General features: G+C 31.4%; 5 protein-coding genes and 1 long non-coding RNA gene across 10 annotated transcripts; 3 read left to right on the forward strand and 3 right to left on the reverse strand.

Moving 5' to 3' along the window:
• The first annotated feature begins 10,183 nt into the window (after window positions 1–10,183).
• Window positions 10,184–14,002, forward strand: LOC110601102. The gene is made up of 2 exons (XR_002485767.2): window positions 10,184–10,757; window positions 10,861–14,002. It is a non-coding gene; the product is annotated as an uncharacterized LOC110601102 (long non-coding RNA).
• Window positions 14,003–20,712: 6,710 nt separating this feature from the next.
• LOC110601159 (leucine-rich repeat extensin-like protein 6) lies at window positions 20,713–21,490 on the forward strand. Its single transcript, XM_021738195.2, has one exon. It carries the CDS (start codon window positions 20,895–20,897, stop codon window positions 21,285–21,287), a length of 393 nt encoding a protein of 130 aa, XP_021593887.1. The 5' UTR covers window positions 20,713–20,894; the 3' UTR covers window positions 21,288–21,490.
• Window positions 21,491–24,168: 2,678 nt separating this feature from the next.
• On the forward strand, window positions 24,169–24,917 carry LOC110602342 (submaxillary gland androgen-regulated protein 3A). The gene has a single exon (XM_021739839.2). It carries the CDS (start codon window positions 24,259–24,261, stop codon window positions 24,655–24,657), a length of 399 nt encoding a protein of 132 aa, XP_021595531.1. The 5' UTR covers window positions 24,169–24,258; the 3' UTR covers window positions 24,658–24,917.
• Window positions 24,918–25,728: 811 nt separating this feature from the next.
• On the reverse strand, window positions 25,729–32,319 carry LOC110601882 (protein WVD2-like 7). Of its 5 annotated transcripts, none has more exons than XM_021739265.2 (11): window positions 32,076–32,319; window positions 31,853–31,933; window positions 31,647–31,726; window positions 29,987–30,724; window positions 29,490–29,711; window positions 29,337–29,380; window positions 29,128–29,217; window positions 28,950–29,046; window positions 28,774–28,845; window positions 28,367–28,477; window positions 25,729–26,673 (listed from the first exon to the last, which is right to left on the reverse strand). In XM_021739265.2, the coding sequence occupies exons 3-11, from the start codon at window positions 31,686–31,688 to the stop codon at window positions 26,185–26,187; spliced, it is 1,905 nt and encodes a 634-aa protein (XP_021594957.1). In that variant the 5' UTR covers window positions 31,689–31,726; window positions 31,853–31,933; window positions 32,076–32,319; the 3' UTR covers window positions 25,729–26,184. The 5 variants fall into 5 exon arrangements, with proteins under 5 accessions (XP_021594957.1, XP_021594956.1, XP_043807109.1 ...); XM_021739264.2 differs by having other exon boundaries at window positions 31,853–31,960; XM_043951174.1 differs by lacking the exon at window positions 32,076–32,319 and having other exon boundaries at window positions 28,367–28,471; window positions 31,853–32,063.
• A 10,861-nt stretch (window positions 32,320–43,180) lies between these two features.
• Window positions 43,181–47,010, reverse strand: LOC110601880 (auxin efflux carrier component 4). Its single transcript, XM_021739262.2, has 6 exons — window positions 45,520–47,010; window positions 45,093–45,390; window positions 44,905–44,990; window positions 44,141–44,298; window positions 43,943–44,019; window positions 43,181–43,856 (listed from the first exon to the last, which is right to left on the reverse strand). The coding sequence occupies exons 1-6, from the start codon at window positions 46,772–46,774 to the stop codon at window positions 43,790–43,792; spliced, it is 1,941 nt and encodes a 646-aa protein (XP_021594954.1). The 5' UTR covers window positions 46,775–47,010; the 3' UTR covers window positions 43,181–43,789.
• Window positions 47,011–55,071: 8,061 nt separating this feature from the next.
• LOC110601378 (homeobox-leucine zipper protein HOX3) lies at window positions 55,072–58,357 on the reverse strand. Its single transcript, XM_021738491.2, has 4 exons — window positions 58,168–58,357; window positions 57,653–57,849; window positions 57,454–57,533; window positions 55,072–55,640 (listed from the first exon to the last, which is right to left on the reverse strand). The coding sequence occupies exons 1-4, from the start codon at window positions 58,253–58,255 to the stop codon at window positions 55,283–55,285; spliced, it is 723 nt and encodes a 240-aa protein (XP_021594183.1). The 5' UTR covers window positions 58,256–58,357; the 3' UTR covers window positions 55,072–55,282.
• Window positions 58,358–65,108: the final 6,751 nt, after the last annotated feature.

The raw sequence follows: 65,108 nt of genomic DNA on the forward strand, positions 1-65,108 counted from the left end.
TTTAACCCTCTCTTTAACCTACCAATCATTAAAAAAAAATAAGAATTATTAATTAATCCATATTTATAAAAAAATTTATTAAATTTTACAATACAATAAAAAATCATATCACTTTAAAAAATCTATCGATTAATCTTTCTTTTAATTTTAGCTGTTTGATAACAGTTAAATCTCTCACCTTCCTTTAGCCAAATCAGGGCCCACAAGAGTGCATCAGGCTCAGAGCCCGAAACGTCTACAAACAGACTTGCTCGGCGATTTAGGCTCGGGCTCTAAAATACATAGCAGGCCAGATTGTACACGAGCCCAAATTCGGAAAGAAGGAAGTCAACCCGATTATGAGAAAAGCTCCGACTCAGTCCTCCTGCCGCCCTTTTTCGCACGCGCACTGGGGAGAATTAAATGGCCGCCTGACACAAGTACCACTGTATGTATAAATCTGTCCGAGAGGGATGTGTGTCACTGTATTAGAAAAGCCGTTAGGCGTCACTAACAAGTCAGGAGAAAAAGGATAAAAAGAGTGAGATCCCCCAAAAAAGTTTTTCCTATAATTGTAAACCCTATATTTTTCTCTCGATCTCAGAATATCACCATTAAATATTTTAGTGCTATTTTCATCAGTAGTTTAAATATTCATGTTTCCATAATTCCCATTCCTATATTTTAATTATATTTTGCCCATTGGAATATGAAAGATAAAAAGTTTCTTTCAACAAAATTCCCAATGATTCAAACCTGACAATGACTCTCTAATGCATTTGATTTTTTTTTTGGCAAAGTCCTTAACTTTGAGTTATAATTTTAGTTATTTTTATTTCCTATAACAAAAATTTCTATAAATATTGAAGAGTATTAATTTTTTAATTAAGAATGGCCAGGTGAGTTTAATCTGTATTGAATTGAGCATGCTCCAATTCACTTTATTCCAATTTTACATATGCTAGATCTGGGTCATACTATATATTCTTTTATGATAAATAAGACTTATTTTTTTAATGTATTGAGAGATTATTCAATAAATTATTTGTTCAATCAGAATCTTGAGAGAGATAAGGCAGAGAAACAATTAACAATAAGGTTAAGAAATATAAAAAAAATGCAATTAGTAAACTGAAGCCAACTCCAGTGGTTGGGATGAGATTTGGTTTGGTTTATTTATTTATTTAGATGGAATAATTAATAATTTTCAACGATGGTTGCTGATGTGAGAAAAAACTTTTTAAAATTTTGAGATAGAATAAGAAGTGAGGTCCAGTTTAGTTGTTTCGTTCATTTTCTCTAACTATATTTGTTCAAATATTATTTTTAACACCATGCCTGAATAACATTATTAATTATCATCAAATTGATACATTTTCCACAATTAAAAATTAAAATATAAATTATATTTAGAATATTATTTGTACACATTCAAAAACTTTCCTCCAAGGGCCATCTTGCATATGTGAGAAAGCAAGAGTTCCTTTGCCTGCCTTCTTTGGTAAAAAATTAAAATACATATTTAAGGTGAAGTTTAAGAAATTACATATTTATATAAATATTATCTTTCGCCTAATTGAATATGCATGGCGATGACTAAATTTAATAGAAAAAAAAATTTATTATTTCATCTATGATATTAGAGATAGCAATTTAAATTAAAAAAATTAATCGAATCGAAATAATTAAAATTTTAATTTAATTTTGATTAGAAAAAATTAAAAAATTGAATTGAATCAATTAATGATAATAATATATTATTTTTAATAATATATAAAGATTACATTATATTAAAATTAAAATATTTTAATTAAATTTTAAAATATTAAAAATAAAATATAAAAAATAAAAAATCTACTAAAAATTTAAATCAATCGAATCAAATTGAATCAAATTGATTCGATTCAATTTGATTTTAATTTATTTTTTATAAATATTAAAATTTTAATTTTTAATTTATTAAATTAAAACTGAACCGAACCTTCGTTACATTAGCTGAAAAGTTTGGCGTATGTTTTTTTTTACTAACAAAATGTTCTATTTTGAAAATTTGTAAAATAGGGTGACCTGATTTATCGTGCCTTCTGATGAATTTATGGGGATTTAATTGCAAACTGAAGAGTCAGCTCTTTTAAAGCCACACACATTCAGATCAGGATCTCATCACATGGTGGGCTTCACTTGGGTTCAATAGAATTGAAGCTCAGATCATCAACTTACACTTCTAGGAATGTGGTGAAGACTTCAAACCCAACCCAACTTTATTTTACATTTTTGCAACTCTCTAAAACCAAATCAAACCCAACTCTGACCTTTTTAATCAAATTCACACCTAATTGCAATGTGAGTCAAAGTCCAACAAGGTTATTTTCGATATGTATTGTAATTGCTGAATTAAATAAGAATAATAATAATAATAATAATAATAATATAATTTAAATGTGTAAAAAATATAATAAAAATTAAAAAATACATCCTTATAAAAAAATTCAATTCAATCCGATGAAATTAAATCAATATATCAAATCACTAAAAAAATTCAATAATAAAATCAAGTCAAATATGTATTGCAACTGTGGTTCTTTCAAGAGTATTTTTATTCAAACTGCGGCTGAAAAAGCCATGCGGACCTAAAACTTAAGCAAATAATAATAAAAGAAAAATAATTAAGAGCCAAACTCCATCTTTGCAAAACAGCATTGTCCTTCTTCAAACTAATGTAGGGAGTTTCATCATATGATACACTTGTACAGGACTTTGCAATACTCCTCTAAATGTAGAAATCAAACTCTTAGACTTAAACACATCAACTAAATTGATATAGATCTTTTTACCTTTTTTTTATCTAAATATAAGAAAATAACACACTAGAGAGAAAAAAAAAAAAAAAGTAAAAAAAGACATAAATAAACTATAAAGCATCCATACTGCAAAAAAAAAGAGTTACAGCAGAAGCGAAAAGGAGACAATTAATCTCTTGTACAAAGCAAAGGGAAGACACAAATTCAACTTTGTTGAAGAGATATAGTATATAAAACTAAGGGAGAAAATAAAAAAGAGAATAAAATTTGAATTTTTGATTAAAAAAAATAAAAAAGAAATGGATGTAAATATATTATCTTATTCAGATATATATCTATGATTTCTTTTTATATCAATCATTCAATATATAAAATTTATAAATTCTGACGTTGAGTCATTTGGGTCATGCGTCCACACCAGTGAATATTGTCCGCTTTGGTTCAAGACCGCACGGTTTTGCTTAAAACGCGTCCACTGGGGTTTCAAGGGCAGAGACTTATAAGACCTTCTCCACAAAGCGGACAATATTCATTGGTGTGGACGCAGGACCCAGATAACTCAACGTCATCAAATGGCGCCGTCTATGAGAACATAACTTGATCCTCATGAGTACGGTGCGCTGAGCGAGCACGCTCAAGCCTATATGAGAGAGAAAGAACCCTACGCAGGTGGATCATAGGTATCCCACATCGGAAAGAGGTTGAAAGGGAGAAAGTCTTATAAGTCTTTGCCCTTAAACCCCAGTGGACGCGTTTTAAGTAAAATCGTGCGGCCTTGAGTCAAAGCGGACAATATTCACTAGTATGAACGCAGGGCTATGACTCAACGTCATCAAATTCGAGTAATTTAAATTTGCAATAAAATAAAAACACTTAAAAAGACAGGCTGCCTAAGTTGTAAAGTTTTGAATTACATGCTTTTGCATACCTTGTTGGACCACAAGTATTAAATATTGGACATAATATCACAAGAAAAATCTGGCTCCATTTTTATAATGTAGACTTTGGTAATGGGTTATCAAATTCCATTCACGGAATGCGTGACGGCTGGTTAAGGATTTATGTTGCATTAACATATCATGTCTTGAAGACGACAAAGAGAACAACTCCAAATCTTATGTTTACAATCTGAGTGAGTTTCCTGGAAACATTGTTTCATCCTGTGGAGGAGAGCCTGCTGTTTGTCTTTTCAAGGTTTTGAATATGATATTCTGCACGTTTTATATTTCACACCAATTTTCAATTAAACTATTCCTTTAAACAAAAATGTCCCTATCTTCTAATTTATTTTTTATAAATATATTAGTATATATAAAAAAATTATACTGTAAATTTCGAGCCATTACATCTATTTATTTTAAATTTATTGACTTTATAGCATAAAAATAGATTATATTTTTTATTCGTATCAAATTGGCTTATTAATGAATAAAATGCTTTCAATAAGAATTTACTCTATTTATAAATTGAATTTTCAATCTCACTTTAAAAAAAAAATATCAAACCACTCATTTCAACCTTCATAGTAAATAGATTGCATTTTACTAAGATTCATTACATAAATAATTTAATCTACAAGTGTAAATGGAGAAGGCAGGGGAATCAGCTTGAAATTAGCTTGAGTAACTCCATGATGCCTTGCTATTCTATTAATGAGTGGTAGGCATTGAGTCTCCGTAGTCTTTTTTGAAGAATTGCACACAGAGAGAGGGGGCAACAGACGAAAATCAAAATTTCGAAAAAGACCACCAATTCCTTCCTCTGTTTCTAAATTGGCTGCTATATTATTGCATAATTCCAACTCATGACTTTCACCTTAACTAATTCACGTTCAAACTTCAAACCAGCAAATTAATTATAATCTCACCAATCTTCAAACCCAAACTTAAAAAATTCTCTTAACCCTTCAAATTTCTAATATATATATATATATATATAGTAAAAGATGCCAACTCTATATTCCTTTAGTCTAATACAAACGGCATTTCAATTCATCCGCCATCTCTTCCCTCTCTTGCGCCCATTATATATCCACAGCTTTTGAATTTATTTGCACAAACAACAAGCTTTTAATTCACCGATCATGTCATCAACGGATAGATCTTGGCTCTGTTTGAGGTTTGTTTTTGTGCTTTTTCTCGCAGTTTTCGCAATGGCTTCCACGGCCGCTTGTGCCAGGCCTTTGAAGGTGGCAGAGCTCGGTTTTTTACTTGACAACCGCCTTCCACGGGGACCAGTGCCGCCTTCAGGGCCCTCTCCTTGCCATAACAAGTTCAGCCAGAGCCATACTGATACCACCGATTATATTATATGTCCATAACATATAAACAGAGACATTCTTTTTTTTTTTTCCCCTCAGAACTTTAGAAGAGAAATCAGCCACATTTTCTCTCTCTTTTCTTTTCTTTTCTTTTCTTTTCTTTTCTTTTCTTGTATTTTAGGTTCGATCTTCATTTATTCATTTGTGAAGATGGTAGCTCAAAGATTTGTCCAATTGTCTCATAGTTAAGGAACTATACAAATTCACAAGACTGAACATATATAGAAAAGATATGCGTTAAAGTCTCTAAGCTTTTTTGTTACATTTTCTTTTCCAGACATAATTGTAGATTTTTATAGTGTAATGGTATCATTAATAATTAATGTATTATTTCAATTGCTGTTAAAAAAACAATTTTAATTACTTTTAATTTATATAGTAATTCAGAATATTACAAATTAATTGCTACATTTAATAATATAGTTTTTAATGTAATTTCATATTAATGCCAGATAAATCAAATATGATGATTAGGTTATTCATATCAGAATCGTATTAGACTCTTCAATAAAGCAATTAGAATACTTGCACTCAATTTTGTTTCCTTACGCCAAAATTCAAAATATTATAATATGTTTTTTCTTAATTACTTAATTCTAATAACTAACTTTAGTTTAAAATTTTTGAAATACCAAGATATAATAAACTTTAGATTGTAATTAAAAAAAATTAATAATTTAATAGTAGATTTTAAAAAAATAATAGTTTTTCTTTTTGTTGAAAAAAAATATTAATTATTTTTTAATTAAATGAAAAATATATTATTAAATGAAAATATCTTTTTATTTTGAAATAATATTTTTTAAAAAATAATTTATAATATTATTGAATTAACTGAATTATCGAATATTGATTCATATATATGTAGAATGAGAATGTCAAATTCAAATCTGAATATTTTTTAAAATTTATTATAATATATATAAAATATAAAGTGAGAAGCATACTAAAAATAGGTAATTACTAAGCATGTAATTTTCTCTTTAATTGATGATATTAATAACGGAAAAAATTGTCATAAGAAAGGCTTTTTTTTAAAGAAAAAAATGAAAGAAATATAATAATAACACAAATTGTAATAAGTGTAGGATGGCAAAAAAGGCTTGTCGGCCTTCGGAAAGGCCCATTGGTGTCTCGTATGTTCACCAGCCCGTCACTTAGCTTCTAAATTAAACCCCCCCCCCCAACAAAAAAAAAAAAAAAAGCTATTCATTACAAACAAACTAATCATAATACAAAGCTTTACAAATTAGAAATTTTGAAAAATAAATTATATTTTTATTCAGTATATATTATAAAAAAATAAAAAAATAAAATTTAAAAGTTGATTGATTTTAGAATTTTAAGCTTATAGTTAGTTGGATCCTGGTTGTCTAATCTAGGTAACTCATGAGTTACTGCAAGAACAGGAGTGTGCTTTGATTTCTTGCGGTAAGGGAAGGGAGACGTACTCTTGAGCTTGTGATAGAGACCTCAAACAAACGCAGGGCGATGGGGTTGGCGGTTGGTAGTTGGTGATTTTACTGGTAGCTTCCTTGCCTCCAATCCTGTGTTTGGTGTGAGGTTGGGGGAAAAGAAAAAAGAAAAAGTATGAAATCAAATTCAAAATGCTTTTATTAATTCTTCACTTCCCACTAAAGAAATTTCTGATTCCAACTTTTCCTTTGTCAACAGAATTTCATTATCTAACTTCTAATTTTCTCCTCTTGAATTTCTTTTCTGTTACAATTTCACGTAAATTCCATATATCAAACGCATATATATATATTTTTTTAAAAAAGTAAATCATGCTGAAAAAAAAATTATATTTCTATAAATTTGATTCAATGATAATCAGACACGTGAATATTTTTCAAAAGTATATAATTTATTAATGTAATTAGATTAGATGAGTATAAAAATTTATGAGTCTTTTATTAATAACAATTATGCTATTTTAATTATGCATTAGTAAATGAAATAATAAATCACATAATTTTATAAAAAAAATTATTTTGACTAGATTTATATAAATTTATAATATAATTATAATACCTTTTGAGAGTGTATATGTTTGAGGGCAATGAAATTAAAATTTATTGTTGTAATTCATTATATTTAATTATTTACTCGAGTTGCACTAAAAAGTATAAATAAATTAAATTATTTATGAATTATTTAAAATTTGACTTAATAAAATTTTGACCGATTTCAACTCGAGTAAAATTTCAATTTAATTTTTAAATTCGTTTAATAATCAAGTTAAACTTAAATTTTATATATTCAGTTTATTAAAGTTCATGAATTCGACTTGTTTTGAAATTTATAAATAGATTCGTGAATAGTTTTATCAAGTAGATTGAAATTAATATTATAAGATAAATAACTCAAATTTTGTATATATTCTCATAAATTAAACTTAAATTTTATGAAATTTACCACTATATAGTTTAATTATATCATTACAACTTGCATATATTTAAATTGTTAAAATTTAGGACTTATATTTATAAGTTCACAAATTAATTTGTATATATATTTATTTAATTAAAATTATTTAATTTTAAATTTATTAATTTTATATTAAAATTCATTATATATATAAATAAATTAAATTATTCGTGAATCGAGACTAATTTAATAAAAACTCAATTCATTTCGCAAAACAAATCAAGTTTAAACTCATGTCGTATGAAATGAATAAAGCTCGAAAAAACTCCTTAATACTACGTTCAACTTTTACACCCCACTTGCAATCAACTTTGTTAACATAATAGAAAAGGAACAATAACATGTAGTATGAATTTTAATAATATTGAAGGGATTTATTATTTAATTTTTAGGTATTGCGTTATTAACAAGTAATAAAGAATAAGAATTTTTAGATATTGCGTTATTAACAAGTAATAAAGAATACGAGAGAAAATTTTAAAAATTTAATTTTGCTCTCAAATAAAACTTATTATTTAATTTTTGAATATTGTTATTATTAATAATTCAATTTCTATATTTTTAAAAATCTATTAAAATATCATTATCTTTTATCATATCTATTAAAATATATTTATCATTTTTTTTTGTCAACAAAATAATCAATCATTCTCCTTCTCTTAAAAAAGAAGAAATAAAAGAAGAAAAAGATGATGATGATGAAGAAGAGGAGAAAAGAAGAAGAAAAAGAAGGAGATGATAATGAAAAAGAAGAAGAACGGTCTCCTGCTCTTCCTCCTCAAAAAATAAAAAGAAAAAAAAAATTGAATAAAAAGAATGGCCTCCCTTTTTTGAAAAAAGAAAAATAAAAAAAGTTGAATAAGAATAAAAGAAGAAGAAGAGAAAGAATGGATGGAGAAAGAGAAAGAGAATGAGGAAAAGGAAAAAAAATTAGGATAATTTAATTTTTTACTATATTTTTAACGGTAGAAATAGATGAAATAATTATTTTATTGATATAAAAAAAATAAATATATTTTAATAAATTTTTAAAAATATATAAATTAACTTGTTAATAATAATAATATTTAAATATTAAATTATAAATTTTTTTATAATAATAATAAATATTATTTTATTATGAATAAATATTAAATATAAATTAATAATATTAATCATTGCATTTCTTTTTTTTTTCTTGAAATGGATTAATAGTTGCATTTCTAATTATTACACTATTAACTATTATTTATGATAACAGTACCTTTAATTTACATGAGGCAATTGATAAGTATTAGAATAACGAGTTGGATTTTTTTTTTAAAATAAAATTTAAGAGTTTAATTCTTACTGAGTAAATATTTATTAATATAATTTTATTTTTTTAAATTAATTGGGTGCAAATAAAATTAATTTGTTTAATAGGCTGAGATATTGTGGTTATAAAAAAAAAAAAGTAATTACATAATCTAATAATGACAAGGTCTCCCCACAGTTGGCAGCACTAGCAAGCCTATTATTAGTTAAATTTGGTACTTAGCCTAGCATGATTAGGCTACAAACCTACTATTTCATGAATATTTGACTTCATTTTTCCACAATGGGAAGAAAATATCCCTTAAAAATGACGTTTATTGATATATAATTTACCCTATATATCTACGAATTCTGGGTTTTAACGCTAGTGAACTAGGTTTGGTGGGCCCATTGAATAATTTAATTAAATAAATCTTATTCTCATGAATTTATATTAACATTTTTTATTATTTTTCCTCTTTAAACTTCTCTAAAATCTTTTGAGATTTTATAAAATTAACTAATTTATTTTTATATTAACTAGTTTAATTTTTTAATTATTATGTTAAAACAATTATTAGTTGTATTGAATTATTTAAATAATTTAATTTTTAATATTTATATTATTATAATAAAAATTAAAATAAATTGATTAATGTTTTATTTAATATAAATATTAAAGAGTTTGATGACATATAATATTAATATTAATAAAAAAATTAATTGCTCCTAAAATTTTAAAAAAATTTAAATTGAATGAAAACAAAATTTTTCTTAAAAAGGCTGGTGGAGTAATAATTTTGGAAGGGAAAGAAAACTACTCGTCGTAGGCTCAGGAATAAGCGTGCAAAGCACGATAACTTGTTTAATAAATGAAGGCCCCTCACCCCTCAGTTATTGTGCAAATCGAAAGAGTTGATTTTCACGTGATTGGTTAATTTCTTGTGATCCTCACTATTACACGTGGAAACTATTTACCATACATTTTGAGTGGGCTAAAGCTGACCACAATTTATTGTCGGCTTGCTTGCTTGCTGTTTGGTTTAAGCTGTACGGCTGGATTGAAGTTTACATTTTTCTTGGATTTGATTTGAAATTTTATTTATGTCAATTTATTTCGGTTTGTATAATTTTAAAAATTCAGTTTTTAGATTTTTTTTTTAAAGTTTGGTTACATCCCTAATTATGAGTTACTGTAATATTCTATCAATTAGGTAAAATATATAAATATTTTATTCTCCATTACAAAAAACATGATTTTTTGAATTGAAATTATTCAGAAAGACATGATTACTTCCTATTTTTATCCATTTTAAAAATAAATTATTTTCATGTTCAGATATTAATTTATTTATTTGTCAATATTCTGAGAGTAACTATATCCATTCAACTTGGGATATTTTTTTTTTCTTCCAAAGTTGGGATAAATTTGTTGACTTGTTATGACTACTAAATGAAGAGAAATATCTTGGGACATGAAGAAATTGAGAAGGAAGGTAGATGGAAATTGATCATATGGGTGTGGGCACAACATCTCGTACAATCAGTAATCGTCCATCAACATTTCAAGGATCACACGACCCAACTAACCTCCACTCGTTTTATTTGTTTTCATCCTTCTTGCTTCCTTTTCTATTATACTTTTCAAGAGTGTAGTGTCTCTGTTTAATTTGGTCATCTTCATTTCTACACCGTACACTCGACTGTGGTGCAACACCAAGTTTAAATTGGCGAAGGTTGTTCAGACATCCACCATTATTATTGTTTCTCTGTCTCACCGGTGGGTCAAACCTTTCTCACACGTGTCAAAGTTGGCAGATACAGTATCAACACATCCACACGTACATCGTTTCCTACAATCTCTATAAAAATCAAAGCCCTCATTGCCCAACGCATACCAGATGAGTTTTCATTTCAATCCAAGGTCTACGGGACCCTGCAGCTGGTTGCAGGTACTTCTTCATCTTCTTTATCTCTTTATGACTCTTTCGGTTTCTTTTTTTTTAAAGGTTAATTCCGGGCTCTCAACACCACCTTTGTTTTGGTTATTTTCAGGTGGATTCTGTATGTGTGGAGTGATTACATGCACTCTCATCATGGAATTATATTAATGAGAACTCTTTAAATTCTTTCTATATCCAGCAAACTAACTTAATAATGTTCATCATCCGGGTGAGTGATTTCCTTGCTACGCTATGTCAAGTGAGCAATCTTTTGCCAATTAGCCTTGGTTTCGTTGTCTGTTCGACCTTGATCAAACATGTATGTTTAGGATACCAAAACCCTAATTTAAAAGTGTTTAGCACCAAAAGAAAAACCACCTAAATTAGCATCTTCTGTTGATGAAGCCTAGGATCTTAAAAAGAAAACAAGAAAAACTTGTTTTGGTCCTCCCTCTCTACTGATGCTATAATCAGTTAGCTAGATTTATATATGCACATGCACCATGTATCTTACGAGGAATTACTTGGGTAGTTTTGTGGTTTCTGTAGAGCACAGACAGTTACTGTCAAATTAAACTATGTGCCTTTCAGGTTTACTATAATAAAATAACTATTATAAGGGAAACTGATTAGGGGTTCTCGCTTAATTATAATCTATAACACATTAGATTTTGCACGTCTGAAAAGAAATATATATATATATATTTGTTGGTTCCAAGTTATAGGTAGAGTATATAAGGATGAAATATATGTTAATGGTCACCGAAAGTTATTCATCGATTTCCTAGAAGCTAGAACAAGACATACTAAGATTAAGGAGCTAGAGCTTCATTAACATGTTTGCTGAAGAAGCAGTTCAAGTAGGTTTGAGTTTGAGAACTTAAGAGTAAATGCGATAAGAAATTATTTTTAGTATATCTCATCACTGGAAATTACAATCATGATCATGATCCATAGTTTTATTGATTACAATTACAAGTTCAATAAATTATGTCATCAGATAGAGTTTAGATGAAGAAGCAACCTTTTAATTAGGTCTGTAACCATATTGTACATCGCTTATCTTTTTTGTCGATTAGGTTGAGCTTTGTACTCGTCCTTCGGGCCGGTGAGGAGTCTGAGTCAGGGACCATGACCTTTTTTACGCAGTAACCATTTAAGATCTATCCCAATTTAATACTTTTATCTTTTTCATCTTTTTTTTGGGGTGGTGGGGATTGATGAGATAGCTTGACAGAACACATTGACGTTTTCAAAGTGCTATGTACGAAATGAAGTCTTGAGGCCCTTGTTTGTATTGTGCATTGTTTTTATTCCATGTTCATGCTCTGATGCTTACACCCATCTTTTTACATTATAGGAACCTTATCTTATCTCTCCAGTACATTGCTTTTACTACGTAATGATCACAGGAGAATATAGGAAGCTCAGATCAAGAGCCAGGATTGAGTCTAAAATTTTCAAAGTAACGTTTTTATTCGGTATATATGACATTGTTCACACCCAATAGAATCAACGGACTGTCTTCTTGTCTCACCAATTTCTATGCTAAATCTAATAAGTTAAAATTCCTTAAATTTCTAATATACTGGCAGTCAAGACCTTGTACAAGTTTTTCTTTTTTCTTTTTTTCAAAAATAATATTAATGAGCATTACTTGATCAGGTGGTTAGGAGGTGGAGTCTAAATTTAGATTATAATAATATATACTACTAGTATTCTCTTCTTTTATTAACAAAAAAAAAAAAAGAAAGAAAAGTTTTTATTAGATATAAGGATACATGCAATATACAAACAGAAAAGGGTAGTTCTAACAAAAGTTTGGAAGGTCGAACATGCGACGAATATGAGGTGTTAAGCAAAGGACTACTTATTTGACAAGGCTTTGCATGGAATTCAATTCCCTAAAATCTACACATGCGTTCGACTCTGTGCCAGAAGAAAGGGCCAAGGAAAGTGCGGAGCTTATCCAAACCAGCCAAAAATGGGTAAATTAAAAACATGGCTATTTACAGTTTTATAAGTTATCAAAGTCTGATTAATATCTTGCTTTTCTCTTTAATTTTTTCTTAGCAGGAATGACGGGTCAGAGCGAAAATTCAAATTTAAATTTATTAAAGAAATTATGAGTCTACTAAACAAGTCAGATGCTTTATTAAGGGATTAAATTAAAAATTATTTTCTCCAATCACCATAAAAGCAAATATTTTAGGTAGATAGAGAGAAGACTTTATCCGCTCCTTACTGCTTTGCTTAAAGGTGCAAGAATGATTGATACCTCTTGATTGGCTTGTTGTTTTATTAATTAATTAATTAATTAGTTTCTTTCTAAAAGTAGTTCTTGTTTTGGATATTTCTTTGTCGATGACATCCGACTTTTCTTTGCCTTATCGAGCAGGTTCTTTCCCTTAATTCAGTTATGAGTTCCTTTCTTCCCACTATTGAATTGGGTTGTACATTTTGTTTTTGAAAAATGGTTTCGTTTCTGGCCTCAACGTTTTCTTAAAAGAGAGATGTTCTCACGATTGCCTTTTGATTTTGTTGCACTTGTGTTTATATTTCCGCCAGTGCATGTTTATTTTTATAGGTGGTGCTAAACTTCTCCAAGGACCTTCGATTACTCATCTTGAAGACACTCTCGATACCCCCAATTGGGTTACTTTGGTACTTCATCAGCTATTCTAAAAGCTATACCGATTCTTCTCATTGAAGCTGCCAGAAAATGCTAACACTGGATCTCAATTTTTCTTTGTGATTGGTTCTATACAGAAACCGTTTAGTGTAGATCTACTCTTTCCTTTACTATTTCTACTATTTGGCTAAACTTAACATATCTCTGCTTGATTGGCTTGCATATTGTTTTTTCTACCACACCATGGGCTTCGATGACCAAGAATATGTTGACTTCATCTCCCTTGCCGGTAATGGTCAGATTCTAGCGGTTCTGTTCTCTTAAGAGGTGGTATGTGGTGTAAGGTTTTATAAAAAGTACAATATTTTGCTGGTTCGAATCCATCCTGTCATGTGCTCGGTCGCATCTAGGGTTTGATTTTTTAGGTCTAGTTTTTATTATTGAGCCGAGTTTTGGGCTTTGAGTAGTTTTTAATGTTGCTTGGACATGCATTCTGTATTGTAATCCTCTTTGGGTTTTTGAAATCTAATCTTGTTTTATTAGGTTTAAACCTTTTAACTAATCAACTTGTGTATCAACAATTGACGGTCTGTTAAAAAATTGATTAACAGTTTTTTTTTTATGATTTATTTAATATTCAAAATTGATAGGCTTATCTTTTATATTTTATTCATAAAACTCATTAATGCACACATGTAAGTAAGATAAAATAAAATAAAATAAAATTAAATATAGAAGTTATGAATTTCGTTTCTTTTGAAAATATGATATGTTATTTTAATATATATATATTATTTAGAATTTGATGTTACAAACTTATTATATTATAAATAAATACATTTGTGCATCTATATATGTTTAAGGAATATATATGTTTTGTTTTAAAAAAAAAAGGAATATATATGTTTATCAACAAACTGTTTTATATTATTTTTAAGTTATTTGATATATAACAAAATAATAAACAACGTAGATAAAAAAAAAATTATGTCACATTGTAATTTTTAAAATATCATCACTAAAAATCTTAAACTTTAAACATAAAAAAATTAAAAATAAAATATTTAGATTTGTAATTAATGTTTTAGCAAATAATTATTTAAGTATATATATTAATGAATAATTTTATATATGTGTATATATTTGTATAATTTAAATGATAAAACACATAGAAATATATATATAATTAAGAAATTAATTAATATGACGATTTGTTACTTTTAAGTAGCGGTAGCATGTTTTTAAAATTATTTTTTTATTGTTAAAACTATGTCATTTTATTATTGTTTGTTTATAATTTAGTATTTGAACTACGTGATTTTGTTGTGAGACTTTTACTTGTATAAGGCACATATAACTTTTACTTGTATAAGGTACATGTTGTGCACGTGGTGTTATTTGGTATAAATGGGAAGCAAAATGCTTTCAGAATGCTCATTTTTTAGTTTAAAATAAAAAACCACTTGAATTTTCCTCTCTCTCCTGTCTTCGCACATGGTATTAGAGCCAGGTTCCTAGCTCACGGCGGCGCGACGCCGGTTGCATGCGGAAGATCCTTGGTCCTTTTGAAAGATCTGGTCATGGCGGAGCGAGGGAGCAGTAGCAAGGAACAGAAGGCAACCGGAGCACTAGAGAAGTCGCAGATCGCGAATATGAGAATGGGAGATCCCTTGAGCCTTCAAGCGTTTGACCATCTAGGTATGAGTTTAGTCTAATATATTTTTTAGGATCTAATTTCAGATTTTGGAGTAGGGCTATTAGAATAGCTCTAGGTGCCAAGATGAAATTAGGATTTGTCAAAAGTACATCTTCGGCAACTAGCAAAGACTCTGAGGGATATGAACAGTGGAAAATGTATGACTTCATGGTCACATCTTGGATTTTCAATTCCATCTCCAAGGAGTTGGTTGATGGCTTTATATATACTGCCTCTGCCAGAGATCTCTGGCAAGTGATCTGTGAGAGATTCGGAGAGTGCAACGCACCTATGATTTATGAGTTGTACAGGAAGATATCTTTTATCTCTCAAAAAAATCAATCTGTGTTGGTCTACTTCACTAAGCTGAAGAGATTGTAGGATGAGCTTGGATCAGTAGAAACGCTTCCAACATGTACCTGTGGAGCCTCTAAAGCCATAGCTGAAATAACCAACAGGAATAGGCTCATACAATTCCTGATGGGTCTGAATGAGGCCTTCGGGTCTGTAAGAGATCAGGTATTGGGGATGGACTCTTTGTCAACAGTGAACAAGGCTTACTCGATGGTTGTAAAATTTGAGTCTCAAAGAGAAATTTTGGAGTCAATGAATGACGACTCGGAATCCCTTGCCCTATTGAACAAGAATCAAACTCAGAATTTGTTCAGACCAAGAAGATATGAGATTAAGAAGGGACACTGTACCTTCCGTAATATGGATGGCCACACTCGGAAAGGGTGTTTTAAATTGATTGGCTATCCTGACTAGTTTAAAGTCAAGAACAAGGCTAGAACCCAATCTACCAAGAGTCATAGAAACACTAAAATTATGGCTACTATTGAAGGAAACAAGTCAGAAGAGGACAATCCTCTGGAATATCTAGATATATTAAGTACAATACATGAATTGACATCCATGTTGAGCTCTTTAAAACAAGAAGTCTCTCAACTTGTAAAGGGAAAAGGAACTCTTGCCCCTAGTATATCTTATGGACTTTGTAGATAAGCCTACTCTTTATGACACTTGCCATACACAAATGCACACTAATCCTAATTGGATCCTAGACACTAGAGCCACAAATCATATGTGTTCAGATAGCACCCTCTTCACCACTTTACATCTACTGTATAAGCACATATCTGTGTGCTTTTCAGATGGGAAAACAACTCAGGTTACTCAGTCTGGAAAGCTAAATCTTTTTGGCAAGTTGATTTTAGATGATATCCTCATTTTCAATATAATTTGATTTCTATTGGTCAATTAATGAGTAGTTATGGCTACTTTATAGTGATGTACAATCATTATTGCCTTATACAGGACCCACTGAATATGAAGATGGTGGCCATAAGCAAGAAACAAAGAGGTCTTTTAAGATTAAATCACAAAAATTTTCCCAATACTAATATAAGAAACTGCTTGCTTGAGATTTGAACTACTTCGTTTTGTTGTGAGACTTTTACTCGTATAAGGCACGTGTGCACATGGTATTGTTTAATATAAAAGGAAAGCAAGATGCTTCCAGAGTGCTTATAATTTCATCTTTAAGTTTGAAATAAAAAAGCCACTAGAGAGAAAGTTTTTCTCTCTCTCCTATCTTCACACATTTATATTATATAGTGTTTTTAAATATCATTATAAATTATGAATGCGTTGATAATTTTAATTTTTAAAAATTTGCTTCCATATATATATATATATATATATATTTCTTCCATAGCTTTCTGAAAGAAAAATCATAACGAGCTCGCATCTTCTTCCAACTGCCCGTTGTACCTACCCTTTGCTCAATCACGATACTTCAACTACCACTGGATATACTTTCACCCGAGTCCTTTTAGTTGAAATAGTTTCTTCTTTTAATATCTCTTCTCCATTCTTCGTTGGAAAAAAAATCCTTCTTTTTTTTAATCTTCTGGTCTTGTATATTTCCATTAATTAATTCCTCTTTTGCAGTTTTAACATTTACAAACAATATTAGAAAATAAAAAATAAAAACAAGTAATTGTCTACGTTTTACCAATGTTTAAAGACTAATTAAAAAAAATGAAAATGTAAAATAAATTTCTCCACGAATTTAGCAATTTTATAAAGTTATATATATCTCCTCATTTGAACAATGCTTAATTTAAGTTGACTAAACGGACCTCGATCTAAATTTTTTTTATAAAATGAATTATAAAATTTTATTTTTTATAAAAAAAATTAAAAGTAAAATACCTTTTGAGAGAGAAAATACATATGCAACGACTGTATCCTTGATGTATATATATATATTTATTTATATATTAGTCTTGAAGTTTTTTTTCCAAGGATATCCTTGATGATTTTATTCATTTTCTTTTTGCCAACAATGAATAGAAAGTTAAACAAGTCTAGAATTTGGATTTGCACCTCAAAAAAACTATGAGAAAAAAAAAATCCCAGCAAAATCACGTATCTGATAATCTTGTATACGCTTCTGGTTTGATTTAATTATATATGTATATGGGAAATTTAATTAGACATCAAAGATGCTGTTAAAATTAGATAATGAAGAAACTGTATATAGCACCAACAAGTCAAAGACTTAAACCCAAGCAATCCAATTTAAAAAATCATACCTTTTATTATTATTTTTTTAATTAAAAGACTATCCACCACTGAATGTATCTCTTTATCTATAAAAACAGGCCACCTCCTACCGGAGAAGACCACCAGAACATGTGGCTTTGAGCCTAGAAATCTCATCTACATACATAGGTAACTTCCACTTCTCCTCTTCTTCTGATTGTGTTTCAAGTTAATTAATTTATTTATTAACATAGCATCTATGCTTTTTGATTACAACAGTGAACAGACAGATTGATCAGATTACTGCAGTGGCGGCCGCCGGGTGAGTGTTTTCCATGCTCTATGCTTGTCAAGGGAGCAGTCCTTTTGCAGATTAACCTTTCTTTCATTGTCTGTTCGACCTTGAATTAATACGAGGTTCTATTAATAGTAATCCTGGGAACCCTAGCTAGCTAGTTATATATTAAGCAGCCTTAGTACTTCCAGTTTCCATGATCAGACTTAATTAAGTAGTCTTATTTCTTTGTATATCTAGGCTTCTTTTAAAAAAAATGAAGGGGCTTAGGGCAAGGTGATCTTTGAGATATATTTTAAGGTCGAATGGGCAATGAATTCTAGGTATTAGCTAAGGGACTGCTCGTTTGACGAGGGTTTTTTGCATGGAATTCGACATCCCTCTCTGTATAGCTCCTCTTTCACTCTTTTCTTGCCGCCCTACATAAAAAGAAAACAAGGTAAGAAACATTTCTATTTTTTAGCAAGGGAAAAGATTTACATTCTTTTTCTTATTTCATTCACTGCAAGAAAAGAAGTCAAGCTCAAGCAGTAACTCATGGCATTCTCAGATTCGAAGTTTTTAAGAAACCCAGTCCACTACATAGATGGAGAAGGACGTCTAATTGCCGTCAAGCGGCTAAATGATTCAGGTTCTTTTGATTCACTTTGAAACACATTAACTAACTGATGTCCCCAACAGTCATTTGTCTTGTTGACCAATGAAATATTGACGCTTTGATCAGTAAAAATACTGAAGAATTTTAAGTATATAGAAAACGACCAATGAGGCTTAGTTAAAGAGTCCATACCTGAAAAATGGAGATGAGTCATATCACTATGTAATAGTAGTATTTGCTAGAAATCTATTTTAAGCATCCATTTTGAGTTGTTGAGAAGTATCCAATAGCTTTACTCAAAATCTCTCAATCCACTGAATGGATATATAAAATATATAATGTTAGAAGGAACATCAACGTTCATTCTGCATCTTTTAAGCGACAAATAATCAAATAGATTATCTGCATAAATGAACATCTTTTATCAGCAACAGTTAAAGCAAACATCATACACCTACTTTTATAAAATCACTCAAACATTCAAGAGTAGAGAAAAGAATAAAAACCCAAACAATGAGAAGAATTCACATAAAATCAAACAATAAGATAAATAAGAAACTCAATAAACTATCAAGTGAAGCAATGATTGAGAGTCTAGCTAATATATCCATTAGAACAAACAAAATATATAGAAAAAGCAAAAACATGGATTTGCGAATGAGCTTTTCCCTTTGCCATTCAAAGGCAATGATGAGTCTGGCTGATAAGAGCATGCAATGTGAAGAGAATGGTGATGTGAGCATGGCAATACGTATCAGCACTCTCGTATAACATATGTACGTTCAGCACTCGTATAAAACCCTAACTGGTTCTTATCTCTGTTTGTATAATTTTTTTTTTTTTTTTGGGAAAACATACTTGTAGAAGTTTTCCAACATTTTCCCGGTGATGGGAAAATGCCTCCTTTTTCAGGGAGAAATTTGAGAAGGAAAGCATAGTTATCATTTATAAACTTTCTTTATTATACCATGCTTTTTGATATTTTATACGTGTATATCTGAGCAGGAGAAGGCTTTACACCTATAGAGTTGAACGGGTAATGGAATTCGACGCGGCTTACAGATACTCTTTCGCTTGCTTTGCCCAAGTGGGCTCGCTGCTTTGCGATGTAATGATAGGCACTATACAAGTGGGTATGCTAAAATTTGGGCTTTCTTACTTCAGCTCACAACCATTGGTCCTGGAATTTCGCCATATAGCTGTACAGAATGGATTTTGTATATCTGAATCGAATTGGAAATTGAATTCAACAACCAGTTAGATGATTAGATAAGTACATAGAAAAGAGGCCCAATATTCGTCAATCATTGAGATAGAGAAAGAAAATGGGAATAATGAACAAGAGAGAGTATTGTTTTAAAGGGTAGGAATTCTCGAAAAGATTTTGGAAGCTGAGTGGAAAACCAGAAGAAAAAGGTTGGAAGATGCTTCAGGAAAATGGGTCGGTGGCTGCCTTTGCTTCCTATTTTCTTCTCATTCACTCATCCGCATCCTTGCTCCCCAGATGTTCTGCTTTTTTTTGTTTTAAATCTAAACGAGATTTTGTCTCCTAATTATTAATTTATTTTCCTTACAATAATCATGTGAATTATCTTACAATTTACTTTTTCTTTAATAAAATGGTGATGGGATTTTCATTACATGTGGAAAGTAGAAATTTCATGCGGAGTATAAGCTGTCTAAAATTCTGTTTCATAGGAAAGTCCTTAATTTGCTTTTAGAAAAACTTTTTGATAAGAAAATGTTAATTATTGTTTTTTGTAAAATTTAAACATTCAATAAAACATTATTTTAATATAAAAATTTAATAGATTAATTATTTAATTTTTAAAAATGCAGAAGTACAAATCAGACTAGCAGATATTAACACGTATTCAGTGGTGGGTAGTAATACCATTGCATTCAACGAATATGGTATTGGTACTCATGAATTGGCATTGGTGTAGGGAACCTCAAAATTATACATACAAGTAGAATCATTAAATAATCATAAAAATCAAAGGGTTTTAAATTCAGATGGTGGGACCCAAATTTGAACCATCCACATGCATTAGGATTCCCTTACGAAACAAGCCATAACACCCTAGCACACCACTTAAAATTAAGCAAAACTCACGTAAACATCTCTTCACTCCCTCAGCTTTGCCTTTCCCCAAATATTAATAACAATAATAATAATAATCGACAAAAAACACCCATTTAAGCCCATGACAGCATACGTGCACCTAATTCTCCTATTTGTCACACTCACCACCCCTCTCTTTCAAGGCGCTCCTCCAAGCGATCCCATATACCCAATAACACAACAACTTGTTCATTTTATTTTCAATCTTTGATCAGCCCATCCGCCAGTTCTCTGCGTACGATTGCTAAAAATGAGATGGTTAGAATCCTTGATGCTATTAAATTTCTTTCTTTTGGTTGCTGCTGCTCCGCCAATTCAAGCTCTGGATTCGAGAAAGCTTGATGAGAACACCGCACCTGGCTCCACCGATCAGAAGTGTACTCCCTGTACTGCAACCCCTCCACCACCACCGCCACCATCACCATGCCCTCCTCCACCAGCTTTGCCACCTCCGACTCCAAAGAAACCTCCATCAAGCAACTGCCCTCCGCCTCCACCATCGTTTATCTACATAAGTGGTCCACCGGGGAACTTGTACCCTGTTGACAATGATTTTAGCGGCGCTGGCCGAACCACGGTGGCGGGGCTGCCGGCTTTGATTGGATGTGGGTTGTTAGCCTTTTTGCTAAGATATGTTGTTTAAGGGGCCAAAAAAAAAGTGCAAAAAGATGAAGATTCTAAGGACAAAGGAATTATATTTTTGTTGTCCAAAGGTTGAAGTGTTTAGGATCTAGTTTGGTACTTCTACTTTTCTCTCTCAACTGTCTAATAATTCCAATTGACACTCTTTTGTTCTTATCCTTTTTACTCCATTAATAACAATCTCCTTCTTCTTCTTTTTTTCTCTGTTTGTATGTTAGACACTCTGTTTCTGTGCTGTTTTTGTTCTGTTTTCTTTCTGTTCTCTGTGCCTTAATAATTTCCAATCCAGGAAAAACTTTAATATTTTTTCTGCGAATTCTTGATTCTGGGTTTATGAAAATTGAAGGCTGTATAATGCCAAAGTTCATAAAACCAGGCATAATTAGAACAAGGAGAAATTGTGTGTGAAAGAAGATGGATCAGCCACCAGTATTTTCCACTGCCGTCTGCATTAAAAACTTCTCCTTTAATTAGGCCTACCATTAGTTGGTGGTGTCGTATGTATGGCCAGCTCCTAATTTTTGCTTTCTTTAATTGCCCTTTTAGAATAAAGGTTTTTTTTTTTTTTTTAATGGATGGGTTTAGTAATCTATTCAATAACTTAATATGAATGCTGAATGCTCATTCAGAATTATAATTAATAAATCATAATGGGTACTTTATTCCATCCCAGAGGCTAATTAAGAAGCATTAGATGCTTCCAATGGATAAAAGGGTCACCACATGGAGACAGAGAGAGCACTAGCCAAAACCAACTAGAAGATGCCAAAGTCAGAGAAAATATAAAAATCGAAACTGGCCCATGATCACGCATATTATTGAGCAGTAAAAAAGAAAATGCATTAATGGGTATATGACACGTGTCCCAGGCTTAGGCAAGGACCCAATAATCCTTAAACAGAAGTGAAAAGAAAAGTAGAGCGACCAATAGCGAATTAGCAAATAGGAGATTTTTTTTTTTTTTCAATCATCCAAATTGGTGTCAGATAAAAATTGGGCTGCGACCGCAATGTGTCAGAAAGGTACAGCTTTTTGAGATCAACTTCGGTTTCAGCAAATTAAAGGACCCAATTACCAGAATGCTTACACATGGCAGGTTGGTGGGCCAAGTATCATGAGTCATCAAAGTTAGTTTGGCAGCCTATGGATCTCTAATCTCATTATTACAGTGGTGATAATCATTCTCCTAATTAATTTACCTTGCCGAGCAAGTTGGTCTCTCGACAAAGTAAACGGTTGGTGGCCGTATGACTATGAAGATTGCGTGATAGACTAAAAAGAGAGGCATTGTATGACTTGAAGAAATGGCTATCAAGACCATGTGACTGCTGCCTCACGTTATGGGTTCTTTCCCCCTAACTGTGAATAAAATTTAGGATTTTCTTTTTAAAAAATTGATGTTGCCAAAATTGAAATGACCAGAAAGTTCTTTCTATATAAAGAGACAGATGGAGAAATGAAATGATGATTAATTAGCATATATATATATTTTTTAAAATTATTAGCATGGCCAATAAAATGATAAAATGTAGTGAGTTTGGTATTGGGATTTTAGCAAAAACGTCAAAATCATTTAAATTTGTCACTATTTGCAGTAGTGCTCTATAATTTTTGTTGCGTAAGGAATCAATTTGTTTGAGAATTGAAACGTCACCAAAATTATAATAAGCCATCAACTTGTTTCCTTCTAATAATTCATCAATTACCACTTGTTTCAATATATAACAGAATGCCAACTGTTCTTCCTACACATTCTATTAATTTAATAAATTAATTCTAGACAAGAAAAAAATTTAAAACTGAAATACAGAAAATATTGGCCCAAGGTGCTCAATAAGGTTAAGCCCACCCAACTGAAGCCCAAAACTCCAACGAAGAGATCCCTAGTTTCAAAGCCACCCAGCTGAGCTGGAGTTGGAAAAAAAAAGTAATTTATTTATTTTATATTATAAATATTTTAAAAGAAATACAACTCCATGCCACATGCACAAGAAGCTCTTATCACATAGCAGCTTTTACTAACATGGAGATCATCGAGAAAAGCAGAATTCTGAAGGGACATCTCTTTATCAACGCTAAAAATGTGTGCATCACTTGAAACGAGTTCTTCGAAAATCATGATCTCTGCTTTTGAATGTTCAAAAGCACAGCGCATGATCCAAGACAAATTACGCAGATTCCAATCATTACATGAATTATATTTCTTAATTTTACGTACATACCAAAAATATTCCTTTATTTCTTGAAATCAATTAATTTAAACACTCTACAGAGAAAGGAGTCCATCAAGAGCTTCTTGATTGGAAAAAAAAAAAAAAAGGGAATTCTTCAAGTTTCATATCTTAATTTGTTGGTGTAAGAGGAGACATAATTAAGTTGGTGATGGAAAAAGAAAGCAGACCAAGGTGCCATGATTGAAAATCAGTAAGGGCATGGCAATTGATTGTAATTATAATAAGATTGCCCTCTAATCACGTCATTGTCTTCAGATCAATCTTCATATATTACTTTTTTATAATTTTTTTTTTATTAAAAAAAAGGTATTGGAATAATAGACCCTTTCCTTATATCTTTATTGGAAGAATCTTATCATCTCAATAGCTAATCATAAAAGATACGTGGTCTTTTGGCATTATCATTAAAATTGTTAGAAGAAGCATTTACGTATATTAACTAGAAATTTTTTTTAAAATGATTGAAATTTTAAATTGTTTTTAATAATATCGAAAAAATATATATTTTATTGAAAATGTTGCGAGTAAAGTAAAGGTGGGAATATGTATAAAACAAAGCATTTAAAAAAGTAGAAATAACTTGCTTTTGAATCTTTTTTTTTTTTTTTGGTGGGTCATCACAATTAACAACTCCTAATAGCCAACGCCTACTCTCCATTAACATCACTCACCCACTCTCTTTTCTTCACTTCTTCTTCTTCTTCTTCTTCTTCCTGGCCTTCCTCTCTCTCAACCAAGATGGCTACCAACTTAATCCCAATTCTCTCCTTCCTCTTCTTCACTTCCATTCTGTCCATGGCCATGTCCGACGACACGTGCCCTTATCCGTGTTATCCTCCACCTACCGGCACAGGAACAACCACCACACCTCCGGCGTCTCAGACAGGATCACTCCCACCTCCTGGAAACTACCCAACGCCGACAGGGAATTTCCCCTATTATCCTTCACCACCTTCTGGTAATAACAACTACTATGGCCATCCACCCCCTGACCCTATCCTGCCTTATTTCCCATTTTACTACAGAAAGCCTCCTCATCAGACTGATGTGTCATCTGCGAGCACTATTGTTCTACGGTCAAGTCTTGTGGTTGCCACGTCTTTCACTCTTCTTTTGGGCTTTTCTTCGATATTTTAAGTGAGAAAATTTTCATGTTTAACAATGGATTTAATTATAGGTTTAGTTATTAGAACTTAATTATGTATTATGAGTGTTTTGTTTAGCTTGATTTTTATGTGTTATATGTAGCTGTGGGAAAGGTTCAGCAACTGCCATAGAACTGATCTTCTTGTTAATCTTTTTATTATTATTGCCATTTTTCCAGTTAAGCTGGTGAAAAAATCTTAATTGTCTTCAATTACACTGTTATGAATGAAATGGTACGTGTTTTTTCTTGATGGGACAAATAATTAATGGAGAAAAAGACACAACCATCCACGGAGGCGGCCCTGGAATAACAGATTTTTTTTTTATTTAAATCAAGTGATTTAACTTAATAATTAGTAAAATTAAGGTTTTTACTTTTAATCTAAATTAAGAAATTTAAAATTTTAGTTTAAATAAAAATAAATTAAATTAAACAGGAAAATGTTTTAGATTTTCTGAAAAATTTTACTTTTTTCAATCTACCTACTCCAACCGATGAAAGAATAAAATTATAATAAAAATGATATTGACAGCGTCGTTTGTTCCATCTTCTGAGAGAAGATTGAATTAGTCCCAACTCAAGTTCGTGGGTGAAGCAAATCTCACAAAATTAACTCTGCAATTGGTAAAAAAGTCGAGTTGCGTAATAACCCAACTAACACAGACAGAGTCTTCCTTCAAATAAATGAAAAACAGACAAAGTCCAATGGAATACATTCACAACTCCTTCACGAAATATCATATACCTTAATTTTGTAGTTGCCTGTTTAAACTTGTTTCTACACATGGCCATGGGTGTCCTTTTTCTCGCAATAAAACAAGTAATCTTATAAGGCTGACCCTCAGCTCAATAACATTTTAATTGTTGAATTCAAAACCCACTTGAAAGGAAGTTTTTCATCATAATGTTAAGGATTTTCAGAGTAACATTAGCATAAATATTTTAATCTACTAAATTAGTGAGTTGGGGAATTTCTGAATTCCTACCTTTCATTATCTGCATAAATTATGTTTCACTCCATCCAAACACAAATATCATATATCTAAGTCTTGTCTACGAAATTAAATTAACTATATGACCTTTTACATTAAAAATTTTTGCAGTCTTGTCTACACTGATATCATACATACTACAACGCACAAAACACTTTATTATCAAATAAAGAAATACTTCACCAGACTTATAACTCCAGTTGCTGTTTGCGTTTACGTCTTCCTAAGAGAACCTGAAAATTCAAGCAATCGCTGTGATCAAGCCACCATTATTATTACCTATTCCAGCTACATGGTACAGTATCTGCTGCACGTATGTTGAGCAATGACATAAAGGAAATGCTATCTCCAAACAGGCCACTGTAATGCATGGAGACGTTGTCCTGCTAACACGACATGTAGGACGTTGCCTGAACCCACCACCATTCTCTTTGCACTTGTATTCACATGGCAGCGAGCATGCAAAACATATCATCACAGGCAACTGAGATGGCATCTTCCAGGCAATGGAGAACATAGCCCAGTTCAGGAGGCTACACCAACAGCTACACGACCCATTCCAGAATTGCTGCCAATTTCAACACCCTTGATGCTTTTCCTCACCATTTCACTGCTATTTCTTCGGTTTCCCATTTTTTTCTTGCCCTCAACCCTCTGGTCTTTTGATACTTTACCATTCTCTGACACTTTATGTCTTTGCATATTGGTATTCTTCAATTTTTCTGACTCTTTGCCAGTGCAACCATTTTTCATTGCAGCATCTGGGTGGCTGCTGTTGTTTGTTGCTAAAGTTTCTTTTTCACCAGCGCCAGAAGGTGCTATTGCATGGCAATCAGTTGACCCCAAGGACTCGGGCAGATTGCTCCTTTTTACATGTTCAACAGCAGAGACAGCATGGTTATTTCCCGACTTGGAAAGCAATTGAGATCTCGTAGCAGCTCCTGGACTTGTTGACGACTGTTGTATTTTACCTGTTTTGGTTTTAGATGATGTGGCCTGAGACAAACAGAGAAACTGGATTCATTTTCAACCAACCTATAGTCTAAAACACCGAAAATATGAACATAAAAAAATTTTCGAGGCAAAGAAAAAAAAATCAAATTTAGGGTAACAACTAGAGACATAATGGATAAAAGGTCATGTAAATATAAAGGCTATCTTATGGTCTTATGGCTAAAATATGAAATACTTTATGCTAGTGAACACAGCCAATTACATAAATTAGATATTGTCAAATGTTATATAGGCAATTCCCATTTTTAACACAATTTCATCTTCAGAAGTATCCTTAAATGAATAGATACTTCCTTCAAGTTGTGACTCAGTTCCCCGAGAAACCCATTTTTGGAGTATTAGGATGGGAATACAGTTAATCATAGAATGGGTAATATCTAAAAACTGAAAAATGGTACAACAAAACAGTTCACTAAATTGTATTAGTTTACGCAAACTGACTAGCGAGCCTTTTCATATGTTTGCAAAGCCTTTAATTTATGGCCATTTCTTTGTTTACTCTCTCCCTTGAAGCTGTTCTTTTGATTTACTAGAGCTTGTAACTAGGTAGCCATATAGGATTCTTGTTCGTCTCAAGTGTTCCCTCACTCAATTTTTAACCTAAACTTTGCAAACTTGAGCCACAAGAGAATGCTGGGGAGAGGATGATGGCATCCCTAACAGCATGACCCATTTGAGCATTTATAGTACAGCTTGTATGGATGCCTTCACTGGTAAAAAGTATCAGCGACGCAATCAAGGGAATCAAGACACTAATTAGCTTGCAACAAGGAGAGAATCAGGAGATAGCTAGTATCAAGTAATTACCTTCATTAAGGGATTACACTGGATTTATCCAGAATAATAGGCAAATATCATGTAATTGCTTCCTATTTCCTTATTGTAATTCCTCTTATTTAAAGAGGAAAATGATATCAATAAAGCAAGCAATATTTCTGACACAATCAGAGAATTGAGACTCTGTTTCTTTGAACGATTGAGGTTGATGGGCTCCCTCAAAAGGGCCTCACGCCACAGCAGAAATAGGTTCCACAAGAAGAGGTCGAAACAGGAACAAGGGTCTCTCCTTAGAGGAAGGCTTTGCAGCGATCCTTCATTCAGGAACACAACCCTTATGTGTCATACTTGATCCTTATTGGCAGCAAAACTTTCCTAGTTTGCTGAAAGAGGATATGTTTTCAAATTCGCTAGATACAAAAACATTTCAGTTCATCTACAACTATAACCTCTTATGTTGCATACCATATAAAGGAACAAAATAATTTATTTAACTACATTTAGGCATGGCTGCAGTCCGGTTCCAGGTCTGAACTGGAAACAGACCAGTGGTTCCAGTCTCAAGGGGTGACCCACAACAGGAACGAATAGTTCCTATTGGTTCTGGATCAGTTCCAATTTGATTCAAATTAATATGGTTCATTCAGTCCAGTCAAACCTATCAAAATTTTTTAAATTGTTTAAAAAGTGAGAAGTCCAGTTTTGACTCAGAACTAGATCAATCCAGTCAAAATTGATCCAGTCTGATTTGGGCCCAATTCATGGTTCTGCTTAAATCTGAGTTTGACCAGTTCCAGTCCAGACCAGGACTGCACCCAAGTCTAACTATGTTAGCATGTAGCTACATATAGAAGTGCTTATACGTAAAGCCTTTTAAAATATGGCGAAACAAAGCAATTGAAGACAGCTGATGTACCTTGTTTCCATTTGAACCTGGTGATGCAGCAGCATGATAGAAAGAAGGCATAGGTGTTGCTTTGAAATTAAGGCTTTTCCGGAATTGTTTAATCTCAGCCTCAGTCTTTTCCTTCAACAACATTGTTCCATCAACTCAAATGCATCAAACAATAGAAATGATTTCTAACAAATTATGCATGAGCAAATGCTATTTAATCCATTATAACCTTGCCCTACTTTAGGGATGTTTTTCAGGCACTAAACTCAAAGTTTCATAATCATGTTAATTATTTTGGCACTACTTTTAGAGGCATTGAGTTTGAAACTTATATCAACCTTCTATCGACATAACAAAGTAGGCCACAACAGATTTTTCAATAAACTTTAGAGATGGAAGCAAAACAGTTAATTGAAAGATTCACTTACTTGTGTTTTTGCTTGAATCTGGTTCAACGCAGTCTCCTTAGCATGCATTTTTTCTTCTAACTTCATATAGAACTGAATCATTTGAGTGAAAAAAAAAAAACAAAAAAAGGAAAGCATTAAAAAAGTTCCCTAAACTTCAAAAAATTTACATTTGAAACAATAGCAAGCTAGCTTGCCTCTTTCCTCCTTTCTGCTCGTTCACTACTTTTGAAATTGAAAGCTACAGTACTTGTCCTTGTTTCCGGCGTAGCTGAGGTGATTGTCTGCTTAAGTCTGCAGTATAATCATTCAACTTATGCTTAGGAGGTTAAAACATCAATATTATCAGATAGATATATGGTGCATGTAACAAACCTGTTAGCACTCTGATGTGCTCTAGGTTCAACTTTCTTTGATCCAGAAGTTTCAGCTTCAACTACTCCCTTTATCTTCGGATCTTTGTCCCTACAAAAGAGAGGCATTGAAGGATGCAACTCATTTTTACCTTGGACAAAAAAAAGAGAGAGAGGAGGATGCAACCCATGTTACATGTAGATTTGCAATTTGCAAGAGACAGACAGTACCTTTTATTTGCAAGGTTTGATCTTGATTTACGAGCTTCAAAATCCTAAGCAAAAAGGACCAAGCAAATTCCAAAAATAACTTCAAATAAGTACATGAACACATTTTCAAATGTATAATTGACACATCTAGAATATGTGCTAGGAATAGCTAACCTCTCCTTTCGGACTTTTGAGAAGCGAACGTCTGGTTGGAATGACGGCTTGTGGTGAATGGTTTTCTGATTTCCTTCTTTGTGGACTCTCTCTTTCCCTCCTATTTAGCTTCTTTACGGTTGTTTTTAATGCATCATTATGGTCGCTTTTCTGGACTTCACTGTTCTTAGACTGGGATTTCAATCTGAGCTCACTACGTTTACTTTCCATTGAAGGTCCCAACTAGGGTGAAAAAAATAGTCAGAACAGGTTATGGTTAAACATGCCATGACAAAAAATCTTAAACCAGTGTGAGGGGACAAAATGATAGCAGGAACTTATACGCAATAAAGCAAAAAAAAAAAAAGATGTTATATTTTCTTCATGCTTTGAATGGTCAACAATGACATCGGTTTTTTTTTCTTTTGATCATTTGCTCCCTAGTCGTTTTCTTTTGATTATTTTTTTTTCTGTGGCTTTGAACAACATGTACACATTAAAAGAAAAGAAATTCAAACCTTTGTAGAAGGATTTTGCTCATGTACTGCAGTAGTTTTATCACTCCAAAGTGTTCCACCTTTTGGAGATTGGTCAAAAAGCGTAGATGAGCTGTCCGCATTCGCAGCATTGTCATTAAGGTTCGCTTTTATTCCTGTTTCCTGTCTATCATTATTGGCAGATCCAGTTTCAGTTTGTTGTGTTTCTTGAGGTTTAATGTCTTCAAAAACACCTTCTACAGAAACATTAGCATTGGCCGAAGAAGCTTCCATCTGAATTTCAGGATCTTCTCTTTCACCTTCCATCAACTCATATTCTCCACAATACTGTGAACCTTCAGGGCTGTTATCAAAGTGAGCATATTGGCTGCCATCATTTGCATGATCAGATTGACTTCTTGCATATCCATCATAAAAATCTGCATATTCTACATCGTCAACTGCACCCTCCTCAGATTGAGTATAATTGCTACTTCCATTTGCATTATCATCTTCTTTGTGGCCCACATTCTCGAAGACGGCATTTTCACCATGGTATTCAATCCCATTTTGGCCCCCAAAAGAAGCTGGTAGCTGCATACCCTTTTTCTTGAAATGGGCTTCAAAATAAGCTTTCTTCTCAATAACTGAGCCTGGTTTCGAGTATTTCTCAACCTCTTCAAGGTATCTATTGTGAGAGAAAGAGGACCTCCTTTCCCAACACAAGTCTTCTCTTTCAAATCTTCCAAATGATATTGAACCCGAGTGCAAAGAATCTGTCTGCTTGATTCAAAAGGATGGATGTTAAGAAGGGAATGAGTTGTACATGGTAGTAGAGCAAACAATTGCAAACTTCAACTAGTGAAAACTTGCAGAAAAATTGACAGCAACCTAGAGAATCTCACATTTTAATAGCAAGGTGACGTATATGGAAGTCATTACATGAACAAATTCATGCAATCTAGAGTTCAAGAAAAACAGCTATTTGTGATCTGAAAGAACAATCCTGCTTTATCACAGATAAATCACATTAAAATTTCGGAGAGGAATTCAGAAGTCCAGTATAATTAATGATGAAGATCCAATAAATTCCACTTCTTTTAAAGAAACTTCTCAGATTTTGTTGCCTTTTTCTATAGTGAGATAAATATGCACAGGTTTCACCACTCTGGTTTGCATGTAATACAGCATGAAGCACTGTCTATAGATAATCATGGTCACTCACAAATAACAATATGAAAAACTGGTCCATCTGAGCCATTTCTTTTTATCATAAAAAATAAGGACAAAATCACTTTAGAATATGATAACTGAAACAGAAGCTATTGTGCAAGATGCAGAAGAAAAGATCAAGGTCGCTAGACCTTAAGACCGTCTTGGCCATATTGAATGTGAATGGAGGTCAAGAATTGTGCATCTAAATTTTGGATGATAAGGTTTAATACTAACGATAGGAAAGCATAGTTAATAAATCAAAAACATCCAACCACGAAAGCAAAACTAAACAACCCATTTTTTAAATTTCCACCATATGATATGAATGATAATTAATATCAAGCATTGGTAAGAAAGTGGCATTAAACTTGGTCAGGAAAAAAAAACTTGATAATATATTGCATATAAACATGCTAACTAAAGCTAGATCCTCCAGTATAAAATTGGAAATAAAAGGGGAAAATAATAATTAAAACAATATCCATACCTGAAAGCTAATGCTATAGGGTTCTTCAAATTCTCCAGCCATAATTGCCCAAAACAAGCACTAAAACGCTGTCTAATAAACTGTTAACACAAACAAAACAAGAGGCAAAAAAAAAAAACTGGCATTACACATAAAAAAGAAAAGCACAAATTCCGCAATATGCTCAAGTTCCCAAAGTTCACCAGAACTACTAAAGAGTGGAGTACCTTAAACACGCATTGAACTTTCAACTTGTTTGCACAAATGCCACACTGAGATCCAAAAGGAGAGCTATGTCGAACACCTGTCTGAGAAGGAAGGAAACAAACACTTGCCTATTTTATGAAGGAGAGAGAAAAAGGAAGTCAAATAAAAGAAAACAAGTCAGTGATAAGAACCGATGAAAGGAATCGCGTGTTTTAGGAGTAAACGCCAAATACCAAACACTACCTTACAGATCTCTTTTCTCTCTCTATCTCTGTCTCTAACAGAGATCTCTTTCTTCAAAGGAAATGATATCTTGCTCTGTTTGGTGGGGAGGTACTGTTTGGAGTGCATAAATTTGTGAATCTAATGGAAATGGGATTGCTTAATAAAAGTTGATCACAGCCATCATGTGCCGGTTGTCCTTTTTTGTCTTGTTTCGAGCAGACACTCTATTTTAACACTTACTGTTCTCTCTTCTTCTTCTCCTCCGTCATTAGTCATTACTCCCGGAATCGTTTAGGAAAGTCATAGAGATTAACGGCTCTTATTGAGGAATCGGGTCTTCCAATCTAATGGCGGTGTCCGTAGACACGGCAGATTGGATATGCACTGATTTGGATTTTGGATCAGTAGGGTTCCTCCGCGTGTCAGCAATCAACTGTTCGCTTCTTTAGTGTTTTCTATTAACTTTAATTTTTATTTTTTAATAAGCGATTAAATGTTTTTTTTTTGAAATGAGGGATTAAATGTTAAAACTGAAATCTATTATTTTTATTATTATTATTTTAATTCACTTCATTTATATTTAAATAATTTTTACTCATCATTATTAAATTTTATATTTATTTTCTTCTTATTATTTAACTTTAATTTATTTTAATTTTATTCTAGAAACAATCATTTTAACCTGTTATGGATTTTCGGTTGCTAAATTATTTTTCCATTCTCTCCTCTAATATTTTTATAAGAAATTACTTAATAATTATTCATTAAGAAAATTAGTTTATTTGATGAATTTTTTGTTAATATATTATATTGCCATAATAAATTATATTTAAAATTAAAATTTATAATTTTTAATTAAATTTATAAAATATTGCATGTTCAACAAAATTAAAAGTAATGAAAATCTTTTAATGTTAGTTATTGAACTGTTAGATATTATTAGTCTTTTTTTTTTTTTGAAAGCTATATTTTGAACAATCAATTTAATCTAAGAAAAAATCATTTTAATATTAAAAATTGAGAATTTTTTAAAATATTAAATAATTTTTTTATGATTGAGATATTTAGATACTCAGTGATAGAAAAACAAAATGAAACTTTAAATTATTTTTTATTTAATATTTGATTTAATTATAAACATTAATTTTTCCGTCTAATTATGTCTCAATGTTAACAGAGAAGTCAAAATGACTTTTTCTTCTTGTATAATATCTACTCTTTTTTCTTCACTATTTAATTAGTTATTTATTTTAATATAAGAAAGTTATAACAATATAGTTTTCGTTTAAATTAATTATAGATAATATAATTCTCTTAACTTATTAAAATATCTTTTTCTATTGTTTATAATAACAAAAAATAATTTGTGTTAATAAAATTTATATATATTCTAATTTTATCAATAAAGTTTTTAAAAGTTAGAAAACGACATTTTCTTAAAAGGAGAAATTTAATTTTTCTTAAAAATTATTTTTGATGAAGATAATTTATTTAAGTGTTCTAACCTAAAAGATATTAATAATTTGTTTTAAAAAGAAATTATTTTTTCTCCAAATAAATGCACACTCACCGTAGTCTCATAATTATTTAAAATTATGAAATATATATAATAATAAATTTTAATTTTAATTTTAATTTATATAAATAATGTGAATTTTGCTTGCGATTATTTATTTTTGTTCTGCTGCTCTTTTCAAAACATATTTTCTTTTCATAATTTTTTTGTTTTTTTGTCTTGTAATTATATGTGTTTATTGCATTTATGTGCAATTTATGAAATTGCATTCATACTTTTTTATACAGTCTCATTTTGTTGTTCCACTTTGTCGTCAGCATATTTTCACCCTCATACCTTTGTAAAACCACAGCGTCTCCTTATAAAATATTATAATGTCGTATTGCGCAGCTATTAATTTTTTCCTAAATAGAATCTCAAGGAAGATTTTAAAAAGAAGGTTTCATTAAAGTAAAATTTGAAAGAAAAACCACTAAAATCATGCTAAAAAAATAAATCATTAAAATGAAATTAAAAAAATAAAATTTGAAATGACACACGACTAAAATTACGTAAGTAAAGTAAAAAACTGAGAAGCAGCCCACTAAAATCAAGCTAAAATTATAAAATAGTAAAATTAAATCGAAAGGGTCCAACTTAAAAAAATAGACTATTAAAATCAGACTGAAATGACATATCATTAGAATGGGATTAGAATGATAAAATTAGAAAGATAGACCACTAAAATCATACATTACAAAAAAAATATTAACAAAGTTAGACTCTTTTAAAAGAAATATAATTAAAATTAAATATTTTAAAAAAGAAAATTATCAAAGTTCGACTTTTCAAAAAAATAAACTATTGAGATCAAAATTTTTAAAGAAAAAATAATAAAATTAAACCTTAAAGTAAGGTAATCAAGATCAGAGCTTTCAATGAAAAAATAATAAAACTAGACATTCCAAAAGCAAGATAATCAAAATCAAAGCTTTCAAAGAAAAAACAATAAAATTAAACCTTGCTTTTAGAGCTTTTAAAAGGAAAAAATATCACCATAGCAATGGTATTAACTAAAGAGAGCTTTGTTTTGGTAAACAACCACAGTGATGATTACAGCAAATTTAGACAGCCTAGTTTTTGGGCAAACACATAAGCCAGCCCCACAAAACTCCTCTGATCTGATACTACTTTCACATGTGGGACCCTGAAACTTTTGTATTGCCATGATGAAATAATGGATTGATGTAATCATTAGAGCCGTTAGATTAAGTGAGGGTCCATTGCATAATATACATACAAATTCACTTTGGCTAAAGCTCGGCTTTTCAGCCAAAGCCAGTGAGATTATAGTAGAGGCACAAATTCAGAATTCTATCCTTGCACGTGCACGGGGCGTGTGTGTCTACGGTTGTGCCTCCCAAGGCTTTGTAAAACCTAGTTCAGATCTCTCTTCTCCTCCTTCCTAAGCAACTTTAGACTTCCATCATTACCGTTCAAATCAGAATGTGGGACCATTTCATCATGGTCCCGCTGGCACGTTTATCTGATGGAATAAACTCTGCCACGTGGGATCTGGAGAGTGGTTGCCGACGCAACTCGTGTCGTTTTTAGAAAGTTATCAATCAAGAGGTATATAGTTAATTAAATATTGTAAAAAACTACTACATAAAAGAAAATTTTAGTGCCATATAACCCACAAAATTTAAATTAACTTATTTAAATTCGAATTGATTAATAATTAACGGCTACTTATTAACAAAATGAAAATTAAGAAACTAAACTATTTCCTAATGAAAAAATGACTAGGTAATATTTTTCAACTATTTAACTTTTTATTTCAATTTATATATTGATAAAATAATAGAGTTGTTAATATGATAAGCAAATTTTATTTTCAAAAAATATTTTACCTTATTATGGATACTTTCAAAAACTAGTCTCTTTTATATAAATTTTATTTTTTTATTAGTCATACAATATATTGATTTATAAATAAAATATATATATATAAACAAACGAATTATTTAAATATTGATAAAGTCTCCAAACATTTTATATTTTTTTGAAAAAAAGAAAGCCTATGAATGGGTGAGTTTTTTTAAGTATATTTTTATTATAATAGGAATGTCTACAGGACACTACTGGTCCAACTGAAGAGAGACAAGGTTTTGTGTTAGGAAAGTAACATTTGGCAATGACCATTGAACCTTGATAATAATAAGCTTTGTCTCCCTCTACCCTTTACTCTACGTTAGCCAACCAGCAGATAGATCCATACTTTCTACCTAAACATCTATTCTAACTATATATATTTTCTCAATTACATTTTGAAAAATTTGTTATACAGTTATTATTATTATTATAAATCATGACCTCAACAGTCATCAATAATGCTGCCATACTATAAGCCACCTTCTAGACGTGTAGCTTAGTATAGTAATGTTAATGATGAAAAATGAAACCAAAGACCCTACCCATGTGACTTTCCACATACCTCCAATTTTTTTATTAAATGGATTAACCTTTTTATTTTTATAAATTAATGAAAAATCTCATTATATTTCAATAAATACAAAACAAGAATAAGAGAGTAGAGACTTTCACTCCCATCCCACGTATCATTAAGTAGTTGTTGTCTTAAAGAAATATATTTATGTACAATATTCTGTTAAGAGATCAACATCAAATGGCAGTCCAAAAATGCATCTATAAAACCCTAGTTGTAAAATTTAATAAATGGGTATTCACCGAATCAAAATATAAATATATGAATTTTATAATTATTATGTGAATCATATTACAAATTTATACATATTGAGTTTATGTAGATTTATTTACACAAGTTTTGGTAAAGAGCGATGGCCATGTTGAGCATCATATCCAAATATCCACAAAGTCTTTAAGAGCGTCACATTTCATCACCGGCCAAGGTTATGCGAGTGAAAAATGTCCCAAATGGCAAGGCATGTGATGTTGTTATTAGCATATTGAAACTGTTGTTTTCATGTGACTCCATGTGTTGTTGGCTTCGCACGTTATCTCTTTGGACATGACTTCTATTCTTGAATACATTGTACTATGAGCACAAGGATCCAATGGAAGTTGCAATAAACCTGGATCTTTCCGTTCTGGAGATCTGAATTTGGTGGGGTTGAAGATTTTTAATTGTAATTTCGTATCAACATTTATTTTATTTTTATTTTACTAAGGTATCATTACAAGTTTGACTTATAATCTATAGAAAACTAATCTTTTTACGGTTCTTTCAACAATACATTTTCTAATAATTAAATCTAAGCAAACCCTATCAGCAATATCTCAACCTGATGGAACGTGAACTCAACAGCACAGAGAGATTGCATGGCAGATGGGCCTTGATTCATTCCCTTCAAGTCCTCTATGGTCCATCTGCAGTCTCCACAGATCTCTCAAAATTAATCTGGTTGGTGTCTCCTTGGCCCAAAAGTATGGACCAGATACTAATTGGGCTTCCATGGCTTCTTTTGTTTCAGGCATTTCCTTCTGTAGGGGACCCATTAAAGAGAGCTTGAGTCCTTAGTAGGTCCACTAGATGGATAATTGGATAAGGCAATATTCTATTCTAAGGACCCACCACTGAAAGAAACTTCTCTGTGCCACGGTATCATTCCACTCTATTTTTTTACTATATGTAGCCAAAAAAAAAAAAAGCAAAAAGAAAAGAAGAGATTGATAGATAAGATAGTGCAAGTTCTTGAGCAATTGCAGCAAAGAAAACTTTTGAGCAGTGACCAGTCATAACAGAGTTGGGCCACTTGTGGCTCTCTTCTTGGTAGACCCAAGTGTTTGAACTCTTAAAAGGGAAGAAATTATAGATCATCAACTAAAGGCCAAACCCATTAAGCACCACCCACAAGTTTGGTCTATATCACCCAAAAAGTCCACAAAAAAAGAGCACTGTCCCAGCTTTTCTTCCAAGTCCAGGTTCAACAAATTCAGAAAAGCTTTTAGCCTTAGGAGGATGAATTCAGAGTAAAAAAAAAGAGGTATCCATTAGATGAAACATGGGGCCTTTGACAAGATGCATCCCTTTAGAAAAAAAATTCATTTTTATGATGTCTAAATGTGTATTGTCATGGCATGGTTTGCAAAAGGAACCATTCTCTTGGGGTGCAAATGGTCCCAACCATTGCTGGACCAGCTCTGTGGGTTATGTCTGTGGTTTGGCCTACAATGAGCATGACATTTCTCTCTTTCAATCAACTGCCTTGATTAATTTTTGTTTGCATGTATTTATTCTCATCTCAAACATTGCTTAAATATTTTTGATCCTGACTCCCACTTGTACCAAATTTATTTCCTTAATTTATCACAGTACAATTTGAGTATTTAAATTTAAATTTTTTTTAATAAATAATAAGAAAAAAGCATCAAATTAATTATAAGCATAGATAATTATAATTTTTAAAGCGAACTCTAAATGAATATGAATAGAAGAGGTTAAATGTTATTATCATAATAAATTTTATTTTATTTAAAAATATATAAATAAATATTGTTATAATAAATTGGACATGGTATATGACATGCACCAAATTACCAACAAATAATTGCAGAATTAACTAATTTAATTGATAAGTGGGTATCCCATCTTATTTGAATAGATTTTCTGTTAGGATATTTTCTTTAATTATGTATTTTAAGTAGTATTATTTTTGGTTGAAAGTAGGGGATATACCATAAGGAGAGTTTAAAAATTAAGAGTCCTCCTAACTAAGATTTCCAAATCTAGCAGAAACCCAGTAGCTGTTGAGAGACAGGGGAACATATTTTTGAACAGAAAAAAAAAAAATCACAAAATCTATTGCGACCTTATGAGCATGCGGATTGAATTGTATAATTTTTTTTCATAATAAAACCAAAATATTATATATTAATTTTCCATGGTAAATGCTAATAATTGAATATTTATTTTTGTAATATAAAAATATCAAGCATAGGAAATTTAAAAATTTTATTTATTTATTTATTTATTTATACTTTGAATTCCAAGGTAATTGGTACAGATTGAACTATGTTTTAAAGTTTATTTGGCATTAAAATTGAAAGATAGAAAATCAATTTTTGAAAAAGTGTAATTTTGGGATGGAATTAATTTCTTGTATAGTAAGAAAAAGGAAAGGATAAGTAACCACTTCGTTCTCACAAGTCCCTACCTTAGTTGGATTCCTCTCTTTTTCTCTCCCACCTTGCAATAATGCACACACATTGCCATTGCCTTTGCCTTTGGCTCTGCCTCTTTGGATTCAATCAGTGTTTTCATTACCCTAACTCCACATGAATCAGGTATGGCCATCCACATGAGCATGGTCCCATCTATCTGATTTGGCCACGTGTACACAGCCACATTATCATCATACTTAGCTGTCCTTTTTAAAGATGCATGGTGCCATGTATAATTATACATTATACCCAATTTATAACCTAATATTTACTATAAATCAATATGTACATAAAATACGTGGATTTAATACTCGAATTTATTTACACAAATAAATAATATTTAAAATGTTATAGTTTAAATAAATATACAAAAAAAAAAAAAAAGTTTCGTGTGCGCCTAAGAGGTGGTCCTTTATGTTTGGAGTTTTGGAGTCCACGTGATAGTCTCGTTCCATGGTGTTATGGACCTATTTAGGCCTTTTTCTTTATATATAATTTTACGTTGGGGTCCATAGAAGTGAGCCCCATCGTATTAGCATTAGCGTTACAGCCCCCTGGTAAAATGGTAATTTAAAAAAAGATTACAATATTAATCTCTGTGTTTGGATTATATGAGACTGATATAATATATAAATAAATTAATATTAGAACTTGTTAAAGAAGTAACATAATTTTCTAAGCTTTCAATTCCAGCAATATTTATTTAAATGTTTAATGTAGGCCTATTATAATTTCGATTTAATCCAATTTAATATAAAAATTTCAAAGCTACTATGCTGCAGCTTCAAGGAACTTTCAATTTCACCGATAATAATAATAATAATAAAAAAAATTGATGTGCAATTCAAGAATTGAACACACGTGGGGCTAAGAGTCCTTTAGGTTCAATCTCCAAACAATCCCACGTGGGAGAGTAGCATCCCTTGTCTCTCCCCATTAACACCCATCACTTTCTCTTTGGGGCATGTTGGTCTTATCTGCTTTTCTAAACTTTGATTAATTAATTCTATAATTAAATAATGGGATAATATCTTTTTACTTTGATTTGATGGCTAATTGCAAGTTTTTATGGGAATTTAAAGAGTTTCAAAGCTAATTTTGTGGAGCGTATGTCTCCTGCCATTGCTACAAATCACCAATACGAAATCTTGCCAATTGCTTACTAAATGGTTTATGGGAATGTTGGTGCTACGTGGCAATATTTGCCAATTGCTTACTAAATAGATATTGCTACTCTGTCCCTTCTTCATAGATTTCTAAAAATGCATAAAAAACTTGATAGAAATTAGAGGGATTTTTGTTTTGAGAACAATGCAATGGTTGAAGTTAGGCACATGGGAAGCCGATTACTTATGGCTGTAGGCTTCTTTTCGTACATAGAAAGAAAGCTTTTAGTAGAATTAAGGGAGAATAGAGTCAATTGAGGGTAAAAAGATGACATTTGTGGTTAGAGGCACACGTGGATACCAACAGCTTTTGAGGCTATGCCTGTTGTGATCATGATAACGAGTGAGATCTAAAATTTGAGAGATCACGTGTTTTCATTTTTCACTCTATTGTTTAACGTTTTGTTTAAATATTTTATGAGAGACAAGGAAAAATAAAATAAAAAAATATTTTTATTCTCTTCAATATTTATCTCTTGTGTTTAGAACAAATTTTTTCTTTTAAATTAGAGAAAAAAATAAATAAATAATTTTATTTTTCTTACTTCTTTTATTTTACTTCCTTTCTCAAAAAATGAATATTTTATTTTATTTTTTACTCACTAATTTACTTTTTTCTTTTCTTTTTTTTCCTCATATTCAAATAGAGGGTAATGAAATGAAAATTTAAAATATATTTTTTTGATTGGAGGAATATATGTATGACTTACCAACATATAAAATAAGATTTAAATTAAAATAAAAAATATTTACCATACAAAATAAATTGACATAAATATTGTTTTTAACTTATGTGTAATAGTGACAACATTTAATGTACTATTATTAAAACCAATTGAAAATATTTTATTTACAGTTTTTTTCTTTTTATCTCTCCAATAGTGAAAACAAATGAAATACTTATTTAAAATATTTTTCATGTTTTTTTTACCATGCTTTTTTTAATATTTAAAGGGTTTAGGAGACATTTCATGAAAAAGACACAAATTTTTTTTTTTTAATCAAAAGGAATAAATTTTAACTCTAAAAATCTAAAATTAGAAGAAACAGGGCTACAAAGTAACTGGACTTATTGTCCCTTTCCACGTTACCGGACTGAGCCTGTAGTGGATGTACCTGGATTATGAGTGACTCGATTTATGGACCTGAATCAGAGCCGAAGACATTGAATCAAACTGTCAGGGAGATTTCATGAATTTTAAATCAGTACTGTTTTATGAGATTCGGTCTCATATTGAAATGGTGAAATTTAGCGGTTATCAAAAAATAATTATGTCTTGAACCTATTAGATTAGATATTATGCGTAATAAATCTTTTATCGAAAAATCTAAAACATGATAATCTCTTTCAACGAAAAAATCATCATATCAATAGAAAGTAATTCTAGTGTAGGAATCTCATTGAAATGTTATGTTTCAATGTATTACCTAATTTTACATTTTATTTTCCTTTATTTAATATATTTCTTAAAATTCTCTTAAATTGTTTGACGTATTAAACATTTAAAATATACTGTTTGTATTTTGAATATAATTTTGAATATATTATTGTATTTATAAATCGATAATAATTTAATAGATAAATTGTGTTTGAAAATTAAAAAATTGAAGTTGAATAGCTAAGAGAAAATTAAAATTGGGAGGAAAAGTAAATTTTGATAAGGAAAATGAATGGCATTTACTAGGGTGAGCAGTATTCGGTTCAAATTGAAAAAATCGATCGAATCGAATTGATTTAAAATTTTGGTTTGATTTTTTATACATTTCGGTTCGGTTCGGTTTTTAATTTTAGAATTTTTTGTTATTTCGGTTCGGTTCGGTTTTGATCAGAAAAAAATTGAAAAAACCGAACCGAACCGATTAGTGATAATAATATATTTTTTTAATAATATAGATAAATTAAATTATATTAATATTAAAATATTTTAATTAAATTTTAAAATATTAAAAATAAAGTGTAAAAAAAAATATTAAAAATCGAAACCGATCAAACCGAACTGAATCGAACCAAATCAGACCGGTTCGGTTCGGTTTAATTTCTGATTAAAATCGATTCGGTTCGATTTTTATAAACACTAAAATTTCAATTTTCAATTTATTCAATTCGGTTTGATTTTAAATCGAACCGACCGAATGTTCACCCCTAACATTTACGAGACTTTTTTTTCTCCAAATACCTAAACAAAACTAATTTTTTTAAAAAAATAATTATAAAGGATAATTACACCATAAGAAAATAAAAATAAAAGAAAAAAAGAAAATAAATGCACGCACAAGCAATGGACAGCTGGCAATGATCTTTTAGAGGGGACGGTCATGGTGCCCTCTGCGTGTGTGTCACTTGCCCCTTGTAGAGAGTTCCAAATATTGCCCTCTGATTCGACAATTTTTTTTTGAGAAGAGATAACTTTAAAATAATAATTTAAACGAAAATGAAATCTAAATATTTCAGAAATTATTTAGTATACCAATTGAAAGAAAACATGAGAATAAAATTTAGTTTAATAAAATAAAAACTCACTTGCAGTTTTTCTATAAGACAATAATCATCCCTAGTTTTTGTAAATAAAATAACTAAAAAAATTTACTTATCTCTCTATTACTAATTAGTAATTTTATATTAAAATTTAGGTCTTCTTTTTAATTGATTTTTATTATATAGCCTACCTTCCTGATTGGTGTTACACATTTAAGTCATTAATTTAATTCAATCTAAAATTTAGGTCTTGTTATTTGAGAATAACTCAATTAAAAAATTTTAAGAATTTTATTGACAGTTTTTTTTTACTTTTTAAAAAATTTTAAGTGATTTTTTTAATGTAGTAAAAATAAATTATTTATAATTAATTAAATTATTTATTAAAAAATAATTTTTTAAGATCAGATTGAAGTTACGGCTTGGCTGCCTCCACCTTTTTCTGCTTTGGCATCTTATATTTTCAATCCCTTCCATAGCTTCTCAAGAAGGGACCCTAAAAAAGGCATTTGTAGGCAGTAGACTACAAAACCCACAAAGTAGAAAGAAGTTGTGCTTTCAAAAATGCCTTTTTTTTTTTTTTTTAATTGCTTCCATACTTTGTGATTTCATTGATTGATTGATTGATTGAAAATGCTTTGAGAGACGAGAAACACATAGCATGTCTTTTTCTTGACGAAAATACTTCACTAACTAATGTGTTAACAAAGTGATTAATGACTACTGACCCCTTTTTATCATTAAAATCCTATATAACTTACAACCCTTAAGCAAGACGACAAACGCAAATAATTGCCAGATCTGCGGACAATCTAAAGCCAAACACAAACAACAAACTAAACTAATATAGAGAAAAGAGCTTTTTTTTTTCTTTGGTTGTGTTTAAAATAACTTTTCTTCTTCTCGTCTTATCCAATTCTTTAATATTTTTCATTATCTTTTTATAGCAGAAGGGGAAAAACTAATATTAAAATCAGAATTTACATGAATTTACGGAAATGAAGAGAATTAAGATTATCCATGAAGATGATCCTTATCTCTTTTGCCCCTTGTTTTCCTCTTTCATGTCTCCCTTATGCAAGAACGCCCTTCAATTAATTTTTGTTTTTTCTCCTTTCCAAACCTTAGAAAACTGAACTTACTTTGGCTCTTGCTGGTTGCATGATCCTTATATCAGGGCTTTCAACTAAGCTAATTTTTTTTAGCTCCAAGAATCTTGGAACCTTTGGCAAATTTCTTTGCATTAAATTCTTCTTTCCCCGGGAAATCCTCTTCTAATACCAACATATTTTGATGCAGTCGATGCTGCCAAGCCAAGCCAAGTGTGACACACTATGCAATCAAAATTCTCTTCATTTCTGCTCTATTTCTGGGTTACCACTGAGAAAAATCACAATCCAAGGAGAATGTAGTAGACAAGTGTAATTGGTAATGCTATCAACATTCCGAAGATAACCCTGAAATTAAAATAATCATAGTAAATCAAATTACCTTAAATTAAACTAATCATAGTATTATAGAAGAATTTTAATTGGTTACTTACGCAGTGCTGAGAATGGCTGGATGGACATTGTATTCCTTGGCAAACACAAATGGAACAATCCCTTGTGGCAGCGCAGCCTTTTACATCAGAGTAGTTAAAGAATGTTAATTAAGCACTTGATGCATGGATAACAAATAAATTGTATACTGTAGTAAGAGATGGGTAATTAATAATTGTTAATGCGAAAGTGACTTTAACCTGAACAATAGCGACATGGAGGAGAGTACCACGCAGGCCAACTGCAATTGAAGCTGCAGCCATCACTGCAGGACCAGTCAGGAAACGAACAGCCATGGCGAATGCGGCCACCGAGTTCCCACAGGCAATTATCTTCGGTTGTAAAGCCATAAACAGACCTTTAATTTTCACCACAGTATATAACAACCAAATCAGTATATATATAATACAATCTTCGACCCGAAACATAAAAATAAATAAATAATGTCTAATACATATATATAATATTTCATATATATATATTTCAAATCTCTCAATTCAACAACCATTCACCGAAACGGTTCGAAACAGGCATCCATCACCACCGATCCCCACCAACCCTGGGCCGCAAGGGGGAAACCGGGCCCATGTGTCGGGTGGAGAATCGATTTTATAGTCTTAAGACCCTTTGATTTTTTTTAGGTGATGAAAAAGGCTCACAAAAAGAATTGGATGGCTGTGAGCTGGGCATTCAAAACCTCAACTTTAGACAATGTAACCATCACTGGCTACCAACCATATTGATGCCCCTTCCACACTACGGTGTGGTCAAAACTTTGCCACATTTAAAATACTACGACTGCAGGCATTATCCAAAAACTCTTATCACATCAAATTGCTTTGTAGTTGTCCTGTTAATGGAATGGACTCTGGCTGATATGTTTTGGGTACAAGAGGAGGTTACAGTGGAAGGCTAAAATGAAATTGATAAACCAGTTTTAAGTACAAGAATTATGACCACTTACCTAGGCTGAACATAGCCATTCCAAGGCCAGCATCAGACAGTATGGAGATGGACTTCTCAATTATTTTAGGCATAGCCACATGCCACCTGCAATAAATCCATAAACCCAAATATCAATAACAGTAACTTCAAAATCATTTATTCGAGCAAAAGTCAATTTGTTTCAGAAGTTCGATTATTTACACTCACCGGAAACAAATTAGAGACCACACCAGGCCAATGAGACTGGAGTATGTGTTTGGGTTCCGAATCAGTTTGCGCCAAACCATGATCAGTATCAGACGGGTCATCACGCTTGCCGGAGGCATATGTTTGTTGGCTCCAGATTCTGGTGCTCCGGCGGCTTTTGGGTGGAGTTCCGCGGTTGAGCTTGACCCTAGCTTGTTAAGGCCAGTGGGTCCCTCTTTTTCTCGCCCATCCTCTTCTCCTTCTCCTTTACCAGCAAAACTGAAGTCCTCGCCAGGAAATTCTCCAGCATGTGCAATGGCTTTCACATGTAGAACAAAAACGAGACATTTTTTAGACTAGAATAACGAACAATGAATAAAATTCGATTATAAATGATTAGTTTGTGGATAATTGAGTGGTGTTCGTAAATTGGAAGTTGAAATTATACCTTTGGTTTCCCCATCCTGTGGGTGGTCAGCAACTAACATCCTGATCTCCTTTGCTCCCTGGTCGGACCGGCCAGATTGCTGGGATGCTCCGAAATCATTCCCACCAAATACATCGGAGACCGGGGAGGCACTTGAGCTCCATACAAACATGTGCAGCTCCTTAGCGTCATGGTTTGCTTTGGAATTCTGTTGCTGTTGCTGCTGTTGCTGTTGCTCCTGCAGCTGCTGCTGTTGATTCTTAGAATTCTTAGTGGAGACTGTTGCAGAAAATTCTGCACTCGGTGCTGGGTAAGATGTTGGAACCGTCTGCGCCGGATAGAACCCGAATCTCGGAGAAGAAATTGTAGCCATTGGAGCACAATTTTCTTCAAAATTTGAGGGCCGAGGCGTTGGACCTCTTGAAGATTGCACAGAGTACAAGTCTGCTGGGCCAAAATTTGAAAGCCTTCCGCCAGGGAATCCCTGAACTCCCATCATATTGTAAAAGTCGGAAGTGTTAAAATTAGATCCCCTTGGTGTAGGATTTCTCGATGAACTCAAGCTATAAATCTCAGCTCCAGTAAGATTCGACGGACGAGGAGTCAATGCAGAGAAAGAACCAGGCCCCAAAGATCGCCGCGAAGCATTCGATTTCCTCACCGTCACATGTAGCTTCCCATCACCACCAATCTCAGCATCTGTTTCCAAGAAATCTCTACCGTCTAAAGAAACAACATCAGAATCGACCTTGAAGGAAACAATGGAAGCTGCAGTTTCAGGGAACTGCTCCATGATCAACATCTTGGCTCCTCTGTACTCGAACAGAAACAAGAGAAGAGTGTACCAAATGATACACTGCAAAACCACCACCTGAACCATAAGGCTACCGGAGTACTCACCGTACATGGCGATTAACAGAGGAATGCCCATAACCAGAGTGTTTGGAAGAGTAGACAAAGAGAAAATGGTAATCATCCATTCTAAACTTCCATTTTTAGTGAAATTAGTCCAAATTCCGAGAGCGACAAGCATTATAATCTTTTGAAGCGTATCGGCGGCAATGAACCGGAAATTCATGGCATAAGGATCGTTAGTGGAGATGAAATGGAACGACAGTAACGGCACAGCAAATATCGCCACGAACCGGTTGATGCCGGAGCACTGGTCGGGGCTGAAAATCTTCCACCAACGCACAGAGCCATAAGCCAAGATCATCGCAACATAGAGAGGAACAACCGCCGTTAAGACGGTGTACAGATCCTTCCCCGTAATCATTATCAATTATTTCTCCTCTCCCTCTGAAACACTTGGAATAGTAAATTCAAGAGAACAAGAAGGGCAAAATGGGGAGAAGAGAAGCAAAAACCGTTAGTTAACTAACTGCTCTGCACTCTGCAACAGCTACGCCTGCTGTGCGCAGCTTCAGATGACTCTAGAGAGAGAGAGAGAGCTGAGCAGGGCAGTATTTTGCGAGAAGAGATATATAGAGGGAGAGGGGGGAGAGAGAGAGCTCAGTGGCTATATATAGCCGTGTGGGAGTGTACATAGTGATTGAGAGGGCTCTGTTAATTGTTACTTAGCAAGAATATTGGCGTGGCAACAGTAGAGTTGATAAATAACTACCTGATCGGGTGTGTTGTAGCCAAGTAAGGCGTTTTATATGGTGACTTTGTTTTAAATTTACTTTATTTATTTAGTTTTATTATTTATTAGATTAACTTTACATATTTATTTAGGAAGATTAATGGATGGGGGAGAGAGAGCGAAAGATAGGGTTTTCCGCTGGGGTTTTGATGCCTGTGGACGAAGAATGCCTGTTTGTTTTCATTTATGAATAGTTGTTTTGCTTGGTTTTGGATTTTCAGATTTTTTATTTTTTTTATTCATTTATGAGAGGTTTTGTTCGTTTAGGGTGATTTTGGTTTCTGATTTTTTAGAGTTTTATTTGGCCAGCATCATGAGAGGTTTGTTCCTTTATTAGAGTAAACTTTGAAATTTAAATTTACAAAATGAGTTATATATATTGATGTGATTGAATTCAATCGCAATTCGTCAATCTATAATATAAAAATAGTGAGATATTTAGTTTTTAGGAGTAATTATTCTGATAGTCAAAGAAATGAATCGATAGAATATGTACATGTAATATATTTTAAATTTAAAATGACTGTTTAAAAATATATATTTTAAATTTTATATATATTTATTTTTATAAAATAAAATTAATTATCAAATTTTTTAAAAATTTAATTGGTATTGATTAATAAATAAGAGATTCCGTGATTATAGAAGTAATTTTCTATGATCACTCAATTGGCTCTTATTCATTAAATGTTCTGTTGGCTCTTATTCATTAAATGTTCTGATATTTTTTTCATGGATAAAATCTTTATGATTGTGTATTAATTTATTAAATTTTTTCATATAATTCTATCACTTAATAATAGCTCGTGATTTATTTTAAATAATTATTATATTATATTATATATTTTATAATTACTAAATCAAATTAAATAAAATAATAAATAATAATCTCCATTCACTTAGACATTTTGTTAATTATATTACACATTTTTAACTATTTGGATGTGGTTTATAAGTGATTTTGTTTAAAGTAAACTATTCATGACTTAAACAAATAATTACGGATCATTGTTGATGCGTGATGGTGAATCAATAAACGAGTATAAACACGTGCCTTTAACTTTAAATTTAACTCCAATCTTAAAAACCGTCTAATGTTGGATTAAAAGAAACTCACGTACAACTGTTACTTAAAATGTCTTTTAAGATTCTTATTATTTATAAGCGTTTGCTTAAGTACACTTTGCACCACATCACCAATTGGATGCACCTTCTGTTATTCGTTAATACCTTTTATTTTTTAAATTAAAATTAAATATTAAAAAATATTTTTCACATATATTTTCCATCATAATAAAAAATATTTTTTAAATTATTAAGATTATCTTTGATCAACTTAACTATAGATTATCTTTGTTTTATGTAAATTATTAAGTTGTTATTTACTTATTTTATTATCTTATTAATCTCTATTTTTTATAGCTGGAGTGAAAAAAATATATTTTAATGAGGTGGAAAATTATAAGTATTTTAGGCGCTGATTTGGCAATATTATATTTATCTGTGAGGGTGAGCGTGAGGGTGAGTTAGGTGGATTGAAGTGATGTATCCACTACTGAGCCGTTGAATATTATGCAGGCCCTGAGTTTGAGCCACAACTGCAGATTCCTCCATCCAATTCATTATTTTAAATGTAATTTTAATTCATCAAGGTCAAATTAAAATATGTGCCTCTGTTTCCTATTGGTCATTTTCTTTATTGTTTTCTATGGGTTGTTACTATAATTTGTATTTAATTATATTTTATTAATATAGTCCCTTCAATTATATATAACTACGTGTCAAGAGTTTCCGTCTCCTATATTATTATTATTATTATGAGAAGGTGAAAGTTATGAAGTAAGCCTTTGACTAGTTCAGGAATCAGTTGAAAATTACACAGATGCATGATTGAGGAAAAAAAATAATAAAAAACAGAGAATTTTCCAAAAACAGAAACAACAGGAAAGTAACTTTTCTTCTTTGAATCAATATTTAGAAACTTGCTTTTACTTTCGGCAATTTGTTTGGTTTCAGAGAAAAAGAAAATGATGGATTCCCAAGTGTACACATATGTTAATTATATAACAACAAGATTTTGAGTGTAACATTTTACTTCTTTTTCTTCTTTTTTTTTTTTAAAAATTTTCCCAATGAAAGAGATGAACTTTTAGTTATAGGAATAGACTGTCCTTTGGAGATGAACTTCCCATGAAGAAACAGTTGCTGGGGACTCCAATTATTAACATTCTTTTGGACAAAAAAAAAAAACATTTTGCTTTGTATTCATATTCACTTAAAGCATAAAAGGATAAAAATGGAACTGTTTCTGATGACTAATTAAACCAATTAAAATTGAAGCAGTGTACTCTTTTTCAACTTGTATATATCTCTTTCAATTCCTTGCTTGCTTCTTTCAGTTTTCCTCTTTTACTTGTTTTGAAAAATTTCATCTTCTATTGTTTAGCATCATGGAATTATCCTGACAGATGATAAAGACTTACATGAGCGACGGCGTGCATGAGGGAATCAAAGATTAGAAGAAAAAGAAAGAACAAGATTTTCAAAGAACATTAATTTCCTCGAGGGATTATCATTTGACTATAATTATAAACACACGTCTTTTGGTCATCAACATTTGATTGAATGATCAATATTTATACAACGTAAGTCAAATTCATATATATTGACTATGGAAAATATGTATGGACTTTTTGTCAAGGTTGCGTACAAGCAAAACCTTACTTCGTTTTACTATGTTTACTATACAGTATACATAGTATCCTAAATTTAAGTTTTTATTTTTGTTTTATTATTAGTTTCACTTATAAATTCGAATTTTCAAATTTGAATTATTTGAAATACAGTAAAGTTATCGATTCGAAATCAATTATAGATATAATTGATTTACATCCTACGTCTCATCAAACTCTTATATATATATACCCTCAACAAATTTCACAAATCAAATTCATCATTAAACAAAATAAAGATTTATGGAGTTAATTGAATAACCATATATGATTGGAGAAAAATGGAGAAAGAAAAAACTCTTAGCAAAATGTAAGACTCTTTTATCTTCTTCCTTCATAATTGAATATGGCTCTCAAATTTCATTCTTTCCTTAAAAAAAACAAAATCAAAAAGCAAAAAGCAAACCCAACTTATTAAAATCAGTAAGTTTTAGTTGGATTCTTTCGGCTGAAACCGAATAAATGTAAGCCCGAAGTATATGCTTGATTTGGTAGCCATTTATGCGAAAGAGTTGCTGTGACCCATACATGCTTTACATTTATGCCTCATCATATCATTCATATATATAATTAAAAGATGCTTCAGCAACCCCAATATAAACTAAAAGCATCGAAAGGTTTCTATCCAATGATTGGGGTCCACATGTACCTCATCACTGAACCAAAAACGACCCAAATCTGTGGGGAACACAACCCATAAGCCTGACACGTGTCTATGCACATGCACATCCAATCTTTTTACTAGGACCACCACCACACACTTGCACACTCAAAACGCCAAAACCCTATCTCCTCAAATCCTTTCTTGTTCTAAACCCTTCTCTCTCTCTTCTTTTCTTCACTTCCTTTTTCTTTCCTTAGCAACCAGAAAAACCTAGGAAAAAAATTCAAATTATATAATTATATTATTTCTTAGTTCATGGGAAATGATAGTGTGTGCCAGAGATATTATAAGCATCATTATGTGGTGATAATAGATGCTTTGGTGGATTTAGGTTAGATTTCATGTCATCTAATTCTATTCACCTTTTCATTGTTGCTAGCAGATAACCTCGACAAAGTTGAAGAAGAAGAACACTTCAAATTCTTTTCGAAAAGCTGTATAGCTATATGTGTATATCTATATCTCATGTACAAACCTAACCTCAATCTAATCATATAACTAACTCTTGGATTCTAATTATGAACCTGTTTGTGTTGAAGCCTTTTCTTGTTATCTACTGGTGCACAATGAGGATTCTTAGCTCTCTGTTCTCTTCTCCCTTATTTTAGCATCAATAATTTAATTTGATATGAGAAGTGATAGTAATTATGTAGACGTGAAAGGAATAAACGATAAAAGCAAGAAAGCATATTAGTCCAAGTTTTTGAGTGATTGGAAGTGTAGCATATATCCTTTTGCGCAACCAAAATATAAGGGCGCTATTCATCAGCAGTTTGCATATAGTAACTATAGATTTTAAAGCACGCGTCACTAAAAAAAGACTTTAGCTTGTCGGCCCACTGGGCGTCTCCCCACCACCACCACCTCCGCCACCTCTCCTCAGGATTCCTCTCATCCCAAGGAATAACTCACACATATAAGCTTACTAATGTACACTACAATAATTATCTCGGTAATTATATTTAGTAGATTATTAATTAACTCTAATTTCAGTTTTAGATACTTAAATAAAAATGTAGAATTAGATGAGTTGTCAATTCAAGAATGATCACATGTCCTCAACTTTTCTTATATATGTAGCTAGCTAGCTAGCATTTGCTATCTTCTTTTATGCTTGATCACTTTATCCTTTTTTGGAGATGATAAGGTACCGATTTCACACCCCACGTTAATCTTTTGATACTAAAAGCCTAACAACAAAAACACAACCTTAATTTTATAGAGAATCTTTGGACCATACAGTTCAAGTTGAGCACTTATTTACCAGACAATGTGGTAGGGGTTTCTTTCTGTCACCCAAAAAGTTCATCAATAAACATATGCAAGATTTTCCTCAAAACCACTTTTAATAAATAAAAATTAATATATTAATCCACTATAACTTTACCCTTATTATTTTAAGCTCAACTTTCATTATTCACGATTGATAATTATAAGATAATTATATAATAAAAATACATATATAATTAATCTAAATACTAATTGATATAACTCCATAATTTAAAAAATAAATAAATAAAGTGGGTTAGTGCCAACCCTTTATATTATTGAGCTTCACACCTGCAAAATCAACATCTTTAGAACCCCAAACTAGAAAGATATGCATCGCTGCATGTGAAGACTAATTTATTTTTATTATTATTCCGAGGAACCATAGTCTAATTTATCTTTTTGTTCATGGATTTCTTCTTTATTAATTTCAAGATTTTGATCCTGATACTTGGGGCCCGTTCGTTTTTCTTTTTCTCAAGAAGTATGAATTCGGCAATTCCCATAAGCCCACTGGGAAATGCCTCTTCTTTTCATTGGGCCTTGTACTTTTCCTTCGCCAGTGGTCCCTCCTTTTCAATTCCCAAACAATGCCTTAATAATTTCTTTCTTTTACTTTTCTTGATATTAACAGCCCGTCTTGAAGTAGACATTTTAACTAAATTATGGATGGATGATTTAATTTAACAATGTGATTTGATTCGTTTTAAGCATGGCTTCAATATATATTCACATGCATTGTAATGGGGACAGTTAAACCACCGTTAGTAGTTTGACACGTCACACGTGATTAGCCGCTTGCTTTGACTCGATCTTGAGCCGTGATTAGAACTAATAAAATGAGATTAATTAATTAGAGATCATATTTATAACACCCATAAATTAAGTGTTGGAAGTAGGTTTCGTGCTCATTTGGTTGTTTAATTAATTAATCTTTTCATTTATCAACTCCAAAGTCAAGCATCATGTGAAAGAACATTCTTTTGATATTTTATTTTATTTTTTTTTGAAAAAGTATAAAACAAAATAAATTTTAATTGATTTTTTTATATTTTTCTTAATTTTTTCTATGGAATTAATTTACCCACTAATTAGAATTGAGAAATGAAAGAGTTAAAGGGGGAAACATAGTTAATGGAAACTTGGAGACATGTTGAGTTTATGTTTTGACACGTTTTACGTTGAAAAGCAAAGCTGTGAGAAAGTTTCTGACAAAGAATTTAATGTAATATCACAACCCAGAAAATTACATCCTTTGACCCTCCATTTTCAGAATCAAAACCCACTCTGTTAAGAGCCCCCATGTGATTATGCTTATTTTTTCAGGTCTGAATATTACTCTAAATGTTCGGTTGGAAGGGAGTTTCTATTTAAGTCCTCAGTACTGTGTTAATCACAATTACCTTAAAATGATCATAATTAGGTGAAGTAGCTAGGTCTAGAGCAAACCCTACAGCCAATAAAAAAAGGGTTTAATTAAATTCAAGGGAATGAAATAGATGATGAAGTTAGATTTTGGGGTATGTCCTACAAAAATGTGACATTAGTTGTAGGGTAAGGTCCTTGTCTGAGACAGGACATGATCAAGAAGTGTCCCTATGGGCTAATGTGAAAAGTGGAGAACTTCTCCTACTCTTTCTTAGCTGTGTTGCCCCCCATAAATGATTTCCATTGTGAATTGTCTGATACATTTACTCAAATGTTTTTGGCATTTTTCTTTCTCCTTCTCATCTCCAGCTCATGATTTTGCAGGAATATTGTTTAAGTTCGGACACTTGATGAATGATGAATCTCGCTTAGCCTTCTTGCTTGGACACTTTCAACCTTGTCCTGGAAACCAAACATTTCCAGACAAAACGAAACGAAGCTTCTTGATGTATGCTTCCGTGACAATTTCACTGATATAATCAATGTTCCTGGAGAAGACTGCTTAATAATGATGATCCAACACTTATGTGAAATTATTTGATACACTTGAAATAATGATTTTTTGCTCAAATAAATATGAAATTTATATTTATTTTAATTAATTTCCTACCCTTTTTGAAAGGGTTTTGCTAGATATGCGAATTTGATCTTCTGCGTCTTGGATGTCATGATGGGGTTTGTGACAAACAAATGCGAATTATTTTTGTGCTTTAATGTTAAAAAGCAAATCAGAAAACAATGTATTAAACATAAAACGAAAGGCCAGGAGTAAAAACACATAAACATATTTTTTATTAAAATTATAATAAAAAAATAAAAAATATTTTAAACATAAATAAATATAAATATTTTATTCCTCTTTCATTATATTTTTAATAAATTATTTTTTTTCTTCTTATTTCAGATATCTTAAAAATCAAATAATCACTTATGACTTGATGTGGGCCAGGATGACAATTTTGGGCTTCAAAAATAGATGGGCAATTGTCATATTGCAGGAAACATGGGCTTGAGGTTGGGGTTCATGTGGATCTGCAGGCCCATAATTTCAAGTTCTATTTATGAAAATAATAACAAACCAATTAATAACCAGAAAAGAAATCGAGAAGTGGGAAAAGAAAAAGAAAATCTAAATTTGTTTTGAAGAAATAGAGAGGGCCACTTTTGATATGCAAGTCATTGTTAGTGATAGTAAAACGTTATCTTGAAATGTTTGAAGAGATTTTAGATACAACAAGTTGTGAAGTGGAAGGGCCCTCCCTGAATAGGCCATTTCACAAAGCAAGCCTAGCTAGGATAATGCCCATTCCACAATAATAGGCTTCAAATTTAGTGCGTGTACCAATCCTACTGGTTTTAGAAACCTGTTATTAATTTTGATTATTGGAGTTTCAATAATGTCTCTATGTGTAATTCTACAATACATCTCGAATCCTATATGCACAAGGGTGCAGGAAGATCAATCAACCTAACCCTAACTAGATATTTATTTTGATCTTGTTTGGTCGAGATAACTTAATTAGTTAATTTAAAGTTTTAAAAAAATTAACTATAATTTATTAAAACTAACTAACCGATCAAAACCATAAATATAATTTATTAAAACATTTAGAGGAATGTTTCCATAACGTGTACACAATATTCAAGCTTGAATTCCACGTGTTAGCTGTTATAAATTTTTTTTAAAAAAAAATTTGAATTCCACGAAGACTATATTGACAAAATATTATAAAAATATGTCCAACTTGTAGTTTAAGAAAGAAGACCATTGCAATTTTCACATTGTGGAAAAAAAGAAAAATTTCATATAAAAAAATAATAATTAATATTATATATGCATAGCTCAAGCAATAAAATAATTGAATTATTAAAAAGAAAGGTGATTATCCATATGTAGATTAGGTACCATATAGATACGAGTATACTGTATCTGTCCCATGCATGCATACATTTGTTTTTTTTCTTGGGCGTAAACTACTATGAACATTCCCACTTGACCTATTTTCATTCTTTCCAAGTAAATTAATCATTTGATTAGACCAGAAACTAACAAGCTGCGGAAGATTGACGAGATTGAAGGGCTGGTGTTCCAACTTTAGAAGACAAGGTGGCGGCTGTGGCTGTAGCTGTAGCTGTAGCAACGGTGGCCACAGTGGCGGTGGTTTTGATGGGGCCTTTTTCCAGTGCAGCGGTGGTGGTGGTGACACGTTCGCAGCGTGGGCACATAGTGAGAGTGGATGCTGGGAGAGGTTCACAACTGTGAGGCGATATCACAGTTGGAGGGCCCACTTTCATAGCCCTGAGCTCCTCTACTTCCCTTTGTAGCCTTCTGTTCTGCTCTGTTAGCGAACCAAACCACCTCTTCAAGTACTCGCACTCCATCTCTGTCTGCTTAAGCTTGCTCCTGTTTTTTTACATATAATTAAGTCACCAAAAAAATGTTACTCCTTTTATAAAAAAAATAATGCAAATATTTGTAGCTTTCTTTTTCCAAAGTACAAATGATTGCAACCAAAGATGTATTGGTAGCTATAATTAACTTAAGTGCATGCAACATTAAAGCCTTTGCCCCACCTCTCTCTCTCTCTCTCTGTGGGCGGACTACAGACTAGACACAGATGGGGATGTGTTCATATCAGAATTCAGACATTTAATGCAGCAATTAATTCTATATTGCTCAAATAAATTTTGCTATGCTACATAGCTCTCTTCATCCTTAAACAAATACATATAATTAAGGTTTTTCTAACAGGGAAAGTTAACAGAATCATGTTTTTAAGTCTGACCGCTATTGCTAGAACTCAGAAACTGCAATTTCCATTAAGTTTTTTGGTATGCTTATGCTTTGAATGACTTCAAACTTCTGTGAACAAGGTAATGAAACAGTTTATATAAATTACAGGAAATATTAGGGCATATAAATGCATGGACTAGTCCAAGTTAATAATGAGTCAAAGAAACATTTATTAGAGTTATGATCTGAGAAGCACACGAGGCCAAGAAAGAAACACATGCAAATCAATGCCTAACATACACATTTATGCCTTTTTAATAGAAATCGTTGTGTGATATCATTAGCTTGATTATTTAGAGACCCATAATTATTTTGGTCCTCAAAGGTGAGCTCATGAAATAACCTCATCATTTATTGTTCCACATTTTTGCTTAGCCACCTGTCCCTCACGTGTCCACTTTCTGCAACTGGAAATCCTTTTATTTATTTCTATGATTTTGTCATTTCCTTAGGTTTTTTATTCTATTTCTATGGCAATAAAAAAATAATAACATTGTCTTTAACTTCCCTATTTGATATGTCATGTTATGTCATTGCTTGAATATTTTCCGGTCACCGGAAACATACGCTCATCCCCCTATTTGATTAACTGTTATTTTTGGAAGAGTAATAAAAAAATTACAGTAAATAATAATAATAATAATTAGGTTTCAATATCGCATTTCTATATAGCAACCCTTTTTGACTAGTGTATTAATGTCAATAAACAGTAACACTTTGAAACGTTCAATATATCAATATATGCTAGATTTTCTTGCTACTAAAATTTCTACCAGATAATTAAACTGATAAATCCCTAAGTAATACAAAACAATAATAAAAGGAGAAAAAAAAAGAAAAATCATATAGTGATTGACATTATTTCGTGACAACATCGTCCTTAATTTACTGGCATGTGAACAATATTCAGTTATAAACTTATTTATTACAGGAAAATATAAGGTAAGAATGAAAATGACCCATTAACCCACAAACAATTTTTATTTATATATGAAGTCGAAATGTGTTGACCCAGAAATTAGCCAACTCCTTAAAACCTTTGCTCTGATCATCCATGGTGCATGCCTGAATTCTTTAATTTCTTTTTTCTTTTAAGCCGTGAAAGTGACCAAAAGCATCTTTAAGAAGAAACCAATAATGGGTACTGTTATTTTGCATAACATATATATCCAAAGAAAGCCGAGCTAATACTGAGAGATCGTTTTCTACTTTATGGCGGTACGATAAATACGGGTGTAGAATCTGATTCAGATTATCTAAATTCTTTATGATATTCTGTCAACTTTAATATCTACCCTAGCACTCGCTTTTAATCCTCAATTCCTAACCACCACCATCAAATAATAATAATAATATGAGACCACCATCAAAATTTAATGTCACCTGATGAGCAAATATACAAATATAAGGAGTAGTACAATACCTGGCCCTACGGTTTTGAAACCACACCTCAACTTGTCTTGGCCTGAGCTTTAACTGCATAGCTAATGCCTCTTTCTGCCTCTGCAGTGACCGTCAAATGAAAAATCTATTATTATTTAAAATAAAATATTCATAACTGTTATTTAGATTTTCTATATATGGAGAAATTTTTGGGGGGTGGGTGGGATCGAGTTTTTTACTGGGTTTAAGGTGTGATGTTGCCTGAAACTTTCTTCAAGAAGACGAGACTGTTCCTTGGATAGACGGAGCTTTTTGCGAGGAGGGGCTCCATTCGTGCTTTCTTCTTCATCATCCATACCACCAGTGATCCATTCTTCTTCTGCTCCTGAGGGTACTTGGTTTATGTCCAAATCTCTCACTGCACAGCCCCCTTCACCTGTTGTCATCATTTGCATTCACCAAAAGTGATGCGTTTATAGCATCAAATCAATTTGTTCATCAGATGTATATACCAATAAACAGGAGCTAGCAAGGGAACACAGAATGAAATAAATAACAAATCCCCATAAAGAAACGAAGAAACACCATGCAAAGGAAAAAAGTACAGGAGATCGAGTATTAGATATATCAATTACTGAGCTGAAATGATATATATGAAATCTAATTGCCATCGATAGATCCTTTAAAGACAAAATAAAAATAAGCAGAGAGAGAGAGTGTGTGTGCGGGGAGAATTGGGTTGTGGGTTAATTACCAGACGAAGGAAGAGACGGGGATGAAGCAAAACCAGGCATGGAAATGGTCAACTCCAAGCTAGAAGAGCTTGTGGGTGAAACAGCCATGAAGCTGCAGGTAGCTATTAGCCAGGCACAAGAAAGAAGAAGAAGATAAAAGACTGATTTTGTAGAAGGGAAAAGGTAAAGTAAAAATTATATATATATAAAAAAAAAAATTAACAAAAGGAGACAAAGCAGAATATGAAACGGAGGAGGAAAAAAGGGGTGAGCTATAAAGGTCAAATAAATATAGCAGGGGAAGAGAGAAGAAAAAAAGAAAAATGAAAGATGGGTTTTGTTTTGTTCCCTTTTGTTTTCTTGGGCTAGGGTTTTTGACTGTGGTCGTCAAGTCAAAGGTATGAACAATCTGATCTACGACACGTGTCCTTGTGATTGAAAGATGTGGGGTGTAGGAGAATAACCGGCAGCATTTCTGTTTTTAAGAGTGATAGGAGAGGAAGGAAGAGATGAGAGCGAGACTGCTTGTCGGTTCAAAGGTCAGCTATGGAAATGATGATTGGGAGCCTAGACTGGGCACTAAGAACACAGTAGACTCAAAATATAAATAAATTTTATTATAAAAAAGATTTATTTTTATATATTTTAAATTTATTTTTAGTAAATACTGGAATTTTTATGAAGTAACCATTTTGATTTTTCAAAAAAAAAAAAACCCATCTTTAGTACGTCTCGTTTTCATTGCCCTTCCTTCATGTATCATCTGGCCATCCCCCACCTCATGATTTAATCTGGGCCATTGGTTGTTGACCTTTGATAAAAAAAAAAAAAAAGAAATTCTTTTTGGGTAATTTATTATGAGTGTTGAGTTCAGCTGGTGGCAGGTAGCAGAGAAGGAATTGTAACGTTTGGTTACATTAATGCAAAAGAGGGAGAAGGACATTATTGACTCATTTATTGTGTAGGAAGTTAATCCTTTTTGTTTAATTTGTAATTGGAAATGTATGAATAGCTTTGGACCACATTTAACGTTGCTGCTAATTCATCATTCATTGGTTGGATTATTTTGCTTAATTGGTAACTCATGTCTTAGGAGTTTCACCATAAATTGTTTCACATATGAATAAATTTTGACAATTAAAAATAAAATATTGACATCAGACTACTATATTTAATTACTATAATATAATTGAAATATATATAATATTATATTTTTTAAATTTTACAGAAAAATATATATTAAATTTTAATAAAATAGATATAAAAATGTATTTTTAAAATCGTTGAGAAAATAGTTAGTCTTGATAAGCATGAATTGAAAAAAATATACTGTTGACTATGAATTAAAAAAAGAAAAAGGAAAAATTCAAATTCATTGATCAACGCAAACGTCTCTTACATACCATTTTAAAATAACAATTGACTTGTAAGAATATTGGTGTAAAGTTTTTTTTTTTTTTTTCAAAAGTGTAAAGTCTAATTGAGCTTTTGAATAATTTAACAACGTCAAATTTAGTCCATCTTTAATTAGAGTCCACTAAATCCTTCTTATGCCCAAATTAAACAATAATTCCAATTATTAACAAAAGCAAAAAACATATTACACGCCTTCACACATATAAATTCTCGATTCAAACTCCATACTATGAAAAAGAAAAAGGAAAAGTAATCTAGCTTTTCAAAATGTTCGTAAGCAAAACTGTAATGGAAGTAATTTTAGGAAGAAAAGGAAGGTAAAGAGTCGTGGGAATTGAAAGAGACAAAGAATGAGGCAAATGCAATTTCTTGATATGAAAACTTACTTAGTATTCATTCAATTACTCCGTGTTCCACCTGGTGGCAGTGGCAATTGCCTAGAAACTAAGAGAGGACCACTGCCATTTCCAGCTTTAAGGCCATCACCAGCGTGCCTTCACTGTAGCAGCACCAAGAGAAAGAGGATATGGCTTTTTGTGGTCCCTTTAATTTGTTAAACCGAGTCTGTACTTTGACTTCCACTATCGTGGGAATGGTGAACGCTAGGGATTGATTTACGCTGAAATATAAAGGACAATAAATTTATCGCATTCACAGGTACATTGTTGATAGAGGTTCTTGGAGATGTCAGAAATGAAGCCACGGAGAGGGATTCCACTTCCCAGTCCCACCAGCAAAGGAGGAAGAAGCAGCACCGGCGAAGGAGGAGGAAGAAGAAACAGATGCAGATGCGTCGTCGGCGAGGGACTTGGATGGATCATTCGCTGTACACACATCACATCCTCAATAACACTGCAACATTCCTCTAATTATACATTCTTTTTATTTTATGAGTAATATATTCTATAAATTTCATTCTTTTAATTACTATTAATGTGTAAAATATATATAAATTTAGGAATATCAGAAATCATTAATATATATTTAATCTAAATAATTAATTTTATATTTATTCTTAATTCTTTGATTGTTAACATGGATAACTTACAATCCAATCTCTGTATCTTAGTGAAATCTACATGCTAGTTGCTAATTTAATATTGTAACTTTAAAGAATTAATAAATTAATTTCTATTAATTTATCTATCAAAATTCCAATCCGAAAAATTAGGAAAAACCTACATGGGGAATTATTCAAAGTCATAAACAAGAGTATAATTATTTAATTTCATATTAATGAAGCATATTAAAATAAAGAATTTTTGGATTTTCAATTATTTAAAAAGTAAAGAGTGGTTGGAAAATGGTCTCGCACCGTTGAATTTCAAGTAAATTATATTAATGCAAAAATTTGACTGGAAAATTCCACCACTAATTAGAAGTTAGCAATTGGTCAATCTGCCTGTTGAAAGGGTTGGTTACTTGGTTTTAGGTAAATTTACTTGTAAAAATAGTTTTTTTAATAATAGGAAAAAAAAAATTGAGAAAGATAATTTATTATCAAATTAAATGATTACATAAAGGAAATATCTTTTGGCTCGCGTAGGGACATATCTCAATTATATATATATGTCATGAAATATAAAAATTATAATAATTAATTTATATATTATCATAATATAAAAAAATAAATAATAATAATTTTAAAATAATAAAAAATAAAAATTATGAATTTTATTACGTAATTGAGAAGCCAAGCAATACGAGGTATGCAATGTTAACATCAAGAGGCAGGAGGAACGGTTGGGCCATATTTATGTCTTACCCAAACATAATTAAATATTTCTGTTCACACATTTAATGTTAGTCTAAATATTATCATGACTTTTCAATTTTTCTCTTTCTTTTTCAGTATTTTCAAAAAAAAATAATCATTATCACAATAATTAATTATTTATTTTTAAACCATTCAATCTTTGAAATTTACTAAATTAAATAATTTAAATTTATAACATCTCATTTTACTTTTTTATAAAATAATTTAAACCAGTCAAAGTAGACATTATTTATTTTCGGAAACAATATCTTAGAGATATTATATTATTTTTTTATTAATATATAGATTATTGTACAGGATTTTTTTCTGTGGAAATGCACTTAAGCTACATTTAATTGGTATTTTGTGCCCTTATTTTTCTTTTTTTCTATTTGATCATGCATTTCTATCTTATTCTTTGTAGTGGAGATTTCTGTGGAAATGCAAAAAGATTGTTTTTTTTTATATATATAATAAAAGATGTGTTTATTTATATTTTTATTTAGAGGAGTAATAGATAGAGGTGGTTTATTATGAGCATAAATAAAAGCAGCAGCAGCATCAGCATCTCTTTGTTAAGTCAAATCATTTTCTGTAAACCATGTTTGTGGAGTTGTCTTAATCAGAGACAGTTTACACATTAGTTTAGCCAATGTGGAAAGTTTATTAGGACAAATCATGAGATAAATATACAATAATAATATCTAATTAATTACGAGGCAATTGGGCCCATTGCACATGCAGTTCTTTATCTCATTTTATTTTCTAAAATTATTTTTTCTATAATTTTCATAATATTTTTTTTAATAAAATAAATATTAAAAATTATATTTTTCAGAGAAATATTAAAACGCATCATTAACTTGTTCCAAGATTAAAGGAGTTTAAATAATTATAGTAACAATAATATCTTGTACAATATACAAATTTCCATATACCTTTTTTTTTTTTTTTTAAATAGGGATGGGGAGTTGAACCTTTAACCTCACAAGATTACAAGAATGCACTTTTCACCAGACTAAGTCTCGGAGTGCATACTGTTTTTTTTTTTAATATATAATATCTATAATTCGTGTATACTATATAGTAATAAATCTATATAAGCAAGCATAATATTGATAATCACTATAGTTTATTGAATTATAATATATAATAATTTTCTTTTAGTTATGTAATAAATTATATCATTTAATATATTTTATAATTTTATTTGATAATTGAGACATGAAAATTTTTCCAAAGGAGATTCTTAAGCCACATTGAATTAATTATCAAGTAAATTTCTTCTAATGGTATTGACTAAAATGCAGTTAAAAGAAAACAAGTGAAATATTTTTCTGGAAAATATTACTGCATGACAGCTTAAATGAGTAAATTATATATTTGATTAAATATAAATATTTAAAATTATATATTTATTATATACATTTTAATTAATTTTATATGAAAATCGATATAAATTATAATCAATATGAAAAATAATTTGAAATAAAATATGATTAATGAAAGGAAAAGGTCTGGCGGGAGAGAAGTGGTGAAGGTGAAGGTGTGGCGGTGGCAAAGCGGTAATGCTTTTGTGAGGTGTCAGAGCATGGAAGTCATACAAAAACCCGCACGCTGCACACGCGCGCAGGCCACGGGAGGAAATTTATTTATTTATATTATTATTAAAAAAATTGAATAAGTGTGCGTGAGGCAGAAAAGCGATGGTAAAAAGTGGGGCCCAATATCGATGATTAGATTATGGACATCTCATGGAACATGGAACACCTACTGGGCCCCACGTTGATCATTGGGTGGGGAACCAGACCTTTGGGTCCCGCTTGTCTGCTTGTCCTCTCTTCTCTTTGGGCCTTTTTTGCTTCCTTCTCATTGGTTATTCCATGATCGTTTCAACGTCTTGTAATCTCAGTGGATGGCAAGTGGGCCCCATCAACCCTCCAATATCTTTTATATCTTTTTTTTTTTTTTTATATTATTAATTTTTGGTAGGTTTCAAATTGTAAAGGGGATTTGATGTGATTAGATTAGATTTAAGATTAGATTTATTTTGTTAATTGTCATTTAGTATTTGTTGATCGGCATTTATGTGTTTACGACGGAATTGTTTCTATTTTCTCTTTCAATCATCCATTTTTTGACATACTCATATGCTTGCCGACAGGATGTTCCCAGATTTTCACCATATAATAATAATAATAATAATACTAATAATAATAATAATAATAATAATAATAATAATAATAATAATAATAATAAATGTTTTATTATTATTTATTGCAGTAGTTAGTTCTTTAGCACTGCATGAGTGTGGAGTTGAAGTAAAAGGAGAGAAGGGAAAAAATGGAGTTGAATTCTGTATTGTTATGATTATTGGCCGACTTATATGTTAAAATGAGTAGTGAATTGATTTTTTTTTTTTTAAATCATTACATATATGAAAAATTTACTAAATCATCCCTTAATTTTATCACTAATAATGATTTAGTTCTTACATTTTGAAAATTAAACAATTTAATCTCTCAATTTTACTTTCATTAAAATCATTTAGTTCTAATTAATAATAATTTATTATTAAGCAATAAGTAAATGATAAATCTACCTTATTTTTCTGTCCCCTTTGTCTTATCGTTTCCTTCCTCTTCCCTACCCCTTCTTCTCTTTTGCAATTCTTTTTATCTCCTTTTGCAAATTCATTAAAGAATTGAAGGAGATACTATAAAGAAAAAGTAACAAAGGTTTGAGGATTTAATGAGATAGGAGATCTTAGAGGGATGAATGGAAAGGAAACAACCTGCCAACTTGGGAGCTATGGCAGAAAGTTCATTTTCAATTCTGAATGTTCTTGTTGATAGCTTTTTATGGCATACAAGTGAAATATATAGCTGAAAAATCTCACATTTAATTTTATTTTATTTTAATCCGGCATAACTATCACAATCCATGTATTGTTGGCTCACAAGAACAACCTCATCTATGTCTGAACACATGCACCAATGCAAAGAAAGTGGCCAGGTCACTACCCATCTTGGATTTAACTCAAAAAATAATACATACCTTTCCCTTCCAAAAGTTTATAAACCATCGATTTCTAGTGTGAAAACAAAACCGACCCTTATCATCACAGCTAAAAAATAATATAAGCTAATGGCTGTAAATTATTATTATTATATATATTTAAATTATAAGCTTAGATCAACGACAATAATTTGAAAATTACTATTTTCACTGCACAATAATTTAATTGTGTTTTTATAACAGAAGAATCGATGCTAAAAATACTTGTTTTCTTGCTACAACACCAGACATGATGTGCTATAAATTATAATGAAAATCAAATTTCAGTGATTTCAGAGCCAGTAATCTGACTTACCCACAAATGCAGATTAGTTTTCCACTTCTACTCTTGAAGGGTACTTGCAACTGGCTTGATCTTTAGAATATCGTTAATAATAAATAAATATACACGAGGATGTTTGCAAAAGATACTTGCAGAAGCCAGAAGGGGATTAGGGATTAGGGATTGCTAAGGAGAGGGGGAGAACAGGATAAAGGAAAAGGGAAAGGAAAATAGGAGTAAGTTTGCCATTTATATAATAGTCAGTGGCAAATTATTTTTAATTGGACATAGTAATCTCTAATTTCGATGAAAGTGAAATGGAGAGATTAAATAATTTAATTTCTAAACTTTTGAGACTAAATCGTTATTCATACTAAAACTGAATGGCCAATAATTGAAAATGGATTTTAAAAAAAATCTACCTTTTTGAAATAGTGGGAGTATTAAAT

This window comes from Manihot esculenta, chromosome 15 (assembly GCF_001659605.2).
Source record: "Manihot esculenta cultivar AM560-2 chromosome 15, M.esculenta_v8, whole genome shotgun sequence".
Lineage (NCBI taxonomy): Eukaryota > Viridiplantae > Streptophyta > Magnoliopsida > Malpighiales > Euphorbiaceae > Manihot > Manihot esculenta.

Coding starts and splice junctions, on each gene's coding strand:
- LOC110601159 (XM_021738195.2), top strand. CDS start 20,895: ATGAGATGGTTAGAATCCTTGATGCTATTAAATTTCTTTCTTTTGGTT.
- LOC110602342 (XM_021739839.2), top strand. CDS start 24,259: ATGGCTACCAACTTAATCCCAATTCTCTCCTTCCTCTTCTTCACTTCC.
- LOC110601882 (XM_021739265.2), bottom strand. CDS start 31,688: ATGGCTGGAGAATTTGAAGAACCCTATAGCATTAGCTTTCAG. Junction 29,218..29,336: donor TCAAACCTTGCAAATAAAAG/GTACTGTCTGTC, acceptor TCTCTTTTGTAG/GGACAAAGATCCGAAGATAA. Junction 28,846..28,949: donor GAGCAGAAAGGAGGAAAGAG/GCAAGCTAGCTT, acceptor CAAATGATTCAG/TTCTATATGAAGTTAGAAGA.
- LOC110601880 (XM_021739262.2), bottom strand. CDS start 46,774: ATGATTACGGGGAAGGATCTGTACACCGTCTTAACGGCGGTTGTTCCT. Junction 45,391..45,519: donor ACAGGATGGGGAAACCAAAG/GTATAATTTCAA, acceptor TACATGTGAAAG/CCATTGCACATGCTGGAGAA. Junction 43,857..43,942: donor CCAGCCATTCTCAGCACTGC/GTAAGTAACCAA, acceptor TTTTAATTTCAG/GGTTATCTTCGGAATGTTGA.
- LOC110601378 (XM_021738491.2), bottom strand. CDS start 58,255: ATGGCTGTTTCACCCACAAGCTCTTCTAGCTTGGAGTTGACCATTTCC. Junction 57,850..58,167: donor CCCGTCTCTTCCTTCGTCTG/GTAATTAACCCA, acceptor TGATGACAACAG/GTGAAGGGGGCTGTGCAGTG. Junction 55,641..57,453: donor TTTCAAAACCGTAGGGCCAG/GTATTGTACTAC, acceptor GTAAAAAAACAG/GAGCAAGCTTAAGCAGACAG.